Here is a 67803-nt window from a genome sequence, read left to right on the forward strand (position 1 = left end):
CCTTGAGCTCAATCAGTTGGGGCAGGTGGCCGATGGGTTCTCTGGCCTCCCACTGGGCCCGCCAGGCCTCCAGGGAAGATCTCAGCCCCCCCAGGAGAGAGCAAAAGCCACCCCCCCTCCATGACAAATGCCTGGGGGGGGGCAGGGGAGCTATCAGCTCAGCAGCAAAGGTGTCTCTGTAACTGCAAAGGTTCCGGGGCAGAAGAGGCCTGGCTGCTCTGGTCTCAGGAGACGAAGCCTTGCGCTGGTCGGCAAAGAACCATCTCTACCGACCCTCTCGGGGGCAGGAGGCCTCCCCCCCATCCCTCTCTTCCGCACACAGGGAGAATAGAGGGGGGCCAGGACTGGGCAGGCTGCAAAGGGAAGCTCCCCCCTCCAGCCAGTTTGGAGGCCTCCCTCCCAGGTGCAACAGGTAACAAAGGTGGTGTGGGGGCTCGTGTGCCACTTCTTGCTTGCCCAGCCTGTGGCAATGGGAACTGGCACTCTGGCACGTCGGGACCGAGCAGGAAGCCCCTTGGCTGGACTCCTTGGGGTCATTTGCCCTTGGCCAGGCGCTGAGAGGGGGGTCGCACAGGGAGAAGCCCCATCCCTTGGCTCCATCCTGGCAGCACCTCGGCTCGACGGGTGCCCACCCCTCCCTGTGGTCCCCCCCACCTGGGGCTCCATCTGCCGCTGCCGCAAAGGGGCTCCAGACCAGGAGTGCAGCGCTCAGAGAAGCCAAGGGCTCTGCAGGGAAGCTGCCCCCCCCACTGGCCCCCAGGACTCCAAGCGCCCTCCCCATGGTGCAGGTCCAAGCTCAGCCCCATGGCCCTCCTCTTGGGCTGGCTCTGATCTGGTTGCCAAGGGGCCCTGGGGGGGGGGGCAGATGCAGGGCTGGGCAGCCTATAGTGGACAGGGCAGGGCCCCCCGATGCCACGGCAGCCGCTTCAATCCAGCAGGGCCAGTCTGGCGCGGGGGCAGGGAGTTCACGGGGGCCCCAGAGCCAGACAAGAGCTGCAGGAGAGGTGGGAGCCCTGAGGCTCCCAAAGGCCAAAGTCTTCTGGCTCTCCCCACTGCCCCACAGGCTGCCCCACAGGCCTGGATGTCTTGGGGGACAGAGTCTGACCCTATGGGAATGGTCAAGAGGAGGGGTCACTTTAAGACATGTGGACTTCAACTCCCAGAGTTCCTTGGGCAGCCATGCTGCTCAGGAGGGGCCACCCAGCCCACCCACCTGGGCCCTCAGGGCACATCTGCAGCCAAGGTCTTGGTTGGGCCCGATCCACCTGCGAGCCGAGCCTCCTTCAGAGAGACCACCATCAAGGGGATGAAAAGCCTGTTCGGCATTGCCCATGGAGGGGGCTGCGGGGTCTCCTCTTCCTCCTCCCGGGGCTGAAAGCTGGTGGGGCAGAGACTGAGGACCGGAGGGGGATGAGCAGCAGGAAGCTGTGGCCTCTTGCCCACTGAGTCCTTTGGTGCCCTGCTGGGGCCTCCCCCTTTACCCTGGTTCCACGTACCAGCCCCAACCTCTGGAGAACCTGGGACCCTTTCCGAGGGAGGGGGTGGGGGCTGCTCTGCTGTGGCAGGAAGAACCGGGCAAGACCTGCCCTGCAAGGGTGGCCTCAGCCCCACTGCAGGAAAGCCCCTCCCTCCACCCCAGCTGAGGCCCCGACTGCTGAGCACATCTGGAGGGAAGCAGGGGGGGGGAAGCAGCGGAGAAGGAAACGAGGCTTGTGCAGAGGAGCGGACCCCCCCTTCCCCTCCCTCTCCTGCTGAATACAAACAGGTTGGTCCGTTTGGGGGAGGGGGGGTGCTACTCTCTCAGCAAACTTCGGCCAGGCCAATCAGGCAACAGCCACAAGAGGCCAGACCCTGGTGGACCCCCAGAAATGGGCTGCCCCTGCCTGCCCCTTCCCGGTCCAGTCTGCAGCTCTGGGTTTCCTCACAAGTTCTCATCTGTGGGTCCTACAGGTGGGAAAATACAGAAATGGGTAGCAACACTGCCCTCTTGTGGATAAAGGAAGTTTACACACCCTCCCTCCCAGGATTCTTTGCCTTTTGCTTCAAGATTCACAAGGGCACAAACCCAGCCAGGGGCCCGAGCCTGCACACAGACAGGTCAGGAGCTGCACTCCAGGAATTATCTGGCCTGCGCACAGCTTTGGAGTATCTGTGCTGCTAATCCCCCTCCCTCTCTTCAACCCCGGGGGGGGGGGGGCCCACAGCCTGCCTGGTAGACCCCCAAAATCAAGAGGTCTAAAAATGCAACAGCTTCTCCCACGTTGCCTCCTTCCCCCAGGAGTGGCGTGTGGAACTGCACTTTATTTAAAAGCTTTTCTCCTGGGAAAGACAAGCCCAGAATCACAGGCAGCATCTCTGGCAATAATCTCCCTTGGATTTTGCAAAGAAGCGAGACTGTGAGAGGACGCTTTGCTTTGCTTGGAGATACTGAGGGGGACTCACCAAAGGGAGCAGGTGCCATGAGTCAAGAATCCCATTATCCCCCTTCAACTTCTATTAAAATAAAGCGTAAGATCCTTGTCAATCAATCAATCTGAATAGAGCCGGGAGGGAGGGTGCAGGTCTTCCTCACAACTTCCAGGGATGGAGCCCTTTGGAGGCAACTTCAGCGGCTCCGACGGTCTCGTAGCCCAGAAAGTCCCTCCCCGGTAGCAGCGCAGCGTCCAGGCAGGGGCCGTGGGAGAGCGCTGGCGGGAGAGTCCGGGTCGGCGCCTTGTGGGTCTCCGGTGCCGGGCTCGCCGCTTCTTCCCGCCGCAGCCTCCTGACTGGCGGGCGGCCCTTTGCCCGAGCCCCGCAGGGAAGTCGCCGAGGGCCCCGGGGGAGGCGGGTCGAGCTCGTCGTCGTGGTCGTCGTCGTGGCCCTGGAGGCGGCGCATGAAGGCGAGGTAGGCGGCCCGCTGCTCGGCGCCGGCGGGGACGCAGTGTCCGCCCGGGTGGGCCAGCAGGACGGGGCGGGCGAAGCGCTCGGCCAGCGCCCGGCTCTCTGCCGCGGGGATGACGCGGTCGTCGCGCCCGAAGACGTGCAGGCTGGGCACCCGCAGCGCCCCCGGCCCCGCCCCGGCCGCCGCGCCCACGGGGAAGCCGCCCACCAGCAGCGCCAGGCGGAGGCCCCGGAAGCGCCCGTCGCCGCCCTCGCGCAGCGCGCACACCAGCCCGGCCAGCGCCGCCCCCTGGCTGAAGCCCAGCAGCCCGTCCACCGGGGCCCAGCCCGCCACCGCCTCGGCCACCGCCGCCACCGCCTCCTCGGCCGCCGCCCCGCACTCGGGCTCCTGCCCCGGGCGCCACCACCCGCGCGGCCCCGCCCCGCCCTCCTCCTCCGCGGCCCCCCCCTTCTCGGCAGGCAGGTGGTGCGGGGCGTCCAGGTAGAGGAGGCGGGCGCGGCCTCGCAGGGCCTTACGCAGGGCGCCGGTCCGGGCGCGGAACCGCTCGGCGTTCTGCCCGTAGCCGTGGAGACAGAGCAGCCGCAGCTCCCCTCCGCGCGGCGGCGCCCCCGCCGCCATCCCCTTCCGGATCGCACGGCGGAAGTCCCGCGGCGACCTTCCGCCCGGCGGATCGGCCAATCGGAAGGCGGCAGGGAGCGTCTCCCTGGCAACCGCGCAAGAAGACGCGCGGCCAATCAGAGCCTCTCCTCTGGAGGGACGTGCGCAGTATTGCAGCCCTGCCCCGTTTCCCGATAGGCGAGGCGACTGGGGGTGGTTTCATTTATTTAGTCAAAACAATTGTAGGGGGGCAATTTGTACAAATAAAACATTAGATAAGTCATGATAAAAAGGAACAAACGAAGACAATTGGGCAGGGACGGTAGGCACCGGGGTGCGTTATGCCCGCCCGTTGCAGGCCTCTCGGAAGGGGGAAGTCCCTCCTGTTGCCCCCCTCCCGCTTTTCCTCCCGGGCAGGGCCAGGCCAGGCCGGCTCTCCTATGACGTGTGGACTCCAACTCCCAGAATTCCTCAGCCAATCCTGCCAGCTCGGGAGTTCTGGGAGTTGAAGTCCATACGTTTCCTGGAGGAAAGGGGCGCCGGGCCCAGTGGAGGGCCAGTCCCCTCCCTCCCCAGAGCCTGGCTATGCAAGCCCGGCCGGCGCCTCCCTCTGCCGACGAAGGGACGCGCGACTCGCCCTTTTATCCGCTCCGAGAGGAAAGAGACCCCCGGTCGCCCTTCTGGGGAAGCCGCCTTAACGCAGCCGAGAGGGAGCCCTTCTTCAGCGCTTGGAGGAGGCAATGCAAGCAAGGCCCCGCGGAAGGGGCCCCGGTTCTCTACCTGCCACTAATGGCCGTGACTTCGTTGCTTGCATCCTTACAATTAATACGGACTGGTTGCTAACGTGATTGATTGCTTCTTTGTCCCTCAGGACTCTGGACAAACGCATCTTTTCCTTTTATGTCCCCTGGGAGCATCGGCACCAAAGACAAATCCCTGGCGAGTGCAATCAGCAAAGAACTCGATTCTCCGCCCAGCAGGTCTGCTGCCCTTGCCCTGTACTGAGTGGGTTGGAGCTGCCTTTGTTGTGGTGCCTCCGTTGGTGCCTGGGCTTTGCCGGACTGGTCCCTGCAGTTTCCTTGGCAAGCTTCTTGCCAACACTGACTCGCCATTGCCTCCTTCCAGGGCTGAGAGAAAGTGGCTGGCCCAAGCAAGGTCACCCAGAGGGCTCCAGGCTGCGCATTGACCTTAGGGCTGCCTGGAGAGGGGCTCCTTAGCTCTAGCCCCTCAGTCCCGAAATGGGAGCTGGGTTAAGCCGGGCATGTGGAGATCAAAGTGGGCTGGACTCTTTTGTGGCCTTCCCACCACCCCAACCCCCTCCCCAATCTAGCGAAAGGGGAACTGTGTGTTTGGGCAAAAGAGGCAGAGGGACGGGATAACATGGATGGATGGAAGGACTTACTGCACTGCGAGATACCATCTGATTGGGGCCTCCTTTCTCCTCACCCCTCAGACACACCTGCCCTCTTCCGGCTTACTGCTTGTGGCCTCCCTCGCCACACAACTTCAGCTGCCTGTGCTTATTCAATGGTGTCATTGGCAGAAATATCCAGTTTCAGTCTCTCTGGCAAATCCCTAGTTTTCTCCAGGGATTACTCCAGCCAAGGCACTTCCGAATGTCCACCTGCTGACCCCCAAACGTCGATGGTTACAGGAAGGAGGGAAAAGCGGGCCCCCCAAAGAGCTGGCAGTGGAAGGCAGCCCCCTCCTATCTGGAGTTTGCAAACAGGGCTTTCTCCCACCAGAGTGGGGGGGCTGGGGTGGTGCCTGTGCCCCAGAGCTTGGCCCCTACTGCTGCTGCGGCCCCTCCAGAGGCTGCCTGGGGCCAGTCTGAGTTCCCGACTCCGCTCCGAGGTTGGACGGCGCCTCCTCCACCTCCTGCTGGCAGCGGCAGCTCTTCGGGGCTTCTTCCCCCGGGGGGAGCACGGGTTTGGGCAGGTTCACCTGGAAAGCAGGAAAACGCAAGGTGAGGGTGGGTTGATGCCGTCATTGCCACCACGCCCTGGCATCACCCGTCGGGTCAGTCTGGGCCAGAGGCTTTGCAGCCTCTCTGCGCATGGGACCAGAGGGGCTCAGGCAAACGAGCTGCCACCAGTGCCAAGGGGCATGGGGGCACAACATGGAGCGCACCAGGGAAAGCCCCCCGCACCACATCCCCACTGGCCAAACCAACAGCCCCAGACTGCGTGCGGCAGTGTCTCCCTCCTTTGCTTCCCTTTCGGGCAGAACGGCTGTGGCCGTAACCCAGATCAAAGCAAGGCCTTCTCTGCTGGGTGGGCCAGCCAGGGAAGGAGCCCCCTCCCCAGGGCTGCCTTGAGCAAGGCCCTTGGGTGGTGGGCCAGCCAGGGAAGGAGCCCCCTCCCCAGGGCAGCCTTGAGCAAGGCCCTTGGGTGGTGGGCCAGCCAGGGAAGGAGCCCCCTCCCCAGGGCAGCCTTGAGCAAGGCCCTTGGGTGGTGGGCCAGCCAGGGAAGGAGCCCCCTCCCCAGGGCAGCCTTGAGCAAGGCCCTTGGGTGGTGGGCCAGCCAGGGAAGGAGCCCCCTCCCCAGGGCTGCCTTGAGCAAGGCCCTTGGGTGGTGGGCCAGCCAGGGAAGGAGCCCCCTCCCCAGGGCTGCCTTGAGCAAGGCCCTTGGGTGGTGGGCCAGCCAGGGAAGGAGCCCCCTCCCCAGGGCAGCCTTGAGCAAGGCCCTTGGGTGGTGGGCCAGCCAGGGAAGGAGCCCCCTCCCCAGGGCAGCCTTGAGCAAGGCCCTTGGGTGGTGGGCCAGCCATGGAAGGAGCCCCCTCCCCAGGGCAGCCTTGAGCAAGGCCCTTGGGTGGTGGGCCAGCCAGGGAAGGAGCCCCCTCCCCAGGGCTGCCTTGAGCAAGGCCCTTGGGTGGTGGGCCAGCCAGGGAAGGAGCCCCCTCCCCAGGGCTGCCTTGAGCAAGGCCCTTGGGTGGTGGGCCAGCCAGGGAAGGAGCCCCCTCCCCAGGGCAGCCTTGAGCAAGGCCCTTGGGTGGTGGGCCAGCCAGGGAAGGAGCCCCCTCCCCAGGGCAGCCTTGAGCAAGGCCCTTGGGTGGCGGGAGTGGTGGTGGCAGAGATAAACTGAGCAAATGATCTCGGGCAGATCCTGAATCGGGAGAAAAATCTCGTGTGGCGAGAACTCAACGGCTGAAGCCTCCCCTGCCCAAAGAGCAGCTGTGCCAGGGCCAGGCCCAGCTGCCCGTCGGTGGCATTAACAGAGGCCGTGTTGCTCAGGCTCCTCCTAGACACGATCTGGTTCTCCTGCAAGAGGCTCTAGAAGTGCCCAGCGGCAGCCGGGGAGAAGCGGCCCAGGCCGGCCTTGCCACACAGCCCTCCTGTAGGGGGCCTGCAGGGCCAGCAGGTGCAAGAGGCTTAGCAGCCCCCCCTCCCTCCCACCCCAGGGCTACAGTCCTCTGGCAGGCAAAGCTGAGCGGTCAGCAACACCCTGGGTGGGAACAGGCCGAGTCTGCCCATCTTTCCCCAGCTCCCTGCTGGCAAAATGGAGGGGCGGGGGGACAGGGGCGGGCGGTCAGCCTTGGCAAATTTCTCTCTTTTTGCTTCTGTGATTTTGGTTTTTGGACTGGATCCCATTAATTCTCCTTTACCTGCTTAAAGATAACAAGGCCACACAGGTGAAGGGAGCCCTGTCTTCACCAGGAATCCCATGGAAATTCTTTCACTCGGTTAAAAGTAAGTGTTTCACTGCCTTATTTCTCCTTAGCCCCCACTCGTCTTCTTTGCAAAGCTAGTTTTCAATACACTGTCAAAACAACACAGTCGGCAGCAACATCCCAAACCTTGTGTGCTTTTGCGTGAATATAAATATATTTATATTTCAGTGGACCATTCAGAAACCCCCAAATTCCCCTGATACCTGGGGAATTCTGGGAGTTGAAGTCCACAGGTCTTAAGGCTTGCAAGGTTAGATATCCCCTGGCTAAATTCTGGACCAACCTCAGCAAATTCCGCGGCCTGCAGCACCCAGAAGTAGCCGGTGGAATGCAGGGAATGATATTAGAAGCTGAAGGTGATTACAACCCACAGAAAACCCGGCCTGGTGAGACTCCGGATTGTGGTGCACACCAGGCGTGGCAGGAGACGGTTCTGCCTCCTCTTTGAGCTACACCCACCGAAGGGCCAGCAGGGCCCCCAGCAGGGCGCGTGGAGAGAGCCCTTCCCCTGCAGGGGCCCTCTGGAGCCGGGTGTCCGAACGGGGCCGTGCAAGGCCTGCCAGGGAGGGGGGCGGGCTGGTTCAGGTAATTTGAATGGCAGGACGTGGGCTAGAAGAGGAGGCGGCTGTGGACCTGAGCAGCCCCCCAGGCACAAGGGCTGGGTCTCTACCGCAGTGCTTCTCAATTCCAGCAACTTTTTAAGACGTGTGGACTTCAATTCCCAGGATTCCTCAGGCCACGTGGCAGCTCAGGCCACGTGACTTAGAGCTGCTGGGGTTGGGACTCGTGGCTTTAGTGAGTCAGGGAGGCATCGCAGTTAATGAGGACTAGACTCAGCAGTCCGTCTGCGTTTAAAAGGCAAAGGCTGCTCTTTCGAAGACCACAAAGCCCACATTTTGGACAGATCACAGAAAAGGAAGTGCAAGATCTATTCCACAGACAGAAGCCTGGAAAAGCACCAGGCCCAGACATGATAACTCCTCCTTGCTTAAAAGTCTGTGCTGACCAACTGGCCCACATCTTCACCCAAATCTTCAATAAATCACTGGAGTTGTGCTATGTCCCTTCCTGCTTCAAACGCTCGACTATCATCCCAGTGCCGAAGAAGCCCTCCGTCAAGGAACCGAAGGACTACGGACCAGTTGCTCTAACATCTGTAGTTATGAAAACCTTTGAAAGGCTAGTGGTGTCCCTCTTGAAAACCATCACAGATCCACTGTTAGACCCCCTGCAATTTGCATACCAAGCAAATAGATCGACAGATGATGCTGTTAATGTGGCTCTGCGCTACATCCTTCAACATCTTGAATCTCCAATGACCTACGCTAGGGTCCTCTTTGTGGACTTCAGTTCAGCATTCCATACCATCATTCCAGATGCTCTTCTAACTCAACCAGATCAGCTTGGGTACCTGAACACACCTGTAAGTGGATCACAGGCTTCCTAACAGACAGGAAGCAGCAGGGAAAACGGGCAAAATCGCACCAGGTACCTGCACAACTAGCGCACACACTCACCGCTTTCTATGCCAACGATGGCTTCTCTAATCACCCATCTAGTAAACTACTGAAATTTGCAGATTACACAACAGTGATCAGACTCATTTGAGATAATGGTGAAACAGCAGAGACGGGAGAGGTTGCACAGCTGACCTTGTGGGGTGACCAGAACAATCTGGAGCTGAACTCACTCAAAACCATAGAAACTGTGGTGGACTTTGGGAGAAGCCCTTCCACCCTTCCACCTCTCACAATACTAGACAACACAGTATCAGCAGTAGGTTCTGTCATATCTCAAGACCTAAAACGGTCACCTAACATCAAAAACATCATCAAAAAAGCACCACAAAGAATGTTCTTTCTGCGCCAACTCAGGAAACTCAAACTGCCCCAGTTCTGCAGAGGAATCACTGAGTCTGTCATCTGCACCTCTGTCACTGTCTGGTTCGGTTCTGCAACCCAACAGGACCGACACAGACTCCAGAGGAGAATCAGAACTGCAGAAAAAACAACAGCTGCCCACCTGCCTTCCCTTGAGGACCTGTAGACTGCATGGGTCAAAAAGGGCAGGGAAAATATTGACTGACCCCTCGCATCCTGGACACAAACTCTTTCAACTCCCACCCTCAAAATGTCGCTACAGAGCCCTGCACACCAAGACAACTAGACACAGGGACAGTTTTTCCCCGAACGCCATCACTCTACTAAACAAATAATTCCCCCAACACTGTCAAACTATTCCCTAAGTCTGCACTACTATTACTAGTAGTATTTTCCTCATCCTTCCTATCACCCACCTCCTCCCACTCAGGACTGTCGGACTGTCACCTGTTGCTCGTATCCTAAGATTTTTATTAATATTGATTGTTTCTTCATTGCTTATTTGCCCCTGTGACAATCCTTAAGTGATTCTTGACAAATGTCTATTTTCTTTTATGGACACTGAGAGCATCCGACCTTCTATCCACCTACGGGGCGGGGGGCGCTTCTGGGCCCCCCAGGTCGGAGGAGAGAGTGACAGGCAAGCAGACGGAGGGAGGGGCCACACCAAGAGGGCCGAGGACCTAGGAGCCAAACCTTCCAAGGAAAAGATCTCACCATCGGCAGAAGCGATTTGGACTGGGGGGGTCCTGACCCGGAAGAGGATTCATCTTGCCCCAGAGAGCAGGACCAGAGCGGCAAGGGAGGAGGCCCAGCTGAGGTTGGCCCATGGAACAGCCTGCCACAAAAGGGGGCCCTTCTCCTGCCTCACTGAGCAGGGAGGTTCAATTCCAGGGTGGGCCCAGGGCGCTTACCTCTTTGGTGCTGGCCCCCCTCTGGGGCCAGTGGCTGGGGTGCTTCACCGTCCAGGGTCCCAGAGACTGACCGGCGTAGAAGTCCATGGGGTAGACCTCCTGCCATTTGATCTGCTGCAGAGCCACCGCAGCCTTTTGGGGGGGGGGGGGGGGGGAGAGGAGGGGTCCTGGCATCAGCCTCCCCCACCTGGGGGCCAGAAGAGGCTGGGGGTCTGTCCCCCCTCCCCCACATAAATTGCATCTGGCCACGAGTGTCCAGCCCTCTCCTCCCTCCCTCCACCACCACACCCGGCCTTTACCTCATAAGGGGTCAGCAGCGGCTTTCCAAAGGCCTCCCCCCAGTCAATGGAGAGGCGGGGGCACGCCACCTGCACCCAGCTGCGTGGGGAAAGAAAATGGGGAGGGGGTGGGACGCACAGGCCCCAGGTCAGGAGGGCCAGGAGGGGTCCAAGAGGGACTGGGTGGCATCAGGGAAACACACCGGAAGCCACAGGGGTCTCGCTGTATTTAACACAACACCCCCCCCCCAAAAAAAGCCTGGGATTCTCCTCCCCCTCCCCCCAGTGCAGCCAGAAGGCAAAAGAGGTGGGGGGGGGGTTTCCACAGACCCTGGTGCTGGGGGAGGGTCTTCCGGGACTCACGTCTCGACATCTGGGAAGAGCTGCAGCTTGCTGGGGAAGATCTCCGAGAGGAGGAGCCGGATGAAGGAGCGTCCAGCTGCCTCCAGGCTGGACTCCAGGTGCTGCCAAGAAGGGGAGGGGGAGGGGGCTTACTCTGGGGACCCTCCTCCGTGGTCGGAGAGCTTCCCAGTGTGTGTCGGGGGGGGGGTGTCCACTCGCCAGCTGATGGGTGAACATTTCACACAGGGGAGGGATTCCCCCGCCCATCCCCCATGGAGCCAGCCAGGGTCCCCTCAAAGCCCGGTGTCCTCCCAGCCCCCCTCCTCCCCCTGGCACAGGCAGCAGCCGAGCGGAGGGCCTGTTTCCTCCGGGCACTGCACAGCCGGCTCCACTGGTTGCTGGGCTGCAAGGTGTGGCCCGAGGACTGACCTGCAGGATGGCCGGAGAGCCCTGCTGCCCCAGGGTGCCCAGGACGAGGCCCCACTTGCGGGCACTGGCCGCTTGGCGGATGGCTGCCTTCCGCGACTGCTGCATGCGCTGGTGGGCATAGAACTCCCGGGAGAAGGTCTTGCTGTATGGGTCATACCTGGGGGGGGAGGGGGGCAGGAGGAGGGGGGAAGCCTTAGTGGGCAGCAGATGAGCCCTCCGGGGCCATCAGACCCCCCCTAGGCCCCCAACTGACCAGCAGAGTCAACGGGGAAACCAGATTCGTTAATATCTGGACACCTGCCGTAATCCACTCAACACCTGTGGCACAAACGGTTGTCGTGCTGGGCAACAGAGGTTTTGGGCTGAATGGCGCTTGTTCCCTGGGCCGAGGGAACCGAACGGGAGGGTCACCCCTAAGGTCATCATGGCTGACCCAAGTTCACTCAGGGCAGGCATCTGCCAGAAGGCATCGTCTGCTCTTGGGTGACCGACCCTGGGAGGGAGCTGCCGGGGGGGAGAAGCTAGGGGGCCCTCCAGGTGCAGGCTCTGCAGCCCAAAGGTTCTGGCCTGTTCCGCTTCTGTTTCAGTCCCTGCATTTGCATTCACAATGTCATGAAAAGAGGGGTGAGGGGGGTGAGATGAGAGCTGGGTGCCAAGATCTCAGGGGCTGCCCCAAAGAAGAGGGTGGGGGTCCACCTATTCTCCAAAGCCCCCGAAGGCTGGACAAGAGGGAGCTGCCCAAAAACAGAAACAATCAGGAACAGAAGAGAAATTTCCTGACAGCAAGGACAATTAACCAGTGGAACAACTTGCCACCAGAAGCTCTGAATGCTCCAACACTGGACATTTTTAAGAAGCGATTGGACAACTATTTGTCTGAAATGGTGTAGGGTCTCCTGCTTGAGCAGAGGGGTTGGACTGGAAGACCTCCGGGGTCCCCTCCAACTCTGTTATATGCCATTCCGCTCCATCCGTCTCCCAGGGATCTCAGCCCCCCCCCCCCCCCCAAGCTAGTGTAGGGTGCATCCTGCTCCTTGGATCCTCCCCAGCGCCCTTCACTGAACTGGTCCCTCTCTGAGCCCGGCCTGGACAGAGGACACACTGGCCCAACCAAGGCCGGCCACCGCTCCGTGTCCAGGTCCTTCAAGCCCCTCCGTGGCGCCTTCCCTGAAGCCCCAGGCCCCCCCTCCCGGGTGGTCTCTGGCTCCCCCAGACCAGGAGCAGCAAAGCCGGACCCTGCTTAGCCTGGGCGAGCAGGGTTGTCCACGCTAGGTCACTTTAAGACTTGTGGGCAACGGCCAGAATTCCCCAGTCACAATGTCCAGCACTGACCACCTGAACTGAGACTTCAGCTCCTGGTTACGCCCAATTCTCAGGTCTTCAACTGGCTGACACTGAACCTATTTTGGGGAGGGGGGGGGAACACGGCCAGCCACCGACTGCAGAGGCTGGGAATGCGGGACAGAGTGGACATAACACCTGCCTTTAGTCCTAAGGGCTGGAGGGCGGCATTTTGACCATCGGGGAAAGAGCCCAAATTAAGAGCCTCTGCCAGTTAAATTCTGCTGGACAGGAAACTATTTTTGCGCCAATGCAGTTTAAAACCGCATTATTATTTCTTTGCAGTTACATTATACTGGTAACCCACATTCAGCGTGTAATTAACTATTTCAAAAATAATACAATGCCTCTCTCTCTCCTTCCCTCTCTCTCTCTCCCTGTGTTTTGCGTCATCCTGGAGCCTGTTGACCAGTTCTTCCTTTCTTTCCCCCCGACCGTCACTGCAAAAGGTGCTGAGGAAGCCGGACCCATCGAGCGCCTCTGGCTAGGACCGTCCCTCCGTACAAAGGCAGCCCGGCCTCACCTGAGCTCAACTCAAGGCACTGGTGACGAGTGTAACTCTGGCCCTGGACTCAGGCTGCTGCTGCTCAATGCCAAGTCGGTGGTAAATAAAGCTCTCCTCATCTGGGATTTGATCCTGGATGAGGAGGCCGACCTGGCATGTGTGACCAGAACCTGGCTGGGCCCAGAGGGAGGAGTTCCTCTCTCTGAAATTTGCCCAGCCGGGTGGGTTTCGTATATGGCATCAGCCCCGACTCCAGGGAAGGGGGGGGGAGTGGCGGCTATTATAGCCAGGGAGAGCCTTTGCCTTCTCTGGGTCCCGTCGACTAAACAATGTTGGCTGGCGGGACCCAGGGGAAGAGCCTTCTCTGTGGCGGCCCTGACCCTCTGTAACCAGCTCCCCCCCCCCGGAGATTAGAATTGCCCCCACCCTCCTTGCCTTTCGTAAACTTCTTAAAACCCACCTCTGCCGTCAGGCATGGGGGGACTGAGACATCTCCCCTGGCCTATGTAGTTTTATGTATGGAATGTTTGTGTGTATGTTTTTATATAAGGGTTTTTTAAAGGTTTTTAATGTAAAATTGTTATTTTAGACGTAATATTAGATTTGCCATTATATACTGTTTTATCACTGCTGTGAGCCGCCCCGAGTCTGTGGAGAAGGGCGGCATACAAATCTAATAAATAATAATAATAATAATAATAATAATAATAATAATAATAATTCAGAATAGAGTCGGAAGGGGCCACGGTGCTCGAGGGGGAGACCCTCCACCATCTCAGACAAGGGGCTGTCCAGTCTCTCCTTAAAAAACCAATCCAGGGATGGAGCATCTGAAACCTCTGGTGGCAAGCTGTTCCACTGACTAATTCTCATCAGGAAGTTTCTCTTTAGTTCTAAGATGCTTCTCTCCATCCGTGGCCTCTTGCCCCGCCCTCCTCTCCGTGGCAGCCCCCCCGATACCGGAAGGGTGCTAGTTTTCTTGCAAGGGCCGGGGGTGGCGCAGTGGGCAGGTGGGTCCACCAAGCGCGGCCAGCCCCCCCTCCCCCCCGGCCTGGGGTGGCTGCATGGCCGAGGGCCCCCCGTGTTTGCTTCCCATACAGTTTATCCCTTAACGTAGATCTATTCAGCTTTATTCAGAGTCCAAGGCCGTGTATCTGTCCCCCCCCCCAAGGAAGAAGCCGGGGCAGGAAGGGCTCCTATGGGGGGGGCAGCAGCCGTCTGCTCAGGGAGGGGCCGGGCTGCCCTTTGCTTCCACCTTCACCCCACTGAAGAGCCCTGGGTCACCTGGCCTCCCCCCCCCCACAGCTGGCCTCGGGTGCCCCTTGCTCGCAGCCACCACCCCCCGCACCCCAGAGCCCCCCCCCTCTCCCGGCCAGCAGGTACCTGTAGGCTGCGACCTCGGGGTTGGCGATCATGATGGACTCCAGGTGGAAGCGCCCGTCTCCCAGGTAGCTGCAAGGAAAAGGGGGGAGGGGTCAACAATACTTGGGGGAGGGGCTACGAACTGTCTGTCATGGTTAGTAGAATTTGAGACCAAGGTATAAGGAACATATTAGAATTGCTTTATAATGTGTCAATAGATGTATCGTGCCCCCATTTGGGTGGAGGGGTGGGCACGTGGTTTGGGGGTGGGCACACCGTTCTGTGTTGTGGGGGCGTTTAAGAATTATATTGTTGATATGAAAATCAATTAAAAAAAATTATTTCTTAAAAGAACCTACCGGATGAGGTGGAAACAGTCCTTACATTCAAAGTTACCACGGCCCTGAAAAAATTCTTCCTCCCACTGATGGCCATCGTGGCACCCCAGGGCCCCAGGGCCCCAGTCCAGCCGCTTGGTGGGGGCCTGACTCCTCTTTTCGACGCTTGTGGTGTCCGATGGGGGCCAGGAGCTCCCCCTTGGCAACGTCGGTGGGCAAGGCTGAGGTGCCCATCTCAGGGACGGCTGGGGTTCACTCCGCCCGCGTGGCGAGAAAGGCCGTGAAAGGGGGCCAACCTCCCCCCCCGTACAAACGGGGGTCTGGGGCTGCAGGACCCCCTGTGGATAAGTAGGCGCCCTTCCCTCCTGGGCCCCGTGGCTGCAATCACGGCTGCAATCACGTGGCCACGTGGCCCTCTCTGCACAAGACTGGCTCCCACACACACACACACTAAGGGAGGGAGATCAGCAGCGCCCCCTAGAGCCAGGCATGGCCGGGCAGGGGGATCCCTTTTCTTCAAATGGATCCCAAAATCTCCTTGGGCAGCCAGCCTTCCTCCCCCTCCCAGGCTCCGTGGCCCTGGCCCCTGAAGCCCCCTCCTCAAGCCTGCTACGAGCCCCCCTCCCCAGGGCCCTCTGTACCTGCTTAGCCTGTCCGAGACCCCCCAAGTGCCCCCCCACCGGACCCTGCTGAGCCCCCACTCGACACGCAGGGCACAAGGTCCCCCGTTTCCTAGACCAGGATCTGGCGAAGCTTTTGATCCGCTGGATTTCCCAGATCTCCAATGCACTCAGAAACCCCCCTCCCTTTGGGGGGTGGGCAGGAGCACAGCGAGCCCTCAATGGGGGGGCTCCCTTAGCCTGGCCAATGGGGAGGGGCACTGAGCCAGCGGGCGGATTGAATGTTTTAAAAAGGCCACACCACAAACTGGACGCAGCAGCAACTCCTGATCCACTTATTTCTACAAGAGGGGATGAGACCCCCTGCTGCTGGGGAGGCTGATTCAGAGGGGGGAGAGTGGGGGGGAGAGATGGGTGTCCAACACTGGCCCCTTTAAGACTTGTGGACTTCAAGGCCCAGAGTTCCTCAGCTCTGCTGTGCTGGCTGGTCTGAAAGTGGCCAACACTGGGCAGCCCTGCTCTATGTCAGTCTCCTGGTTTTTGAAGCCAAGGTGAGCTTCCCAACCACGCCCCTCTCTGGGGGAGGGCCGGAGGGGGGGCAGCACGGAGACCCTGGCCACCTCCACCTCCTTGTGAACATATATATGAAGCTCCTCCCTCCTCCTCCTCTTGCCCAGAGAACAGCCACCCTGTGAGGTGGGCTGGCCTGAGAGAGACAGGGAGGGAGGGAGGCCCCCATCCATGTGCCAACTGACCGCGTGAAGAGGCAGCTAAAACGTTCATTTCAGCCAAAGCCCGGCTGCAGCTGCCCTCCATCCAGCCAACTCTGGCCAGCTCCCAATCACAGATGAAAAGACATATAAAAACATATTAAAGCTATAAAAATAAGCCGATTAAAACATGAAGTCATAAAAGCCAACAAAAACATGGCGCAGAAGCAAACTTCCAACGTGCGATTGTCCAGCCTTGCCCAGGCCGTCTCCCCTGGGACCGAGGCTGGCCGGGAGGAGGCCGGGGGGGGCAGGGCATTGCCAGAGGGGCTCCCCATTGCTCTCCCCCCTCAGCACTGCTCTGCCCCTCCTCCGGCCCTCCTGCGTCCAGGGCACATTGTGCCTGTGGGTCCTGGCCCATGTCCTGCCCTTAAGGGGGAAGGGCCGGCTGTGGCATCCAGACCGCCCCTCCCTCTTCTGGCCGGAGAGCACAGCTCGGACCCCAACGGAGGGAAGAACCCACCACCCCAGAATAACAGAGTGGGAGGGGGCCCTGGAGGTCTTCTAGTCCAGCCCCCTGCCCAAGGACAGAGCACTGACCGCTGGACAGGGAGGACAATTCATCAGTGGAACAACTTGCCTCCTGAAGTTGTGTTGTGTTTTTAAGAAGAGACTGGATAACCATCTGTCGGTCACTCATTGCTTGTATCCCTAAGATTTGTATTTATATATATATTTAGTTTGTTATGTTTTAACTTTAGCCAACTGTAAAACTTCTTTTTCTGTTTTGTATTTATTTTTATTGTACTTATATCGTTGTTGCAAGGCGCCCTGAATCCTTTGGCACTGGGCAGCATAGAAGTTCAATACATAAATTAATTAATGTTGTTTCCTGGTCGCTTATTTGATCCTTTTGAGAATCCTTAAGTGTTGGCCCTCACGACGGACGTATCTGTTCTTTTATGTCCACTGAGAGCATCTGCCCCAAAGACACAAGCCCCTCGGGTGTCCAGCCACCCTTGGCCAAGAAAGAGATTCTGTTCCAGTGCTATTCTATTCTGAAACTCAGGGGGTTGGACTAGAAGACCTCCAAGGTCCCTTCCAACTCTCTTATTCTAGTCCCTTCTATGCTGGTGGCAAGCTGTTCCCCTGGCTACTTGTCCCCCCTGTCAGGACATGTCTCCTTAATGCCAGGTTGCGTTTCGTCCTGTCTCAAGCGATCTGCCCTTCGCAATCTCTCTAACTTTGGCTGGCCAGCCCAGCCCCCCTGGACCCCCCCCAAATGCCACGGTGCGCCCTGGGGTGTCCAAGCCCGGCCCCAGAGCAGGGACGCCCCACGGAGCTTTCCACGAAACCCCTCCCTTGCTTCCCTGGAGGGCTCCACCCTCACCAGCCGGGCCTGGGCTCTGGGCCCTGGGGTTCTGGCCCCGGGAAGGGGCAGCGGAGCGACTGACCCTCGGCCCCACTCGGCCCTGCTCACAGCTATGGCTCACAAGGACGCACAGCCAGAGCTTCACAAACTCACAATCAGCAGCCGAGCCCCTGGAGAGTCTCCTAGCCAGGCCAGGGGAGGGGAGGGGTCCCCCCAGGAGCCTCTGACCGACTGGTGGGCAGTGCTGGCTGAGGAATTCTGGGAGTTGGAGTCCACCAGTCGCAAGTCTCCAAGGGGGCAGACCCCCAGCGACACCCCCCCCCAAGCTGGAATGCAGGTAAACATTTAGTGCGCCCACTCTGGTGGGGCTGCCACTCGCACTGGAGGGGGGAGGGGGCTGCCACCTGACAATATCGGGGGGGGGGGATGCTAATAAGGAGGGCAATTATCTTTCCCGTTGGCCGTTTCCCCAGTTGTGTGGCAGAATCCTTGATTCAAGCACCGGAGATCAAAAGGGACAAATTAGAAGAAAGTGAGGACTAGGTTCATGCCGTGACCTACTAAGTAGCCGCCCCGAGTCTACGGAGAGGGGCGGCATACAAATCTAAGTAATAAATAAATAAAATAAAGTTTGATGGGGGCACTTAAAGATCCTTTGCTCATGGATGCAAACGGGGGGGGGGGGGGGCTTTGAAAGAAAGGAAACGTTTTCCCCCCAACAAAGGCCCACCCCTCCCTGCCTTCTCTCCAAGGAAAGACATCCCTCCGCCCCCCACGGCCTTTTGGCGCCAAGGGGGCAGCTAGAAGGGGGGGAGCCGGGGGGGTCTCCCCTGTTGCAAGACCCCCGGGGGCTACTCACACGATGGCGTCCGTCTCCTGGCCCAGCCGGGGAGACGTGCAGCCCAGGAGCTCCCCCGGGGAGAGGGGCTTGCACTGGGGGGTCCAGACATGGTAGTCGGGCTGGAGTTCCCGGGAGGCAGCCTGCGGACAGAGGAGGGGGTGGAGTGGAGTGGCCCCAGGGGCCCTTCTGCAGGGACCCAGCAGTGCCCGCTCTCACCTAGCCCGTGGCCAGAGGAAGGAATTGAATGCTGCCAGGCTCCAGGGGGGGGGGGGGTGTTGTCGCTGGCTGCTCCTTCCTGAATCCTAGGCAGTGAGGGGGGGCTCTTATCAGCCTCCGCAAGGCTCCCCACTGGCCACCAAGGACCCAGAAGGCCCGATGACCCCCACCCCACCTGTCCTTCTCCAAAGAGCCAAAGGAGTGCCCGCAGGAGAGGTGGGGAGGCTCCCCTGCCCTTCACAGGGGCCCTGGGGTCAGTGGACGCTGCCAGAAGGGCCCCAGCCATGCACCAGAGCCCCCGCCCCCCAGGGCTCCAGAGCTCTCGCGAACCTCCCACCCACCACCAATGGGAGGCTGCCCGTGCCCAGAGGGAGCAAAAATGGGGCCAGGGGACCTCCTGACCTCCCTGGGCTCGCAGGGAAGAGGGGGCCCTCCCCCTTAAAGTGAGGGGAGGGGGCATAATAATAATAATAATAATAATAATAATAATAATAATAATAATAACAACAACAACAATAATAGACTCAGGGGGGGCTAAAGAGCTGCTCCTTTCCTTCCTCCCCCCCCCAATGGGAGAACTGGGTCCTGCTTGCAAGAAGTGAAGGGGGGGAGGCCCAATCCCGGCACACAAATGCCCCCCACCCACTCACGCCCCCCCCTCAACTCCTCAGACTGGCGGGCTCTGTTCCACCCACCTGCAGCGCAGACACAAACTGGACGGTGCTGACCAGCGCCAACTTGGCCCCAGCCGGGAAGTTGAAGCGGAGGGTCTGGAGGAGGTGGGCCGTGTCGATCTTGATGTCCACAAAGACGTAGAGCATCTTCAGGCCCCGGGCGGAGTCGATGGGAACTGTGGGGGGGCAGAGGACACCCAGGATGGGCAGCAGTCGGGGGGGGCGTGGAGGAGGGGGTCATTCGGAGCGACAATCAAGTTCTGGTTCTGTTCTACTTTCTCTTCCGGGACAGAGCACAGGTAGGACTGACCTTGGGCCCACAACTGGACCGTAGCCCCACCCCACGGCCTTCCCTGCAGGGCTGGGGTGAGGGGATCCCTGCAGGGGATCCAGTGAGCAGCACACCTCTTCCACCGGGATCCACTTTCCCTTCTGACTTGGCCAGAGAGCCGCCCACGGGGGTCGCAGGACCCTGGGAGGCTGCCACGGTCAGGAACGTGAGTCCGTTGCCAGGCGCCCGGATTCTGACCACGTGACCGAGGGGAGGCTGCCACGCCCACAAGTCCCTCTTTTCAGTGAACCTTGCTAGCTTTGAACGCTCACCAAACTAACTATGGTCAGTCAAAGTCCACCTGCGTGTCAGGGTTGGAAGGGACCCCGGAGATCTTCTACTCCAGCCCCTGGTCAAGCAGCTTCTGGTGGCAGGCTGTTCCACTGGTTGTCACTTCTTGCCCTGCCTTCTGGTGCTTTGGGAAATTTATTTATTTATTTATTTATTTATTATTTGGATTTGTATGCCACCCCTCTCCGAAGACTCGGGGCGGCTCACAACAGTGAAAACAAATCATAATAATCCAATTAATTAAAATATTTAAAGATTTAAAAAACCCCATATGCTAACAGACACACACACAGGCATACCATGTATAAATTAAACGTACCCAGGGAGAGATGTTTAATTTCCCCATGCCTGACGGCAAAGGTGGGTTTTGAGGAGTTTACGGAAGGCAGGAAGAGTAGGGGCAGTTCTGATCTCCGGGGGGAGTTGGTTCCAGAGAGCTGGTGCCGTCACAGAGAAGGCTCTTCCCCTGGGGCCCGCCAACCGACATTGTTTAGTTGACGGGACCCGGAGAAGGCCAACTCTGTGGGACCTAATCGGTCGCTGGGATTCGTGCGGCAGAAGGCGGTCTCGGAGATATTCTGGTCCGATGCCATGAAGGGCTTTATAAGTCATAACCAACACTTTGAATTGTGACCGGAAATTGATCGGCAACCAATGCAGACTGCGGAGTGATGGTGAAACATGGGCATACCTAGGTAAGCCCATGACTGCTCTCACAGCTGCATTCTGCACGATCTGAAGTTTCCGAACACTTTTCAAAGGTAGCCCCATGTAGAGAGCGTTACAGTAGTCGAACCTCGAGGTGATGAGGGCATGAGTGACTGTGAGCAATGAGTCCCGGTCCAGATAGGGCCGCAACTGGTGCACCAGGCAAACCTGGGCAAACGCCCCCCTCACCACAGCTGAGAGATGGTTTTCTAATGTGAGCTGTGGACCGAGGAGGACGCCCAAGTTGCGGACCCTCTCTGAGGGGGTCAGTAATTCCCCCCCCCCAGGGTAATGGACAGACAGATGGAATTGTCCTTGGGAGGCAAAACCCACAGCCACTCCGTCTTATCCGGGTTGAGCTTGAGTCTGTTGACACCCATCCAGGCCCCAACAGCCTCCAGGCTCCGGCACATCACTTCCACCGCTTCGTTGACTGGGCATGGGGTGGAGATGTAAAGCTGGGTATCATCAGCGTACTGATGATACCTCACCCCATGTCCTTGGATGATCTCACCCAGCGGTTTCATGTAGATATTAAATAGCAGGGGGGAGAGGACCGACCCCTGAGGCACCCCACAAGGGAGAGACCTCGGAGCTGACCTCTGACCCCCCACTAACACCGACTGCGACCGGCCAGAGAGGTAGGAGGAGAACCACTGAAGAACAGTGCCTCCCATTCCCAACCCCTCCAGCCGGTGCAGAAGGATACCATGGTCGATGGTATCGAAAGCCGCTGAGAGGTCGAGGAGCACCAGGACAGAGGATAAACCCCTGTCCCGGGCCCGCCAGAGATCATCCATCAACGCGACCAAAGCGGTTTCCGTGCTGTAACCGGGCCTGAAACCCGACTGCTGGGGACCTAGATAATCGGCTTCTTCCAAGGACCGCTGGAGCTGGAGTGCCACCACCTTCTCGACAACCTTCCCCATAAAGGGAAGGTTGGAGACTGGACGATAGTTGTTAAGTACGGTTGGGTCCAGGGAAGGCTTCTTGAGGAGGGGGCGCACGAGCGCTTCTTTATAGAGTGTTGGAAAAACTCCCCTCCCCAAGGAAGCGTTGGTAATCTCCTGGGCCCAGCTCCGTGACATCTCCCTGCTGGCCGAGACCAACCAGGAGGGACACGGATCCAGTAGACAGGTGGCGGAACTCACAGCTCCAATGGCCTTGTCCACTTCATCAGGTGTCACCAGATCAAACTCTTCCCAGACAGGTGGACAAGTACGTGCCCCAGTCACCTCGACTGACTCGTTGTCAGTCGACTCTGTTTTACAATTGGAGTCGAGGTTGGCCCGGATCTGAGCGACTTTATCAGCGAAAAACGTGTTAAACTCCTCGGCACTACTCTGCAAGGGCTCCCCAACTCCCCCCTGATTAAGAAGGGAGCGGGTCACCCTAAACAGAGCGGCCGGGCGGGATTCCGTTGATGCAATCAAGGTGGCATGATACGCGCATCTTGCCGCCTTGAGCGCCACTTTGTAAGTCATAATATGAGCTCTTACAAGTGTTCGATCAGATTCAGACCTGCTCTTCCTCCATAGGTGGACCCCCCCCTTCTTCTCCTCTGTGGCAGCCCCCACCTCACCCCAAATCCTTCTTCTAATAAGGCCGGGCAAACGCAGCCAATCTCCGTACAGTTGAGTCTCCCAGCCCCCCCTCCCCCCCCCGGTCATCCCCGAGGGTCTTCCCTGCCTGTGCCAGCTGCGCGCCTGGCTGCTCCTTCGATGCCCCCCAACACCCAGGGTTCAAGGCCGGGGGGATCCCAGCCCATCCCGCCTGCTCACCCTGAGGGGCCCTCCAAAGGTCAGAAGGCTGAGAGGTGATGGAATTTGGGTGCAGTTCAATCCTCAGACTGCAGGGGGCAGTTCCAAGAGAGAGAAAGTGGGCAGAGGATTGGCAGCTCCTAGTATCTGAGTGGTGGAGTCCATCCTTCTTCCCGCCATCCGAAGGGCCGAGGAGGGGGGCGGCCAAATCCCCACGTTCCCTCCCGAGTGAGTCACTGGGTGGATTGCAGAGAGGCTGCCCCCCTCCCCCCTCTCTCTCCCCCCTTTGCCCGGAATGGCTGGCGAGATGGATGGGGGGGCAGGGAGGGAGGGGGGCTGCTGCCCCCTTGAGTGAGTCCCAGCCCTGCAGCAGCCACCCTCTCGGGCTGGGCTGGGGGGAAACGGGGCAGGAAAGCCAAGGGAAGCCCCCCCTCCTGCCCCCCCCCATGGTCCCAGCCCTGGTGCCAACCGCTCCCATCGGCTGCTGAGACGTGGCTGGTCCCGCCAGGGCCCCCACAGGCTGGAGGCCACAAACCTCCGTTGCTGACCCCTGTGGCTAACCGGGAATTCCGCAACCGGCACCCTCCCCCCTTGGCCTGGTTACGGAGTGGACGTGGCCGCCAAGGGAGCCGCCTCCTCCACCGGCTGCTTGTTGAAGGGTCGCAAGAGGGGGTCAGCTGACCTGGCAACCGTCATGAGTGCCCGTCACTTGCCCAGCGGGAAGAACGGCCCCGTCTCCTCTTTCAGGGCCGTCATTACTCCGCAGCCCCCTCGCCCACCCTCTGGCGGAGCCTCCTCTGAGACCCCAACCCAGAAATAGACGGAGGGCCCAGGGGCAAGTCCCAGCGGCCCTGGCAAAAGGGACTCCTGGCCAGTGACCCCCAGGCGCAGTGTTGAACTGGCCACGGACCCCAATCCGCAGCCTCCCCAGAGACCGCCCAGCCAGGAAGCCCCCTGGGGAAGCTGGAGCGGCTCAAGGCCCCCCGTGTGGAGGCGCTCTGAGGGGGGGACGGGGGGGGCTCCCTCTCCAGATGCAACTCGGAATCTCAAATAAATTTAAAGAATGTTAAAATCAGGTGCGGCTCCCTCAGCCCGCGCCTCACTTAGTGACCACGGAGGTCCCAGTGGCGGCCCCACCCCTGCTACTGCTGCCGGGGGGTGGGACTGAGAGGCGGCAGGGACACGCAGCCCCCCCACAGACAGCGGGTGGGGCGAAGGAGGGTCTGGAGGGGAGCCCCCCTGGAGAAAAGCCCCCCTGCCTCCCCCCCCCACTTTCAGGGGGCTGACCCAGATACAGAGGGTCTCCCGCACTGCCAGCTGGGTTGCCGGCATAACACAGGCGGGGGGGGAGGAGATAAGGGGGGGCGGGCGGAGAGGTGTAGAGTTTTCTGCATCCCTGAGTATGAAGGTCAACCTCCCCCCCCTAAGACTCCCTGATGCCAGCCCCCCCCGCCAATGGCAGGAGACCCCCCCTGGGTTCCGTTCAGCCCCTCCCCAATCATCTTGGTGGGGGCTGTTTCCACAAGCAGGCTGGATGGAAATGGGGGGGGCAGGAGGCCCTCCCTGCAACCTCCCTGCAGTGCTGGGAGGGGGTTGAGTGGCAGCTGCCTGGCCTATCAGGCAGGGAGGGGGCTTTCCTCAAGGAGGGGACTCCACCTGCAGCCCCCCCCCCACCAGCAGTCACTCGGCTGGAGGATGAAGTGGTAGCATCACACACGCACGCACACACACGCACGCAGGGGGCGGCTTCTGCGCCAGAGAGCAAAGGGTAAACAGAGCAAAGGGAGGGGGCAGCCCCTTGACCCCCTCCCCAATTCAGGTCTCCCCACCCCCCACTCTACGAAGGGGGGGGACAACCGGGGGAGGAGCTGATCATGCAGCCCAGCCCCCCCTTGCTTGCCCCCCCCTCCGCCCAATTCTCTGTGATTTTGAGCCAATTCCATCCTGGGTGGACTTCAAAGTTAGCAGCATCTGGGACAGCAGCAGTTTCCATGGCAACCGAATCTGGAGTACTGCTCCGCCTAGGGAGCCGCCTGGATGCTGCTCCCGCCCCCCCCCCGCCCCCCCCTCCCCTCACCCCCCCTCCCCAGCCAGCCAGAAAAGCGCCAGACATGCGAAGGCTCCGGGAGGGAGGAAGCGGCCCTGCGAGGCGGGACAGGGCAGCCCCCCCCATCGCTTGGGCCGGAGCCGGGCAAGGCAGCGGGCAGGGGGGCAGTTCTGGCGCCCTGAAGAGAGGAGCCCCTTGGGAGGGGTCTGAAGCCTCCCTGCCCCCCAACACCCATTTTGGCCCCCGTCTCTCCGCAGGGAGCCCAGAGGAGCCAGGCTGTGCTCCAAAGCCCATGAGGCTGGGACGGGGAGCATGGGTGGAGAGGAGCCACCCAGAACAATTAATCAGTGGAACAGCCTGCCACCAGAAGTTGTGCATGCCCCAAGACTGGATACACTGGACGTTTGTAAGAAAGGGTTTGCCCCCTAAGCAGGGGGTCGGACTAGAAGACCTCCAGGGTCCCTTCCAACTCTGTGGTTGTGGTTGTGGTTGTCTTCATCAAGGGGAGGGCCGTCCTGAGAGGCAGCACACTGTCCTTGCCGGGGGGGGGTCCAGGGGTCAGGGCTGCTGCCCCCCTCTCTGCCCCCCCTCCCCCCGAGAAGCCACGGAGCTCAGCCCGCGTGGGCTACATACGTACTGAGGCAACTGTGGCCGTAGTGGACGAGGAAGTCGGCTCCCAGGGCGCGAGCGGTGAAGTCGTCCACGCAGCAGGCCCCATAGGTCACGTCGCCCATCACCACGGCTTCCGCCCCGGTGAACCTGCAGGGGGAGGGGCAGGAGGCAGGTCCCGTCCGGCTCCCGCGGTGGCTGCAGAGGCCCTGGACTGGCCCCCAAGGCCGGTGGGGGGAGGGGGAAAGCCGGGTGGGGGGAGGAAGAGGACGGGGGGGATCCTTGATGCTCTCTAAGCACGGCTGCCTGGGGAATTCTGGGAGCTGAAGCCTGCAGGGGCTAAAGGTCAGTGGGCACCCCCCCACCCCCGATTCAAGGGAAGGGCAGCTCCTGAGCCAGGGACCTAATCCAGCCCACTCCAGGTTAAAGAAGCCCCCCAAGGCCCCCCAGGGAGGAGGGAGACTCCCCCAGCCCCTGAAGGGACCCAGAGAGCAGGGGGGGAGGCCGGGCACCCCCCCTCTCCCCCTCCCGGGCCCAGGACCTCCCCTGGCCACCCACTCGGCTGCAGAGGGTCCCGGGGGAAGGGAAGGATGGCACCACTCAAGCGGCAGGACTCAAGCCAGGGGGCCCCATCCGGTCAGACGCCTTGCCCTGCCCCCTGCAGATGGGGGGGGCACCCCAAAATACGGGCAGAGGCCGGCCAGGCCAGAGCCCGGAGCAGGGCCTGCTGGGGACACCAAGGGGGGGGGGTTGGACTAGAAGACCCCCGAGGCCCCTCCTGGCCCTAGACGGGAGGGTGGGATTCAAATCAAACCTTTATTGTCAATGGCATGAGCCTCCCTTGGGGCAGCCCCACACAGCCCCACAGCCAGAGACGGAAAGCCCAGGATACGGCCCAGGAACTCCAAGAAACCCCCAGCCCCAAATAAGGAGGAACTGGCCCATCTCCCCACCCGCATCCACCCATCCCGCATTGCATGGCATTAGGCAGGGGACGCCGGCCCTGCGAGGCTGTCCTGGGAGGCCCGGTGGTGGGGCTGCGGCCAGGGGTCAGGTGGGCCACCAATGCCAGCAGCTTCGGCTCCCGTGTCTTCTCCCGCCTGATGGCCGGAGGGGAAAGAGGGGCCGGCCAGGGTCCCTGCAAGGTTCAGCCCCTGCTTACGCCCCCCCTCCCACCCCTGCCCCCCTCTCGAAAAGCCCAGGAGGCAGTGAAGGGGGAGTGGAGCAGAGCGGACAGCCCTGGGGAGAAGGACTGGACGAAGCCGGGAGGGAGGGGAGGCCAGGCCGGCCAGGGAAGCCAAACTCCCCAGCCAGCGGAGGAGTCGAGGGAGGGAGAGTGCCCACCGAGCCTCCACCAACAGCAGCAGTCAATGGGGGGGGGGGGGGGGCTGAAGGATTCTGGCCAAGCACAGGGGAGAGAATCCCAATTGGCCAGAAGCTGACCAGGGGGAGGAGCCAAACCCAAACCCTCCTCCGTTCTGCTGCCCTTCTAGAAGCTTCCTGGGACTCCTCCCCCACTGCTAAGCAATGGAAATTCTGATCCCTATCATGCCCCCACCTCCCAGAAGAGAGTCGGGGAGGGGACTTCAAAGGGCAGCAGTGGGGGAGGGGACCGGAGGCCATTTTGTGAGTGTGCCTGTGAAGGGCTTTCCCTAAACCCCCCAGGAGGGAGGAAGCCCCTTCTCAGCCTGCCCCCCTCCCACCCCACCACCCTTGGGGGGGGGACTGCAGTGGGCAGCCTGGGGGCAGAAGGAATAAAATTAACCCGTCCAGGCCTCCGTGGTCCAGATGCCCCAGGCAGGAGACCCGGAAAAGGGGGGGGAATGGAGGGGGGGCTGGTTCCTCAGTTGCTGCTGCGTGCTTCAGATAAAAGGATGAAGATCCCCAGCCCCCTTTGAAGTCCAGACATGAAAGAGGCCCCTCGCTGGGCAGGCGGCTGCCCAAAGCCCCCCCCTCTCTCCCCCCCCACGGGAGATCAGCACCGCCTCCCTCAAGCCCACAAGCACCGCCCCACACCCCCACACCCCCCACCGCTCACCTCTCAAGGATGTCGGCCAGGGTGCAAGCGAACATCAGCAGCCCCTCCGGCATCTGCAGCGCCACTGCAAGGAAGGGGGGGTCTCAGGGCGGCTCCCCCCACGGGTCACCCATAGGGGACCTCAGGCTCCTCCCCACCCACCGGGGGGTGACCCCAGGCGTTTAGTTTAGTTTAGTTTTAGATTTGTATGCCGCCCCTCTCCCAAGACTTGGGGCGTGCGGCCAGCACCCCCCCTCCCCCCCTGGAGCTGGCAGAAGCTGCCCCCCATCTGCAGGGGCCAGGAAGGGCCCCCTCCCACCTGAGAGCCTCGTCCTGGGGTGGGGGGGGGTGGCAGCTCAGGGACAGCCCAGCCCCCGCCCCCCCGGCCAAAGTCCTGGGGTCCAAGAGAAGCAGACCAGCGGGGGGGGGTCACCCGCTTCTGCTCCAGGCAAGAGAAGCTCGGCCAGCCCCGACTCCGGCTGCCCACTCCGGCCTCCACTCCCTTCTGGCCGGCCGAGAGACCAGCAAGAGGGCAAAAGGGCCGCCCTGCAGGCCACCCACAGCTGCTGGGGGTGCAGGGAGCCCCCTGGTGCCGCCCCCCCCTTAGAACCAGGCAGTGTCCTGAGCAGAGGAGCCCTCCTCAGCCCACCCTCTTTCCCCATAGCTGGGATTCCCCCCCCACAAGCCCCGCCCCAGAGCCAAGGCAGGCGACAGGAGTGGACTTTCCACCCAGGGCCACTCCAGCCCCCACTCCCCATGGGGGCCCCCAAACGCCCTCCCCCACCCGCAGGGGGCTACTTACCCCTCCTGGCCTGGGCCTGCTGCACCCGCCAGACCGTCTTGTAGACCTCAAAGTTGTAGTTGGGGGGCAGGCGTCCCACGGCCTCCTGGAGCTCTGGGTCTGAGAGGATCTCCTGGGGCACCTGGTGGGCCACTCGGCGGGGGGCTCGCCTGGCTGCAGGAGGGCAGGAGGGGGTCACGCTGAGGGTCACGCCCCAGCCTGCATCCAGTGGGCAGCGGGGGGGGCAGGGGCTGAGGGGAGAGAAAGGCGGGGGGGCCACTGCGGCCAGCAAGAGCCAAAAGGCATTTCAATAGGGGGGCTGGCACTGCCGCCAACGGTCCCAGGAGGGCCAGTGGGTCAGGGTCTCCCAAGTGGCTCCCCCAGCCCCCCCCCCTTTGGCACAGGTGGGCGTGTCAATAAGCGATCTATGAATCACCAAAGCCACAGCCTTAGCAAGGAGGGGGAGGGGTAGAATAGAATCCTTTTATTGGCCACAGGTGAGTGGACGCACAAGGAGCAGGTGCTCTCAGTGGACATGAAAGAAAAAGAGACATTGGTCAAGAATCAGGGGGTAGAAAATGCTTAAACACCTAACGGTTGTCATAGGGGTCAAATAAGCAATGAGGAAACAATCAATAAATAGTGTAAGGATACAAGCGACACTTTACACCCACACCGTCCTAAGTGGGAGGAGGGGGGGGGAAGGGGGGGGAACTAGTAGCAAGAGAAGCGCAGGCTTAGGGAAGAGCTTGAGGGAATGTTTGTTTAGCAGAGTGAGGGCAGAGTGACGGACTCAGTGATTCGTCCGTGGGGCCAGAGGCTCCTGGGCCCCTTTGAGCTTCCAGAGTGGGTGCAGAGGGAACGTGCGTTGTGCTGCTGTTTTGATGCTGTGGTTGATGTTAGGGGACCGTTTTAGGTCTTGGGACAGGATGGAAATGTCCAGGTCTCCCCTGTCGATCTTGTGTCGTCTACTATTGTGAGAGGAGAAATGGGGGGCAGGGGGGGCAGAGACAAGGGGCTCCAGAGGAAGAGGGCAAGCGGAGCCTGGCTGCTCTGTGGCCAACCGACAGGGAGAGGATGGAGAACCCAAAGTCCAAGCAGGCTGTACGGGCAAAGCTGCAGGGGCCAGAGAGGCCGAGCGGAGCCTGTCCACCCACCTGCCCAGCCGTGGGAACCAGGGAGAAGGGGCCCGAAGGGGAAATCAGCCAGTGGCTCTGCTGGCAAGGAGGCCACCAAAGGGGATCCCAGGACGCGGGGGGACGCGGCAGTCAAGCCTGGGTGCTGACCACACGACCAGGGCAAGAAGGCTGCCAAAGGTCACACGTCACTTCTTTCAGTGATGCCGTAACTTCGAGTTGTCCCTACATGAACTGCTGTAAGTCGAGGATTGCCTATAATTAACTCAAGAATTATGGCTGTAAATTGTGCTGCTCATTAAACGTGGCCAACCAAATTTTATGACATTTTTGCAGCAGTTATCAACACATCGTCCTGGTGGTTAACCAACCTTCATGGTCCTCAAGTGAAGCCACTGGAGCCAGACGCAAACTCTGTTTTCCAGCCCAAAAAGAGACTCGGTTGCGGCCCTGTCACCACGGGGTCTGCAGACAGCCACAGTTGCAGGTCAGTTGCTGAGGGTCCAGAATGTGATCACGTGACCTGAAGCCCCCAAACTCTGGATCTGGGTCCCTGGTAACTTTGGTGGCTAAGAAGTCAGTCGTAAAACAAGGACTGCTTCTCCAGGTGGCCTTCGACTTACAACAGTTGATTGAGTGACCATTCAAAGTCACAAGAGCACTGAAGAAAGCGACTCACGAGCTTTATTCACACTGACCACCCCCTGGCTACCGCCTCACAAACTCAACGCGGAGGGCAGATACACTTAACAACCACGTTACTGACAACGCAGCAGCTATGGTGGGAACGGTCGTAACTTGGGTCAAAACCCCCTCATCTAGGCAGGGTCTCCCTTTGCAGTGGAAATGTTGAGCTCCGTTGTGGTCGTAAGTGGAGGACTCCCTGTAGAGAGGGACAGGGCCTCCCAGGGCGATGACGGGGAGAAGAAAGGAGCGGGGGGGGGGGTGAATACGGGAGGGGGGGACGGCCCAGCATTGTACATCGTAGGCTCCAGAGGGGACCCTCTCCCGTCAGGGGCCTGAGCGAAGGCAAGAGGTCTCTCTGTCTTGTCAAAGGCTCCACTGAGGGGCCCAGGAATTCCCTGGGATGGGAAGCGGGGGGGGGGGGCGTGTGTGTGTGTGTAGCAATGGCCCTTTTGTGGCTTGTGGAGTCCCAAGAAGTCACAAGTTCCCCACCCAACGTATGAAGCGCAATTGGGCTGGTTCTGGATGAGAAAACCAACAAAGGGGTCAAGGACAAGGAAGCTGCCAGAGGTGGAGGAGGAGCCCCCCCCCCTAGTCCACGGTGGCAAAGGGTCAGGGGGAATCGGCGGCCCCTCTGTCGAAGGCACCAAGGAGGCGGCTGCTCTCAGTTCAACTGCCATGAGGCTGCAGGGACCGGGCCTACGTAGTCTAGTGAAAAGAAGGACTGGGGGCGGGGGGGGGCTGCCAGGGAGAAGAGGAGGGGGTCAGCCTATTCCCCAAAGCCCCTGAAGGCAGGACAGGAAGTGATGGATGGAAACTAAGCAAGGAAAGAAGCAACCTGGGAGAAGGAATCAGTGGAACGGCTTCACTCCAGAAATTGTGGGTGCTTCATTAGTGGAGACTTTTTTAGAAGAAACTGGACAGGCGTTTTGTCTAAAATTATGGGATGGCCTCCTGCTCGAGCTGGGGCTAGAAGACCTCCAGGGAGCCCTCCCACTCTGTTAGGCTGCATCCCCAGGACAGGGGCAGTCGGGCGAAGGCCAAGCCTCCCGAGGGTGGCCAAAGCAACTCTGTTGCAACAGCCCTTGGAGTTGGGAAGGGAAGCGTTGCATCACTACTGGCCGGCCGGCCACTCGGGTCCCATGCGGAGGGCAGCACTTCACCAGACGGGACGAGGCAGCAAAAAAGGCGGGAACTTCAGAGGGGCAGAGAAAGCGCAGAGACATTTTGACAGGCATCAAATCCTCATCTGGAACTCGGAGACCGTAGCAAAACCTCACCAGCTAAAGGAAGCGGATTAAATTACTGGGGGTGAAGACAGACTTGAAGATAAAGCTATAAATTAAGGGAGTTCCAGTCCTGGCCACTAAGACCAGTGGACTTCAACTCCCAGAATTCCCCAGCCGCCTTGCAAAATCCACAAGCTCTGCTGGCTGGGGAATTCTGGGAGTTGAAGTCCACAGGTCTTAAAGTGGCCCAGGCTGGAGACCTCTGCTACAAACATCAGCCCCCCAAGGAAGACATAGATTGGAAGGAACATCACAGATGCCACAAGGAAGCTGAAGGTTCTGCAGGTGCAGTTGGTGCAACTGGGCAAATGCTCTTAAGACCCTGGTTGGCTCGCAGGGGCGGTGTGTGTGTGTGTGTGTGAGAGAGATGTCAGTTTGTTCCCCTACACAAAGGCAAGCATAGCAGCAGGGGGCACAAACTCTCCCAGGGGGACCCCCCCTTGCAGAATTCCGGCTGGAGAGGCCTGGGAGGGAGTTTAGGCGGATTTCGATAAAACGCAGAGTGAAATGTTTAAGCTTGGATTGTGGGCTATTCCGTGTGAATATGGAATCAAGGCTTTGCCGCTGCGCATGGATGAAAACAGAGTATTAGTATTTAGTGGCCCAGTGAACTGAGGTCAAGGGCCTGTGACGTAGCTGTGGACAAAGCCATAAACACGGTTCTGATGATGTGGCCCACAAGCAACCCCGGTTGGGGACATGAGCGCCCGTATCGGAAGGCGCCATCCTCACGCTCTCTGCACAGGCCGAGACAGGTGAAGCGAGGCAGAATCTCATCAGAGACATGTACAGGGGCCCCTGAAGGCTGTCTACTCTCACCCCTTCTCTCTCTCCACCAATGGCTGCATCTCAAACAATCCATCTGTGAAACTACTACAGTTTGCAGACAATACAATGGTGATCGGACTCATTGGAGACAATGACGAATCCGCATACAGACGGGAGGTTGAACAACTATCCTTGTGGTGTGACCAGAACAATCTAGAACTGAACCCACTCAAAACCGTGCTGTACTGCAGGCCACTGAAGCTGACTGTAGATCTGAAGGTCAGTGGTTCAAATCTCATCACCAGCTCAAGGTTGACTCAGCCTTCCATCCTTCCGAGGGGGGTCAAATGAGGACCCGGATTGTGGGGGGAAGAGGCTGGGGGCTCTGTTAAAAAAGGGCTATTGCTAACATGTTGTAAGCCGCCCTGAGTCTAAGGAGAAGGGCGGCATAAAAATTGAATGAATGAATGAATGAATGAATCAATCAATCAATGGTGATAGACTTTAGGAAAAACCCTTCCTCCCTTCCACCTGTCACAATAGTAGACAACACAGTATCAACAGTAGAGACCTCCAAATTTCTAGGTTCTGTCATATCTCAAGACCTAAAACGGTCACCTAACATCAAAAACATCATCAAAAAAGCACAACAAAGAATGTTCTTTCTGCGCCAACTCAGGAAGCTCAAACTGCCCAAGGAGCTGCTGGTCCAGTTCTGCAGAGGAACCACTGAGTCTGTCATCTGCACCTCTATCACGGTCTGGTTCGGTTCTGCAACCCAACAGGACCGACACAGACTCCAGAGGAGAATCAGAATTGCAGAAAAAACAATGGCTGACCACCATTGAGGACCTGTAGACTGCACGGGTCAAAAAGAGGGCGGGGAAACACGAACACAAGAACAGTTTTTCCCCGAACGCCCTCACTCTGCTAAACAAATAATTCCCTCAACAGGGTCAGACTTTTTAGTAAGTCTGCACTACTATTACTACTAGTTTTTCCCATCATTCCTACCCTCCTTTTCCTCCCACTTAGGACTGTAGGACTGGAACTTGTTGCTTGTATCCTAAGATTTTTATTTATATTGATTGTTCCCTGATTGCTTATTTGACCCCTGTGACCTCCTGATTCTTGACCACTGTCTCTTTTATGGAGGCTGAGAGCATCTGCACCGAAGACCAATGCCGTGGCCTCCACTCACACGTGGCCAGGGAGGAAGACTCAGGGCGCCTACTCTCTTCTGGGCATCGGGGGGATGGACAGGCCCCCTCCGGACTCTGCCCGACACCCAACCTGGGCAGGAAGCGGCCGGCCGGGGAACTCGTGGAGCCCGCAGGGGGGAGGCCCTGCCACGGGGCCGAGCCGAGGGTCGGGCTGGAAGACCCCCGCGGATCCCTTTGGGGGCTGGGAGCGGGATGAAGGCCGGGGCGCCTGAGACCCCCCCCCGCCCCGCTCGCGCCCCCCCCCCGCTCACCTGCCGCCAGAGCCGGGGGGGGCCCGCCGACGCCCCCGACGCCGCTCCCGCTTCCTCCGCCGCCGCTGCCCTCCGCCATGGCCGCCGCGCCCGCCTTGCAGCCAGGCAGCGCCAGTCGAGCGGGGAGCCGGGCCGGGCGGGCGAGCGCCGAGCGGCCGATCGGGCGGAGGCGTCGGGCTCCTGAGCGCGGGCAGAGCGTGGGGGGGGGGAAGGGGAGGGGCCGAGGGTCGCCCGGGACACACCCACCGCCGCCCCACCGCCCCTTCCCGCGCCCCCGCTCCTGCCCCCCCACCCGCAGCCCCGAGGAGGAGGAGGCGGAGGAGGCGGAGGAGGAGGAGGAAGCTCCTTTGTGCGGGGGTGGGGTCTCTCCTCGAGAGGCGGGGCTGACCCCCCCCCCGTGCTGCCCTCCCGGACACCCCCCCCCCCCGCCTGCGGGCTGCCGTGTTGCAAGGCTTCGGGGGGGGCACCTCTTTCCTGGGGGAAGAAGCCAGGCGGAGGTCCGGCTCCCACGCTGCCTCTGGACCTGGGGCCTCGGAGGCCTTCGAGTCGGGACCCCCGCCCTTAGTTATCCCTCTGTATTGGGCGGGGGGTCCCTGAGGTCTGGCTGGGAGAGCGCCTGGCTTTGCTTGCCGCCCGCTCTGACCCTCGGCCCCGAGACCCTCCCTCCCCCGGGGGCTCTGCCCGGGCGTCCCAGGCGCTTGACCGGCTTCCTCCCAATCCCCGCGTCCCACTCCGGGCGGCCCAACATACGGTATTTGTGTAAGGGAAGGAAGGAGAAACAACAACAACAACAATTATAATAATAACAATAACAATAATAACAATAATTTATTAGATTTGTATGCCGCCCCCCTCCAAGAACTCGGGGGGGGGGGCTCACAACAACAAACAAGGACAGAGAAGAGTGTTTTAAAATCCAGCGACCCAACTGGCCCATCCAGCCAAGCCCCCCTCCCCTCTCCCCCTCCCGCCCATCCCCAGATTCAGGCAGCGCCCAATTTCCTGGGATTTTGGGAAGCCTTGAAGACCTTCCCAGGCTGGAGGTTAATGGGGAGGGGGCAACTGGCTTAACTGGTTGAGCCCCAGTTGTACTGGTTTTTTCCCCATTACTCCTATGCGGTGGCTACTATCATTGTGGGTAGAATCCCTTACTTTTCTATGGAATTTGCCAACTGCCCTTCCTCTGGAAAAGGCCATTGTATTAGATCAAATGGTATGTAGCCACACTGCCTGTGCCCTGGGGGGCAGCCCCCCTGCCCCAAAGCCCAGGAGAAAGCCAGGCCTTTAAGGCCTCCACAATGCCACCAGAGCAGAGCTGCCTGATTCCTGGGGGAGCCCCATTCCAAAGGCCCCCAGGCCCCCAAAGCCCAGGGCTGGTAGCCAAAGGGATCCGGGGGTCACTGGCCGTCTCGGCTTCAATGGGAAACAGGCATCCCGCGGTCAACCAGGCCCCATGCCAGGCAATGGGCAGCTAGGCAGCTGATGACAAATAAAGACAGCATTAATTATTTGGGGGTGGGGGTGCTCATAGGGGCTGAGAATGAGGCTCATGGGGCTGGCCCCACATTTCACCCCCTGAGGGCTCAGAGATGCCGTTTGAGGGGAAGCTCGGAGATGGCACATCAGCCAACCACCACCCCCCGCCCCCCACCCCGGCCATCGGAGTCCCCTGATGTTCTTTGAGGACCGCCCTGAGCCCAGCGGCCCTTCCCTGACCAGGGCGGTGGTGGGGAGGGGCCGGGCATCCCTGTCTGGCTCCAGGGGGTTCAGGGCCCCCATTACTGTGCCACCCTCCAGCCCCCCCACAAACAGGCGCTTGGGGGCCGGGCCTCTCACAAGGGGCACGAGGGGGAGAATCTAATTGCCAGGACAGCCGGGCCAGCCAGGCACCTCTGGAGGGGGGGAGAGTGGTTTCTCCTGCCCCCCTGAAAACGGGGACTGAAGTGGGGCAGGGAAGACCGGGGGGGGCAGCCAAGATTCCTGTAGGAGCCCCATGAATCAGCAGCACCCCCACAGCTGGTGGCTGCCTCCCCCTTTCATGCAGGGGGGGAGAGGAGGCGGGGGAGGAGATACATGGCCCTGCCCTTCACCCCAGGTCATATCGTCCATCCCCCCCCGCTCCCCCCCCCGCAGTCTCTTCAGGGCCAGTGGGTAGTTCAGGAGATGGACCTGCCACTGCCTCACCTGCTCATCCAGGTAGAACTTGACCTGCTGAAGGCTGATCCGTCTGTGTCACCCCCCCCCCACCTCTCCTTTGTTACAGGCGATTCTCTCCTTTGGACCCCCCCTCTGCTTCCCCCCCCCCAAGCGGGCAGCCGTTATTCATCTTCCCTCTTTGCTCGGGGCACAACCAGCCCCCCTGAAGTCAGGCTCCCCACTTGGTCCCCTCTGGGTGCCAGCTGCCCTTGGGGGGCGTTTGGGGCCCTGCTCCCTGCCTCCCATCACACGCTAACCAGGCCCCCCTCTACCCCCCCCCCGGCTGAGTGACAGCTGCTCTGCCCCCGCCCTTGGCCTCTTACTCAGCGCTTGAGTAATTCACACCACCTCGCGCGGGGGCTGACCAGCCTGTGGGGTGGGCTGTGCTTGCAGCTCCCACTCAGCCCAGGGCTGCCCTCCCCCACCTGGGGGAGGCTGGGTGGGAGGTGAGGGGGGAAGTCACTCACCTTATGGGACCTCCGGCTCAGACCCCCTGCCTGCTGCCTGGCCACGAAGGGGGTTGAAGCTGGGGGTCCCTGCGGGCCAAGGAAGCCCGTGGCTGAATTCTGGGCAAAAGAAGCCCTTGCCCACCCAGGTCTTGGGGGCTTCAGCCCCGGGGGGCGCAGGGGGGCTTCCCCACAAGAGAGGAGGGTCTCCTGGGAGGAGAATCCAGCCATGGCTGGGCCCACTGAGCCCCCAGGCCTCCTGAGCGTGGCCCGCCCATCTCTGCCCCCTCCCCACGGAAGGTCCGGCCCTGCCTGCCTGCCCGGGTCAGTGGGGGGAGGGGTGGGATAGCATCTGGGCCAGAACTGCCTCCTTCCTGGGGGGGGGGGAGAACCACACAAAAACAACACAGGCTGTGCTGTGCGTGGCAACCAGTGCAGCACAGAAGGGCCTATTTGTCATGTACCCACAGAAGCTGGGGGGGCAGTGGGGGGCGGGTGCACAGAGCCAGCTGGCAGTGTCCCTCCCCACAGGCCGTCCACCTGCCTTGGTCAGAGGGAAGGAGGCCAGCAGGCCACAGACTGCCCAGTCCCTCTGGGTCCCAGGTGTGGTCTGGGGGAGGGTGAGGGGCTCTGATTCCCTTGGCTAAACCTTTGGAGCTGGGCCCCCAGGGAACCACTGGGCAGGAAAGGCAAGGGGGAGAGAAGGCACCCCCAGGCCCCTTGGGGAAAGGCCTGAGCCCCCCCCCCCGGCAGCCTGGCTCCCCCTTAGCCAGAGGCAGGTTCAGCAGCAGCCAACCAAGACCATCATGGTCAGCGCCCCTCCCAGGACCAGTCTGGTCACTCCAGTCTCTGGTCATTAGGTTCCCGTCCATCCCAGACCCTCTGCCAAGCCCGAGTTTGCGGAGAGGGGCGGCATATAAATCCAATAAATCTAATCTAATCTAATCTATGCCAGGGGCACTGCAAGGAAGTGAAGGTACACCGCCCCACCCCAAGCAAAAAAACCTCCCAGAAGTAGTGCCTTCCCTGGGGCTGCCCCTTTGGGGAGCAGCTGGGGGGGGGGCTCAGCCTGCAGGTGGACAGCCACCCTTTGAGCAGGGAGTCAAAGGCCTTTCTGCCACTTCCTGGACAGGGAGAGAAGCAGGGGGTCTTTTGAGTGAAAACACTGCCCTCCGAAGGGGCTAAATGCTGGGGGCCTTGACAGGGTCAGCCCAGGCAGGCAAGGCTTTCAGTTGACCAAGGAGCTGCCTGGCCCTGGTGGGGGGAGGGCTTTCTGGGCCACATAGTCCAGTTCAGCAGCTGGGAGATGCAGAAGCCCCTCCCCTCTTCATCCCCAGGCCCCCCCTCCACGTCTCCCATGGATCCTGGCTGCCAAGTGCATCATAGGTGGCGATTGAAAGGGAAGCCCCTCTATGTGGGTGGGGGCAGGCAGGGGGCCCTTGGGTCCCAGTTGTTGCCTCCTCTTTCTGCTCAAGGTCCCAACGGACAATTGGGGGGCCACTGTGGGACACAGAATGCTGGACTCTTCTTAGGTTCTTAGGGCTGCCTTCTCACACCGCCCGCCCAGTTCCTGGAGGCCCCTGAGTTGGGGGGGGGGGTCTCTGCACATATGAATCTGGAGCCGAGCGAGGGAGCCCAGCCGAGCCCCCCTCAAAGCAGGTCCTGTGAATGCAGACAGGGACCCCCCTAGGAATGTCCTCTGCCCCATTTTTTTCCACTTAGTTGGAGTGTGGGGAGGGGCTTTCCTGAGGCCTGGCTGGTTGACCTCCCTCCCAGGCCCAGCCCAGGCTGGAGAGGTGGGGGGGAGACTTTGGGTGCCATATTTGGGAGAGTGGCCTTGCTTGTAGCTCCTCGTGTTCAACCCTCCCCCCCTTGAATCCCCTTCCCAAACCAGACCCCCCCACTTCCCAAAGGGAGAGTTGCAGGGCTGGAGGCGAGGGGGGCAAAGGCGGAAGAACTGAAGAGGGGCTGCCCGTGGGGGAGGAAGAAGAGGGGGGCTTGCAACCCACCCCAACTGCCCTCTCTCTGCAGGGCAGCTGCTCAGAAACTGGGGCTGCCTAGAGCCGCCTGCATTGCTCCTGTGGAACTTCAGACACTTGAGATGGAGCCTCTAGGCCAGGCCTTATGTGGGGAGGGGGGAGGAAGCCTGGGCCTTCTCTCCAGTAAACCAAGGCCCCAATCCAAAACTTTGAACAAGGGAAGCAAGGATCCTGCATCCCATGGATTGGGGTGGAGCTTTGGTAGAGGTGTGTGGTGGGCCTCCATCCCCAAGAGGTAGCGGTTCACAGCGCCCACAAGCAACAAGCCCAATAGCAGCCCCCACCCGGCAAGCTGGACCTGGGGCCACGGCAGACAAAGTCAGAAGGAGAGAGGGGACCAGGCCTGGGGGGGGCTCTGAGCGCCCCATCCTTCCCTTCCATTAATGGGGCGCCCCTCCTGGCTCTGCGGGAGACGGCCGCGTGACGGCAGCGGCGAAAGGTGTGGCGGAGGGAGCGGTCCGACGGCTCAGGTCGGTTTCCATAGCAATAAGAAGGGAGAGGGTCTCGCCGCCGCGTTGCCATGACGACCGTGGCTGTCAATCAAAGCTTTCCCCTCGCCGTTCGCGTCCCGCACCCACCCGAATTTTCTCCCAGGGAAAGGCGGGGACCCCCTCGCCCTCCCCTCCTTCCCAGGCGGCTGGCGTCCCACCAAAGGCGGCGCGTGGACGGCGGTCCCCTGCAGGGAGCCGGGTCAAGCTCGGCGGCCGCCCCGCGGTCAGTAGCCCTCCAGCCCGCTCGTGCGGCGTCCGGAGTGGGGGCCCCGCCAAGCCCGCTCTCGCGCCTGGCTGCGCCGCGGGAGCTCCGGGGAGGGGCGTCGGGCGGCGCTCCGAAAGACTTTCATAAATTTTCGATGGGCAGCCAAGAAGGCGGGCGAAGAGGCGGAGGCGAAGCGGCGGAGGCGGCGCGCTGCTGTTGCGACGGAGGGGAGCCCGAGCTCAGCCCAGCCCTGCCCAGCCCAGCCCAGCCCTGCCCAGCCGCCACCGCTGCCGCTGCGGGGAGAGGCGAGAGGAGGCCGGGGGCGCCAGAAGACGCCCGTCGACAGGGGGGCAGCCGGGAGGCCGCGCCAGCCGCCCAGGGGGGCGGATTCCCCCCTAAAAGCGCCGCCGAGCGAAGCCGCCGCCCGACAAGCGCTTAGCCGACTGGAGCCGCCGCGACCAACGGCGAAGAAGCGGCGGCCGCGAAATGCCGCTGCCCGGGGCGCCGCCGACCCGCGGCCGGATTCGCAGCTGTCCCCGCTACCGCCGCCGCCGCCTCCCGCAGCTCTGAGCGCCGCCCCGGGACCGGCCGCGCCGACTCTGCGCCGCCAGGATGCTTCGCGAAGGTGAGTCCGCCAGCCGCGTCCGGGAGGGCGCCGGGCTCCTCGCGGCCGCCAAACTTCGCCAGGGGCGGCCGGGCGGGGAAACTTTCCGGGTCCGGCGGGCGGGGGCCTAGCGAGCGCGGCGGGCTCCGCGGCCTCGGTTTTGTTCGCGGCGCCGGAGCGGCCGCGTCTTCGAGGGCCCGGATCCGCGCCCTGCCGGCCTCGGATGCTGCGGCGGCCTCGGGAAGAAGGCGCCCGCTTGCGGCCGGCCGGGCCCGCGGAAAGCGGTGGGGCACGTGACGTGATTCCCGGGGGGTCGGGCGGAGCGGCGCCGGAGCGAAACTGCAGCTGCTCCCAAGGGGGGCGGCCGGACCAGCCTGGACAGTCCGGAGCGCGGGATCAGAAGCCGGCGGGGGCTGCCGGGCGGGGGGCTGGCAGAGGACTCTCAGGTCGCCGCCTGTTTCACGGGGAGGCGCTGGGTACCGGTGGGAATCCGGCTCCGCGCATCGCCCGAAAGGGCCCCGTGCCCAGCGTCTCCGGCGGGAGTGGGCCGAGGGGCGATCTCGAAAGCAGCTCGCGCGAGGGGTGTCCAGGGCTCTCGCGACTCCGCGGCCGCTGCTTTTTGGGTGGGGGGGGCGGCGTGTGTGTGCGCGAGCCGGCGCGCCTGGAGAAAAGGCGGCGGGGCGGACGGAGAGTCGCGCCGGGCACTTGGGCGGACCGAAAGGCCGTCCCGGGGCTTCTGCTCCCCGCTCGCCTCTGCCTTTCTCCTGGCAACCACCGGCCGGGGTTCTCGGGAGCGGCCGTCCGGCGGCTCTTCCTCTCTTCCCTCACTCGGAGCTTCGGCCGGAGGAAGCAGCAACCTGGAGGGCTGAAGACCAGCGAGCGGCAGCCCGGAGGGGTGGAGGCGCAGCGAGGTCGGGGCCGAGCTTCTGGGCACCCGTTTCCCCTCAGGGAACGACGCCCCCTCCCCCGGGCGAGGGCAGAAGGGCGGCCACCGGTCTCCAAAAGAGAGGCCTGCCCGGTGAAAGTCTCGGGGCTGCCCGGCCGCCCTGCCGCCTCCAGCGAGCCTTGGAGAAGTTGAGCTGAGCGGCGGCAACAATACTAATAATAGCAATACAAACAACGCCGCTCGTGGCTTCCCGCCGCAGCCCCCGTGGCCGATAGAGGCCGAGTGCGTCCCTGGACTGAGGTCCCAGAAACAGGGGAGGCAGAAGGGCGCGTCCCCCCTCCCCGCCCAGAAGCCGGGGCTGCTTCGGCTCGAGGAGCCCGACGGGCGGCATCAGAGGTTGGGGTTCCTGGCCAGGCGCTGGTCCCCCGCAGGGCGGCTTGTGCGGTGGGAGGCCTCTGTGCCTGCTTGCCCGGCGGCCTCCTGGGTTTGAAAGATCCTGGACAAAGGCGCCGAGGGGGATCCAGGTGGCAGAAGCTGCTAGGCTGGGGGTCCCTCCTCCCCGGTGCCAGACTGCAGCCTCGGCTGCTGGGGCGAAGTGGCTTCCCATTGGGGACTTCCTGGGGGTGCCTGGGTGGCCTTGGGGAGGGGCAGGAGGCTGGACTCGAGGGCTGCCCCCCCAACCCCTGCCCCTCTGTGCCTGTTAGGGTGAGGCATGGGGGGGCAGAGGAGCCCAGCCTATTTCAAGGGCAACACTTTGGGGGAAGCGCAGGAGAAGTAAATGCTGGAGCTGAAGGCGCAGGGGCAAAAGTCCCGATAAATCAGGAGGCGCCTGGGGCTGAGTGCGGAAGGGAATAAATATTTAGATTAGGAGGCAAAGCAAAATACGGGAGGGAAGAGAGGCAGGCCCGGGCTGCGGGGCCACTGTCTGTGTGTTGGGGGGGGGTCTGGCCAGAGGGTCGCGAGTGCACTCCTCCAGATCTGGCTTCTGATCCCCTCGGCTCTGCTTGCCCGCCCCCCCACAAGAGCCCCAGTGCTGGGCCACCTGCAAGGAGAGAAGGGCCTTCAAGGCTGGGGGAGGGGAGCTCAGTTCCTGTGGAGGGGGGGCTTGTCCCATCTGTATGGTGGGGGTCTCAGTGGGAGGCGTCATGCTGTCCAGGCAGCCGAGGAAGGAGGCGGGAAAGGGAGGCAGACTGGGGGGGAGAGGAGACACCAGGCAAGCTCTCCAGGCAGGGGCTGGTCCTTTAGGATGGGGGGGGGGGTCATGCTTGGGGCTGGACCTGGGGAGACGGGGTTAATGAGGATCATAGGTCAGTCTAATTCTGCTCAGGGTTCAAATGGCCTGGAGGGCCAAAATCACAGCCAAAGGGGGGGAGGCAACGGGACTTCCAAAAGACACCCAAGCTTTGGGGGTGCAGGGATCTTGGCAAAGGTGGGGGCGGGCTATGCCATCTATGGGAGGGAGGCCCGGTTCTGCTTGGAAGCCACGGTGGGGGTGGGGGGAGGGGGAGAAGGGGGGAGCAGTGCCTGAGGGGCCTCGGAGGAAGACTCCACAGCCCCTTTGGGCCAGAAGGGGGGGCAGAGGGAAGAGGAGGAAGTTTTCCCCTCCGCCCTGAGACGCACAGCCTATTCAGGGTCAGCGGGGGGGGGGGGGGTTGTAGACAGAGAGTGATGGGGGCGCGAGACACACACACACACCCGCCTGGCCCGCCGTGTGTGGCTTTGATCCGGGTTTGGCCCCCTTTGACCTGGATTGCAATCGCGCCCTCGTGCAACCGCCGCTATTTGTCGGGGCCCGATTTCCTCCCTTGTCCAAGGCAGGCCCGGGGGCCGGAGCCTCGAGGCCAAACTGCTCCTCCCGCTCACCCGGCCGAACTTTCCGGGCAGCCGCGAGGTGCCCCTTCTATCCGCGCGGGGCCGCTTGGGGGGCGCCGCTTGCCAGCCATCTCGCCGCGGGGAGGAGCGGGCGGGGAAGTGGCGGCGGCGGCGCTCCCGGGGAGGGAAGGTGCTTCAAGGTCAAAGTGGCTCCACCGACGCCGGACCCGAGAGGAGCCTCCGCGCCGCCGCCTGCCCGCCCGGCCTTCTCCGCGGGGCTGGTTTTCCCGGCGGCCCGGCCGATGCGGGCGCAAGGGGCCGCTTCTTGGGGTCGGAGCCCTCCGGGAGGCAGTCAGGCTTGTCCCGGACTCGGGCCTCCCTAGGTGGGAAGGCGACCGAAAGCAGGGCCGGAGGCGGCGGCCAGCAGGCAGGCAGGCAGGGATTCCGCTGGGCTGGTCGTGACTACTTTCCCCTGGCGAGGTCGGCCGGGGCGCTGATCCTGGGCTCAGAGGCGGGGCGTCTCCCGGGGGCTGGAAGGGAGGAAGGGCAGGCCATGGGGGGGGGAGAACCCCGGGGGGCACCAACGCTCGGCAACCCTCCCGCCAGGGGCCTTCGGGGGGCGGGGCAACCCTCTCGGGAATGAGCCCCGAGAGAAGCCGAAAGGGCCGGTGGGAGGCTGGCTGCAGGGGGGCCTGGACGGCGGGGGCGGCCCAGAGGGAACCAGGTTGGCCGGAGGGGAAGGGGAAACAGCCCCCCGGGGGGGAGGGCATGCGATGCCGCCGCGACCAGCCGGGCTGCAGGGAAGAGACGGGCAGCTGGAGGGAGAGAAGGCGCTGCTGTCCCGACGGAGCCCTTCACGGAGGGGGAAAGGGGGCGATCTAAATACCCCCCTCGGATGGCGGGAAAGTGGCCCACGAGAGCTGGCTTCCCACCGCGGCCCTTGGGGGTTGGGGGTCCCTTTGCAAAGGTGGGGGGAACAGCAACGCTGTTGGGAGGCTGCGCTTCTCCCTCCGCCAGACTTCAGGGCCGGCCACCCGCGCAGCCTCCGCCCTTGTTTTCTGAGCAGCTCTGCGGAGCAACAAGGCGACCGATTCCCCGAGGGAGACGAGGCTCCCGGGCCCAGAGCAGCCGGGTCCCCCGAGAGCGCGGGTCTCCGGCAGAGCTGCCTCCTCCAACCCTCCCCCCCCCCCACTGCCAGGCCAAGCCCTCCTGCAGCGCCCCACCCCCACCTCGCCCCAGGCCTTTAAAACCCCACCCCCACCTGCTTGCTGCCCCTCCGACAGGCTGTTGTTCCCATGGCTGTCCTGCCTGGACTTCCGGCTTTTTGGTTGGCCTGGATGGGCACCGCTGGGGTTGGGGACCCCTCCTCCTTTTCGGCCACAGCTGTGCCTGCCCATCTCTGGGTCACTTCCGCAGCTCTTGCTGTGGGCTTCTGTGGACTGCAAAAAAGAGGTCGAGTGAAAGGAAGGGCAACTAAGGCCATTGAAGGCAACTGATTGAAGCCACATATTCATTACAAGGCTAAAATAATGATAAACGGTGATATAATAGGGACCGTAATGGAAGGTGTTAGATGAGGATGTCCACTATCTCTCCCCACCCCACCCCACCCGTTTATACTATCTCTAGAGGTGTTGTTGAATCAGATCAGAGGGAATCAGTAAATAAAACATTGACAAAGAAGAGTATAAGATGCCAGTGTTGGCCGATGGATGGTGCTTATTATCAAAGAACCTTTAATTCAGGACCCAAATGGTTGTGGGAGACAGAGGGGTTTGGCAAAGTTGCTGGTCCAAAGATAAACAAGGGAACAAAATCCTATACAACAACAAAACAGGGAATTGGAGAAGTTATTGGGAATTCATAGAAACATAGAAACATAGAAGACTGGAGGCAGAAAAAGACCTCATGGTCCATCTAGTCTGCCCTTATACTATTTTCTGTATTTTATCTTAGGATGGATATGTGTTTATCCCAGGCATGTTTAAATTCAGTTCCTGTGGATTTATCTACCACGTCTGCTGGAAGTTTGTTCCAAGGATCTACTACTCTTTCAGTGAAATAATATTTTCTCCCGTTGTTTCTGATCTTTCCCCCAACTAACCTCTGATTGTGCCCCCTTGTTCTTGTGTTCACTTTCCTATTAAAAACACTTCCCTCCTGGACCTTATTTAACCCTTTAATATATTTAAATGTTTCGATCAAGTCCCCCCTTTTCCTTCTGTCCTCCAGACTATACAGATTGAGTTCATGAAGTCTTTCCTGATACGTTTTATACTTAAGACCTTCCACCATTCTTGTAGCCCGTCTTTGGACCCGTTCAATTTTGTCAATATCTTTTTGTAGGTGAGGTCTCCAGAACTGAACACATCAGGTAACAAAACGAGTTAAAAAGTTAGGGATGTGGATGACAGCGGAATGCTCCTCAATAAAAGATAACAACTACACTAAATTGATAGAAAAAAAATCAGAAATATCTGGAAAATTGGACCAAACTAAAAATGTCCTTAATTGACAAAATAGTCACTATAAAAATGAATATATTGCCAAACTGCTCCAATAGAATGGGGGGGGGGGATTTTATAAAGACTTGAACAAAACAATTTTGAAATTTACCTGGAATGGGGAGGAGGCTAAGATAAAAATAAAACGGTTACAAGGTAAATGAAAGAGAGGCAGTTTTGGCCGCCCAGGCTGGGATCTATTTCATCAAGCGGTGGGGGCCACACGGCTAAGGGAACGGAGGTTGTGTAATGCAAAGAGAATATCAGCCCTAGAGGGCCATGATCTGCCCGTAGCCTGGCGCACTTTCATCTGGGCAGAAAACACAAATCAGAAAAGCACTTTCAGAGACACCAGGTGAGGGGACCATTAGTAGAGGACTGGGGGGGAAATAGATCAAAATGGATCTCTCCTAGGGAAGCAACAATCTATCCAGATGCTTTAGAAAGCAACTTACAAAGATCTATTGGATGAACAAAATAATCTTAAACCAAAACAAGATTTGGCTTTGATTGGAATAAAAATGGATTGGTATAAAAAAGCTATGTCATAATATGGTTTTCAAGAATTGGACAAAATCTTAACAGGACCCAAAGATAAAATGATATGAAAAATTTACAATTATCTATTAAATGTGAAAATGGAGGAGGAAATAAATAAAAAGTAATAGTGATTTGAGCTTTAAATTTCAGTTATACAATTGAATTGGAGTCCTGGGAGAAAATTTGGGATCAAAATTATGAAATCACAATGGCAGCATCTTATTAAAAAGCATCTATAAAATGTCCTATAGATGGTACCTAACTCCGGTAGGATTGGTGACAATGTCTCCAAATATAACAGCTAAATGTTGGAAATGTAAACACGATCAGGGGACGCAAATAGAATCGGTCAACAACTGGAAGGCCACTGTCCCGTCTCGTCCTTCTTGGCTCGAGATGGGCTGCACCCAAATCCTGCCCTCGGTCGCGTTCTTCGTACGTTTTAGTTCCCAGGCCTCCAATCACCTTCCGTGTCCTTCTTTGCCCCTTTGCCCCCAAAGTCTCAACATCCTTTTTGTAATTAACAGAAGCCACAGGAAGAATTGCGGCCCTCGTATCACTCACCCCCCCCCAGTCCTTCTTTCCTCTACAGCAGTGTTTTTCAACCAGTGTGCCGTGGCACACTAGTGTGCCGCGAGACATGGTCAGGTGTGCCGCGAAGCTCAGAGAGAGAAAGAAAACAAGAGAAAGAAAGAGCAAGAGAGAGAAAGAAAACAAGAGAAAGAGAGAGAGAGAGAAAGAGCAAGAGACAAAGAAAACAAGAGAGAAAGTAAGCAAGAGATAGAAAGCGAGAGAGAGAGAGAAAGAAAGAGAACAAGAGAGAAAGAGAACAAGAGAGAAAGAAAGCAAGAGAGAGCAAGAGAGAGAAAGAAAGCGAGAGAGAGAGAGAGGGAGGGAAGGTGGGAGAGAGAAAGACATAGAGGGAAGTAGGGAGGGAGAGAGAAAGAGAGCAAAAAAGAGGAAAGAAGGAAGAGAGAAAGAGGGATGGAGAGAGAGAAAAAAAAGAGGGAGAGAAAGAGGGAGAGAGAAATACTGTAGAGCAAAAGGGAGGAAGAGAGAATTTTTTTTGTCCAAACTTTTTTTAGCGCCCCCCCTCAATGTGCCCCATGGTTTTGTAAATGTAAAAAATGTGCCGCGGCTCAAAAAAGGTTGAAAATCACTGCTCTACAGTAGCCAAATCCAATTCCTGCAAAGGTTATTTCGGGTTCTCCCCCCCCCCCCAGGCCCATTCACATCCTAATGGCTCTTCTCTGCCCTTCCCCCCCCCAAAGTCTGAAGTTTTTTTCTATAATGTGGTGATGACCAAGACCGGAGGCCGTAGTCCAGGTGTTCAGGCTATGCATTGGGCAAAGACAGAACCATTGGCTTCCAGGGTGGGGGGCGACGGCCTGGTCACTTCGGACGGGTTGTTCTTCAGTGCTGGGAAGTGGGGGTGGCTGGGTTGGTGATTTATTTTTTATTTATTAATAGAGTTGAAAGGAACCGTTAGGTCATCGAGTCCAACCCCCTGCCTGAGCAGGAAACCCTACAGCACCCCAGCCAAATGGAAGTCCAATCTCCTCTTGAAGGTGTCCAGAGTTGGGGAGTTCACCACCTCCCCTGGCAGGCAGTTCCATTGGTTGATCACTCTGACCGTCAGGAAGTTCTTCCTTATTTCCAGGTTGAATCTCTCCTTGGTCAGCTTCCAACCATTGTTCCTCGTCCAGCCCTCTGGTGCCCTGGGGAATAAAGAGACCCCTCCTCACCGTGGCAACCCCTGAAGTATCTGTAAACTGCTATCATGTCCCCTCTAGACCTTCTTTTTTCTAGGCTGTCCATGCCCAGTTCTCTCAATCTCTCTTCGTAAGTCTTGGTTTCGAGTCCCCTAATCATTTTGGTTGCTCTTTTTTGCAGCTTCTCCAGAGTTTCGATGTCTTTTTTGTAGTGAGGTGACCAAAATTGGACGCAGTACTCCAGGTGGGGTCTGACCAGGGCATAGTAGAGTGGTATTAGTACTTCCCTGGTCTTGGAGCGTATTCCTCTGTTGATGCAGCTTAGGATTGAGTTGGCTTTTTTGGCTGCTGCTGCACATTGCTGACTCATGTTTAGTTGATTGTCCACCAAGACTCCAAGATCTCTTTCGCAGTCACTACTGCTGAGTGGGGTATCTCCCAGGCTGTATGTATGTCTAGGGTTCTTTTTGCCGAGGTGGAGGACTCTGCATTTGTCGGTGTTGAACCTCATTTTGTTGGTATGGGCCCACTGTGATAGTCTGTCTAGGTCTTCTTGTACTCTGAGCCTGTCCTCAAGGCTGTTGGCTACCCCCGCCAGCTTGGTGTCATCTGCAAATTTTATTAGTTCCCCTTTTATTCCCTCGTCCAGGTCGTTGATGAAGATGTTAAAGAGTACAGGACCCAGGACAGAGCCCTGTGGTACTCCACTGTCTACTTTTTTCCATGTGGATTTGGTGCCGTTGAGGACAACTCGTTGGGTGCGGTTGGACAACTCGTTGGGTGCGGTTGGGCCGGACCCTTCTCCGGCATTGCAGGGCCGCCTTCCCATCCCCCAGAGGCCACTGACCGGGCTCCATGCAGCAACTGGGATAAACGGAGGGGGTGGCCGGTCCAATTTGGGGGGGGGCTCTTCCAACCACCCAGTGTGAATTCTTAGCCAGCTCTGCTGCCTTTGCCATTGTCCTCAACCACGTTCATCACATGACTCTCTGTCACCAGGCCACAAAGAGCTTAGAAAGGGATTAAAGCCTCAGGGAGAGGCGGGGGAGGGGTGCCTGCCTCCCTTTGGGCCAGGGCAGGACTCGGACTTGGGTCAGTCTTGGCCAGCCGGGAGGGGCTTTTGCTCCCCTGCGCCTGGCTCTTCCCAAGTCCTGCCCCCCCACACGAGGCCCCCCCTGCCAGGTCTCAGCTCAGAGAGGTTGGAGGGCTGAACTGCCAGGCCTCTTCCTTCTGCCCACCCACCCAACAGAAAGAGAAAGAGGGAGGGAGGGAGGGAGAGAGAGAGAGAGAGGGAGGGAGGGAGGGAGGGAGGGAGAGAGAGAGAGAGAGAGAGAGAGAGAACACGGGCAGGTCTGGCCATTGGCAGCCTCCAGACAGAGGAGGAAAGAGGGAGGGTCCTTCTGGCCTGAGGTGCTCAAGTGACCCCAGGGGGGAGCTCCATGGGGGGGGGCGGGGGGGCTTCGGGGGGGTGAGATTTATCTCTCTTGAGTTCAGGGCCACCTTCAACTTGCCTCCTGGGCCTCTCTGGGTTCCCAGTCACTGAGGACCCGCCAACTGACCCCCCCTCTCTCCCCATGGCCCGCAAGGGGGAATTGGGGGGCAGGTATTCCCTGGTTGGCACAGCTTGGCTCTCGGCCAGGGGGGCTGATCAGGCACAAGGGTCGTGGGGGGGTGGAGCGGTTGGGGGTTTCTCTACTTAGCCAAACACAAGGCAACTGCCTTCTCCATTACAGATGCCACAGCCAGCAAACCGGGATTTATTTCTTAATTTGGGGAGTGTTTAATTTCATCAGGACGCAGCAACGGTGGTGGTGTTATGTTTGAGATGTAGCTTGGTTTTGCGTAATGTCAGGGTGGAATCTCTCTTTGGGTGAAGACGAGGGGAGGGAGGCCATTGGTGCAAAGAGCCAGCGCATGATTTTGCTGTGTGAGGCTCATTGTAGAAAACAGAAGCATCATTTTAGGAAAAATTATGGTCTGGGGGAGTGGGGGGGGGTGTCCCAAAGAGAAACCCCTTTTCGGCTTCAGGCAAAGCTCCAGGTGTGTTTGGGGTCCCGAGAAGGACGTGGGCCTTTGGGGTGATGCTGCCACAGCCCACCTGGGAAGGGGCCTTGCGTCGGGGGTCCTGGCCCATAACCCTCGCGTGGAGCAGCACCACTCTTGGCTGCCCTTTGGCTCAAGAAGCGGCCGGGGTGGGATTGGGCCAAACCCAGTGGCCTGTCTTGGCTTACCCTGGCGGGGGATCAGGATTCCCCCTCCCAGATGGGCAGAAAAGTCCCTGCTGACCGACTGTGGGGTCCTTGAGGTCCTTGAGGGACTGGAAGGCCACGTGCCCCCCCTTCCTCCTGCTAAGCAGCTCAGCCCACCCCAGGGTCCACGCGACCCCCGCAGCTGGTTACATTCATTACTTATTTGTTATTTGGACCTCTAGGCTGCCCTTCTCCAGGGGACCCAGGGCGGCTTGTAGCACAAAAAATACAAATTCAACAATACAAAATCCTGCCCCAGAAGCTACACTGGAGAGTCCAAATAATTAAGATCTACTCTAAAACCCCAAAACATTTAAACCATCCAACCGACATTCGTCTCATCAAAAGCATTTGGCCAGAGCAGGTATCAGTGGTCGATGGCCCTGGGCCTGCCGGCAAAGGTGTGTTTTTAAAGGTGTGTTGCAAAAGGCCAGGCGGGCGGGGGCAGGGCAGATCTCTGGAGGGAGCTGATTCCAAAGGGCCGGGGCTGCCACAGAGAAGGCTCTTCCCCTGGGACCTGCTTGGCTTCGACTCTGTGGGACCTGTGGGGCAGGAGAGGGTCCTCTAGGTTGCCCCAGCCCCAGCCATCCGAGCTCAGGCACTGCCCGGGGCTTTAGCAGCAGGGGCACAGAGGGGCTGTGGGGAGACTCCTGGGGGCGCCCATGTGGGGAGGGGCCTTTTGGGTGCCCCCCTCACCAGAATCCCTGGAGCCCGGCTGGCCCACCACTTGCCTCACCCCTTGTTGGCCAGGCAGGGGGTCTCTTTCCCTCCTAGCGGGCGGCCTGGCTTCAGCCAACCTCCTGGGGGGCTTCTCCCCAACAGCAGCCCTGCCCTTTGAGGGGGCCGTGGAGGCCGTGAGGGCAGCTGGGAAAGGTGGGCAAGCGGGGTCTGCCCTCCGCTTGACCAGACGGGCCAGGGGGTCTTTTTCTGCCGCCAGTCTTCTGTGCTTCCACCCCCGTCAGCTGGCAAGAGGCAGCATTGCGGCTGCACTTCTCCCCGCTTGGGTGGGGCCAGTGCCCTGCAGACCGGGGTGGGGATGGGACTCGGGGCCTCGGCTGCACCTGCTTCTATGGGGCCCTCTGGCTTGGAAGCCGAGGCTGGGCTGGCTCAGAGGGGCTTCTGCCTAGCTGTGCCATGGGGGGTGTTGTTTGCAGGCTGTTTGGGGGGGAAGCCACCTGGAAGCCAGCAGAGTAGGGGGGGGCAGGCCAGAACCCCAGCAGTCATCCACCCACCCAGCCCCACATGCAAGACCAGCAGAGGAGACATGCCTGGGCAGCACAGGGGGCATCCCCCAGGGACCAGCTTGCCTGCCCCCCCTTTCTGGAACCTGGGAGGAGGGGGAGGGATGATCTGCGCCCCCTTCCCCCCCCCAGCCTGTCATCCTGCTGCAGTTCTCCTCTGATCACGGGGCCTCTTCCCCTCCGAGTGGAAGAAAATCCGCTAAGCACCAGGATTAAACCTGAAACTAGGTCTTTCGCCAAGACTTGCCACTTCCTTTCTTCCTGCGGGAAGCCGCCTTCCACGGGCGGGGGGGGGGGGGCTAAGCCAGGCCAGCAACAGAGCCCCCCCCTTGTGGCAGAGCCCCCTTCCAGGCCCCCCTTCCCACTCTGGCCAGGCCCTGGGCTGGGGGCACCACCGACTGCTGCCCCCCCTTCAGCACCCTCCTTGCAGAAAGCGGGGGGGGAAGCAGGATGGCCGCCGAGAGGAGCAGAGGGGGGGGGCTTGGCATGCCAGTGGCTGCTGAAGAGCCTCGCAGGGGGTCTCCGGTGGAGGGGAGTCAGAGTTGATTGAAGGGCGGTTTTCTTGGCCTTTGTGGAAGGAGATCTCCCCCCCTCTCGCCCCCTGCTCAAGGCTGCCCCTCTGGGGATGCCGGACCCCCATTCCGTTGTGCCTGGCAGACTGGAGGAGGGGTGGCATACGTCCTGGGAGGGGGGGGCTGACGTGCAAGAGATTCAGCCCTCCCCCCTGTGGCTGCTAGGGTCCATTTGCCTGCCTGGGTTCCCAGCTTTCGGGCTGAAGTGTTGGAGGAGCTCTTGGGGGGCCACCGGGCCCAGGACTCCCCAACGGGAGGGGGGGCTTCTGCCTTCAGGGAGGGGCAGGTGGGCGAAGGCACCGAGCCCGGCTGGGGTCCAGGCCAAGGCGGAGGTCCGGCTCCATCCAGCTCTCCTGGGCTGCCCCTCCCTGCTGCTGCCCACCTCTCTCCCTGTGTCCTGGCCGAGCCTTTAGGGGTCACTGGGTGACCCAGAACCTTTGGAGCAGCGAAATGACACATGTGGGACTTTCTGGTGTTTGTCACGCAGCGTCTTCACCATCGGCTGCCCTGCCCCCCTTTACACACACCCCCGGTCTGCCCCACTGTTTGCCCCCTCTCCCCCACAGGGCTCTCGAGACCTCAAAGGCCACTGGGATGGAGAGGCCGGTCCGAAGGGGCCTCCGGCAAGTCCTTGGCTGCATTTGGACCACTGCCTCCGGTCCCACCTCAGTGGCCTCCCCAGACAGGGGGGAGGGAGGCTTTGGTCTCACCTGTGCCAGCTGCAGAACTGTCAGTGCAGCCCCCCACTTTCCTCAGGGCCTGGGGTCCCCCGGGAAAGCCCCGATAGCTGAGCCTGGTGAGAAACCTAGAAGAAGATGGACGGCAGAAAAAGGCCTCCTGCTCCCTCTCGTCTGCCCTGATTCCTGTGTTTTATCTTAGGGTGGATCTGTGTTTATCCCAGGCATGTTTCAATTCAGTCCCTGTGGATTGACCAAGCACATCTGCTGGAAGTTTGTTCCAAGTATCTACGACTCTTTCAGTCAAATAATATTTTCTCCCATGGCTTCTGATCTTTCCCCCAACTAAATTCTGATTGTGCCCCCTTGTTCTTGGGTTCCCTTGAACATATTTAAATGTTTCAATCATGTCCCCCTTTCCCTTCCGTCCTCCAGACTATACAGATGGAGTTCATGAAGTCTTTCCTGGTCAGTTTTAGGCTTAAAACCTTCCACCCGTCTTTGGACCCGTTCAGTTTGATCCATCTCTTTTTGTGGGTGAGGTCTCCAGAACTGGACACAGTATTATTCCAAGTGGGGTCTCCCCAGCGCTCCATACTGCAGGATCACCATCTCCCTCTTCCTGCTTGTGAAACTTCTAGCTGTGCAGCCAAGCATTCTGGTTGCCGGCGTGTGTGTGAGAGAGAGGTGAAGTGCTGCCCTTCCCCTCCTGCCCACCCAAGGCAAGGGGGCCCGGCGTGCACCCTCAAATTCATCGCTTGCTGTGAAACATTTGCCCACCGCAGCCTGCCAGGCCCGAGGGGCTCTCGGAACGCCGTTGACCAAGAGGGGGCTTGGGCTGGTCTGCTGGGAGGCCCTTGCTTAAGCCGCTGGAGACGGCAGGGACCGGCTGGACTTTCCTGGCTGCCCCTGGACTCTGCCGGCGCCCCATTTGGAGACGATTCCTGCCACTCACGGCTGAAGAGCCCCGTCCTGGACCGTCTCGGCCGACCTTTCACGACCCACACAAGGGAGCGTCATCAGTGGGGTGGGGGGGTGGAGAGGAGGGGGATGGTGGGTTCTGTGGGGTTCCAGGAGTTTGAGGGAGGCCGGGGTCGCCCTGCCAGCGGAGAGCAGAGAAGTGTCCCAGGTAGCTGAGGGGCCTCTTCACGAGGGATCAGCTGGGCTGGGGGCTGATGCAATGGAGGCCCTGCTCCCCCTCCCTCCCTCCAGCAGTCTTATCAAATAATAAGCAGGATTCATGATGGAGTGGGGGGGCTCCCTGGTTGAGATGGAGAGCAGCCCCCCCCCAACCGCCACCCCTGGGCTGCAGGAAGGTAGAGGGTGGGGGGAGGGGAGCCCAGGGAAACATCCTCCCCCCCCCCCCGGCCACTCTCCCCCCGGCCTCTCTTCTTGCTTGGAGCTGCTCTGCCCTCTGGCCTGATCGATGGAAACAGCCCATCAAAACAAGGTGAATATTTCATGGGATCCGGGGGGGGGGAGCTTCTCCCCCCCCGCCTGCCTCCCCCCCCCGTCACTCGCAGCAACAGCAGCTGCACAAGGAGGCCGATCCACCAGCTTCCCTCCTCCCATTGCCCAGCTGCAGCCCCCTCCCCAACCCCCCACAGCCCCCTCCCGCCTCCCACCTCCCACCCCCACTCCGCTCTAGGCAGCCTGACTATGAGGAGCAGCTGCCCTGGGCAGGGGGCAGAGCAAGGGGGGCTGCTTCCTGGACAGACCCCCCCTCCCAGAGCTGCATCCAAGGTGGGAGACGCCCCCTCCCCCCACCAGACAGGCCTTCCTCAGCCTGGGTCTCCGGAAGGGTGGCGGGTGGGACTGCAGCTCCAGGCTGGCTGGGGATGATGGGACCTGTTCTCCCAGCAAGGTGTGAGCCTGTGTGGCCCCGAGGGTCCCTAGCAGCTGTGGGGGAAGGAGGGGCGCAGGGCCAGGGGAGCGTCTGAAGCGCCTTCTTCAGGGGGGGTCTTTGCCCCACAGCTTGGAGGGGCGGGAGAAGCAGCAGAGTCCAGATGGGGGGGAGTCAGGAGGGCCCCTGTGCCAAGCAGGCATCTCCTCCAGGGCAACGAAGGGGAAGCCCCCCAAGGCCTCTCCTGCTGCTTCCCCCCCCATCCCGAGGGGTCCCTGGCTCTCCCCAGTCCAGGAAGGGCCTGCAGCCCTGGCAGGGGCCGATCCATGGGCCCCCAGCCCTGCAGTTGCCCTCTGCAGCCCCCCAACCTCCTGGGACCTCCCCTGCCCCCTGGGCGAGTACCCGGAGGCCTGCAGGGGAAGGAAGGGGCCAGGGCGTGGGGGGGGGCAGAGGAGGGGCAGGAGGGGGACCCCAGGGCAGCAATCCGGCTTTGGGGAAGCCCCCCTGCTGCTAGGAAGGCAGCTGTTGACATGTTTTTGAAGCAATTTCTGATCTGATATCTTCACTAGATTGAGTTTGTAACCAGGTTTATTGTTTAAGCCTTCTGGGATTCCACCGGGAGCGGCTGCTGTTTACCCAGAGCCCTTTCGTGGGAGAAAACAGCAAACAGGCCCTGCATTCCAATCTGCTGCCAGCCCTTGTGAGATACGGGCAGGTGACGGTTCCCGGCTGATGGATGGGCCCAGGCCCTGCGGGGCAGGAGGGGCGAGGAGGGGCAGCCCCACACAGCCTGCGGGGGAAGGCCAGGGCATCTGCCGGGGGGGAGGAGAGGTGGGGCAGGGGGACAGGGGGACAGGAATAGTTTTGGGGGCAAAACAGCGGCTGTGGCTGGGCAACAGGCAGAGCGAAGGGGGTTTCAGAGGTCATCCAGTCTGGCTGTGGTCGAGTGCAGGGCAGGCTGTGTCTCTGCTGCTACCGTCCACTCTGGTGGGAAGCCTGGTCCAGCTGCCCAGAGATCAGAGCCACCTTAGCATCACCTAAGGCCCGGGGAGCCCCTCCCCCACTCTGGTGGCTGGAGATGCCCAGTTCCCCCTCCCCCACCAATGCCACCTGCAAAAGGCCCGTTTTCTCTCCCCCCCCTTGAATTTAGATGCCGCTTCATCCCCCCAAAATCTTAAACACAAGTAAAATAGGGAGAATGAAAAGGGGAGGGATCCAGAGGCTCCCCAAATGCCACCAGCCGAGGGTGGCCCAACCCCCCCCCCGTGACAGACACGCTAACACAGCAGCCAGCTTTAAAAGGTTCTCCCCATCATCATCATCATCATCGCCTTCATCCTCACAGCTGGAATAATACAGAAGTGAGCACAAACACAATTTATTTAGGTATTAAATTTAACTGGTTCCTGCACCTCACTGTCAAGCGACTCTGGGTAATAATAATAATAATAGTAAAGAAATACAAGAATGGTGGCAAAGGAAGTAGATATTTGCAACTTGTGAAACTTGCTTATCCAGTGGAACTCTCTGCTACAAGATATTAACCCATAGATTAGACTTGTCAACAGGCTCCGCTGCAGCACTAGAGAGGCCCCCTAGAGGGGTGTGTGCTATGGGGCGGGGTGCACACCCAAACGTTTCCCCACTGAATAAGGGGAAAGAATTTCGGATTGTCCAGAGTTTAATAAAAGAGCCTCCCCCCAGCCCCTCCCCCCCAGCAGCTGCTCAGCCTGGCCACTCCTGCCCTGGGTGCCATCCCCAGGGTGGTCCTGTGCCCCCCCTCCTTGAGCCACTGGGGGGGGCGCCGAGGGGGGGTGTAGGGGCTACACGCCCCCCCCTCCGGCCCTTGCTCCTTGTTGCAGAGATCTCTCTGCCATCTCTATGCCATTGTGTGTCTGGTGCATCTATCACACCTGCGCTGCTGTGACAAGGTAATTTTTATCCGGGCTGTTTATTCCTCCGGTGGCGCCACTTGTAAATTCCGGGAGGAATCCATCTCTCAGCCGGCGACAGAACCGGCACGGGGCCATTAGTCCGGCTTCGGAGGAGGGGGAGGCAGGCCGGGCAGGGCGGGGCAGAAGGCTGGACAGCAGGTGGCCCCACGCGGTGGGACTGGGACCTTCCCTCCGGCCAAAGCCCGACTCTGGCACACCCAGCTGGGGTGGGCTGGGGAAGACCCTCCCCAGCGCACCGGGGCAGCCAGGCCGTGGAGGCCTCTTCTGGCAAAGGGGCTGGGGGCTCCTCTCGGTTGGTTGGTGGTTGCGGCCCTCGGAGCGGGTTGGAAGGACCGAGGCGGGGAGGCGGCTAAGCTGCTGAGGCAGAGGAGCGCCCCACCCCCGCAGAGCAGACCTTCCCCGGGACCTGCAGCTCGGCCTCCGATCCCTCCACCTCGGAGTCGGCGGCCCCCAGCCTCGCCTGCAGGGGGGCTTCGGGGAGGGAGCGAGAGGGCCGCTGCCGGGAACGGGGGCAGCTCGCAGCCCCCCCCCCCGCAGTCTCTCGCATGGGATGGGGAGGGGTCGCCCCCTCTCTTCTGCAAAGAGGTCGGGCGGGTGTGTGTGTGTGAGAGAGAGAGGCGCCACCTTAAGGCTTCTTGCCCCAGCCGGCTCTGTCCCACGTGGGAGGCCCCGGCGACCCCTTTGAAGCCCCCCACCTCCCCCGCGGCCTCTCTGTCAGCGCCCCCCCCCCCTCCAGCGCAGCTGCGGAAGGAGCGCAACGGTCCCGGGCGCAGCTTCCAGCCTCCGCCACACACGGGCCTCGCTCGGCGGCAGCAGCTGTTTCCCAAGCCGCGAACGTGTTTGTGCAAAACATCCACAACAGGAAAACAGCCCCCGCTGCTCCCGGGTCTGCCGCTAATTCGGCGACTGAGGAGGTAGGAGGAGAGTCCGGAGCCCCCCCCCCCCGGCACACAGACTCCCCGCGCCCACCCACCCCCCGCGCCGCGAAGGGGCCAAACCTGCCTGCTGCTTTAAGAGGCCTGAGAGCAGAGAGGAGCGGGCGGGGGCTGCTGCTCCAGGAGGGGGAGGCAGCTGCTGGGGGGGGGGCTGAAAGGGCCTGGCCGAATCTCCCACCCGCTGGGGGGCCACACAGGTCTTCACTGCTCCCCCGTCCCAGGTTGGAGGTGCCACAAAGCCCAAACTGCATGGCTGGACTTTGGAGGAAGATCCGGTGGCTGCATTGTTTATTTATTTTATGTATTCGAGCTGGAAGGGACCTTGTAGATCAGTCCAAGTCCCCCCCCCTCCCTGAGAGTCTCAAATGGGGGGGAGCGCTCACAACCTCTGCAGGCAACTCCTGTTCCACTGGTGGTGGGTTCTTCTCACTCCCAGATAATTCCTCCTTGTTTCCAGGTGGAATCTCCCTTGGTCAGCTTCCACCAATGGTTCCTTGTCTGGCCTTCTGGTGCTTTGGAAAACAGCCTGACCCCCCCCCCCCACCTCTCTGGGGCAGCCCCACAAGTATTGGGAGAGTGCAGTCCTGTCTCCCCTGGTCCTTCTTGGCTAGATGGCCAGGCCCAGTTGCTGCAAATGGTCTCCAGCCCCCTCCTCACCCCGGCTGGACTCCTCTGTGTCTTCTCTAGAGTTCCAGGGTCGCTTTTGTGGTGTGGGGGGCAAAACTGCCTTCAGAACTCCAGCTGTGGCCTAGGCACCAGCCCCTCCATGGTCCTACATTGCATAATAATTTAAATAATAATAATAATAATAATAATTTATTCTGTTCATGCAACTCAGGATTGGCCATTGCTGGCTCCTATTTAGTTGGTTGTCCACCAGATCCCTTTTACAGTGGCTGCTATTGAGTGCCGGTCACCACCACCCCGCCCCCTCCTCCTAGGGTTGTCCCTGAAGTGTAGGGGAGGGGGCCTGCCCACCACCCCCTCTTCTGGCACACGGGGGGGGGGCAGTGGCTCCTCCTGTGCCAGTCTCCTTCCTGGGAAAATGCTCCTCCACAATTGGACCCCGTTTGCTCCGTCCGGAGAGCCCTGCTGGGAAGCACCGGGGGGCCAGGAGTGGCCCAGGGGACAGTGGGGGGCCAGGAAGGGCCCTGGGTTTGCAGCTCCTGCTTCCCATTCAGTAGTGACCCCCCAGCTCCTTTGTGGGGTGCGGTGGCTGTGGCCGGGGTTCAAAGGCACGCTGGACACTCGCTGGCCCTTCCTACCTCCGTGGTCTTGGTTGGTCAGCCTCAACTTCCCCAGGGGGCCAGCTGCCTTCATGCGTGGGCTGCATTCCAGCCCTGCCGAGGCTTTCGTGGGTCCCCTTGGCGTAGAGGAGACCGGCCAGCCCAGGGGCTCAGTGGGGGCTCCGGTTGGGTAGGCCAACAGCTTGGGGCCATAAAAATAAGATCCTGGGTTGATGTTGAATGGGGGGGGGATTTGTGTCATGTTCTCCCTTTTTAACCCCTTCAGGCACACGTGGCAACATGATTCCTCCCACGGAGGGTCACGAAGAATATTTCACGGAAGAGGGCTTATGGCTGGGCCACACTTGCCTGGAAGGCTCACCCAAGAGGGTGTGGCCAACACCAACTGGAGGGCGCCCAGTCAGCTGACCCCTCCTGGGCCCTTCAGCCAGGCCAGAAGCCCCTCAGGCGGGCGAAAGCGGCGGGTGACCCTGGACCCACAAGGAGAAGGCAGGCGGAGGGCTGGTTGACCTCTCGGTCCCTGCCGCCTTCACCCGGGAAGCCAGGGGGAGGCTGGGCCAGGAGGGGGGGGGGACCGGGCCTGCCTCCCAGAGAGCCACCAGAGCCCTTCAAGGCTCAGGCCCTCCAGACACCCGGGGGTCCCAGGCTGGAGCCACGACGGCTACGGGGGCCTTAAAAAGAAGCCCCCTCCTCGAGTCCATGTGCTGTTGGCACCAGAAGAGAAGGAGACCCTGCAGGCTCCCGGTCACCGCCTGTGCCCAGCCAACCCCCCCCCCCCCCCGCCCACTGGGCCAAGAGTTTGGCCACGCTCAACAGCCTCGGGGCAGGGAGGCTCGGCCAGTCACGGCCTGGGCAATCCTGTGGGGAGGGGGGGGCGGCAGGACAGGCTGAATCCCAGAGAGCTGGCCAAGACGGGATGAGCTGGTCAAGAGCTGGATTAACCACAGCTGCTGCTTACGACCCCCCCCCACGCCCCACACACGTCCACCCCGAAAGATGGGGATCAGCTGCTCCTCTGACCCTTCAAGATCCTGGTGCCCCAAGTCAGAAGGGGGCATCTGCTGCCCCCCGTCACTCACAACCCCCCCCCACAACCTTTGCAGCAGGGGGGGGGCTTTCAGTGGGTCCAGGAGAGGAGCTCTTCCCTCCCACCAGCCCTGAGCCTCCCCGGTTGGACCAGGCCCCAGCTGGCCATGCCACGAGTGCCAACACCGGATGTCAGGAGGAGGAGGAGGCAGCCCCCCTCCCCCCCTCCCCACCCCCCGGGTCTCTAGGCCGGGCTGCCTTTCCAGAGCGATGGGGGGGTCCTCCAGGTGGAAAGGCCAGCAGAGCCCAGAGGGGCCCCAGGCAGCCTCTCCCCCTGCCCGCACAGGCCCCGGTGGCCCTTCCGCCGGACCCTTCAGGCCAGGGAGCCCCCAGAAGCCTGTGGCAGCAGGGGAAGGCTCTGGGCTGGGGGCCGAGAAGGGGCTGCTGGTTGGGGCCTGGCCTAGGGGAGGCCCTCAGACCGTCTAGGGTGAGATCATCCAAGGGCATGGGGTGAGGTATCATCAGTATGCAGATGATACCCAGCTTTACATCTCCACCCCTTGTTCAGTCGGCGAAGCAGTGGAAGCGATGTGCCGGTGCTTGGAGGCTGTTGGGGTCTGGATGGGTGTCAACAGACTCAAACTCAACCCGGATAAGACGGAGTGGCTGTGGGTTTTGCCTCCCAAGGACAATTCCATCTGTCCATCCATCACCCTGGGGGGGGGAGTCACTAACCCCCTCAGAGAGGGTCCGCAACTTGGGCGTCCTCCTCGATCCACAGCTCACATTAGAGAAACACCTTTCAGCTGTGGCGAGGGGGGCGTTTGCCCAGGTTCGCCTGGTGCATCAGTTGCGGCCCTATTTGGACCGGGAGTCACTGCTCACAGTCACTCATGCCCCCATCACCTCGAGGCTCGACTACTGTAACGCTCTCTACATGGGGCTACCTTTGAAAAGTGTTCGGAAACTTCAGATCGTGCAGAATGCAGCTGCGAGAGCAATCATGAGCTTCCCCAAATATGCCCATGTCACTCCAACACTCCGCAGTCTGCATTGGTTGCCGATCAGTTTCCAGTCACAATTCAAAGTGTTGGTTATGACCTATAAAGCCCTTCATGGCACCGGACCAGAATATCTCCGGGACCGCCTTCTGCCGCACGAATCCCAGCGACCAGTTAGGTCCCACAGAGTTGGCCTTCTCCGGGTCCCGTCAACTAAACAATGTCGTTTGGCGGGACCCAGGGGAAGAGCCTTCTCTGTGGCGGCCCCGACCCTTTGGAATCAACTCCCCCCAGATATCAGAGTTGCCCCCACCCTCCTAGCCTTTCGTAAGCTCCTTAAAACCCACCTCTGTCGTCAGGCATGGGGGAATTGACATGTTCCTTCCCCCTAGGCTTATAAAATTTGTGTATGGTATGCTAGTGTGTATGATTGGTTTTTAACTTGTGGTGTTCTTAAAATTAATTTAATATTGGATTTGTCTTGTATTGCTGTTGCTGTGAGCCGCCCCGAGTCTGCGGAGAGGGGCGGCATACAAATCTGATTAAACTAAACTAAACTAAACTAAACTAGCAAGTGGGGGGGGGTGTCCCACTCAGGAGCCTCCCTTTGTACAGATTCCCAGCCTGGCCCTCCCCTCCCTCCCTCTATACCCCCCCCCCTCTATAATGGACAGAATTTGTGGAGTTTTTCTTGAGGAAGCATCTTAAGTCTAAAGGCTGAGGGGGGGAGGGGGCAGCCGCTCTGCAGTTCTGGGAGGCCGAGTTATTCCCAGGACCCTCCACCTGGGTTGTGTCTGCTCTGGGCCCCTCCCTCTCTGCCACAGCCCCCCCCCAGTCAGACAGCCTGGCCCTTAAATACCCATTTTTCCTGGGGTGTGTGTGTTGGTGTGTCAGGCTAGAAATGAACTGTGGGGGGCAGGGTCTTGGGGGCCTTGGACGAGAGGGGGGCTGTTGGTGGCTGCCCAGCTGTACAAACAATTGGGGGAGGGGCAGCCCCACCAATGAAACAAAATCAGACCCAAGACAGAAACTGAGGCACATTTTTCACCAGAGCTTTTAATTGAGTCCTTTGCTTTCTGTTATTTTATTATTTGCTTTTCTTACAATTTTCACAGTGTTTTAATGGATGTTGTAAATGAATGAAAACTCTTGAATTTTTTATAGTGCTTTTATTTATTTTCTTAAATAATGCTCATTAGAAACATGCAAAACTAGCAGCTCAAACTGATTGTGTATGTAATAAAATAAATAATACAAATTAACAAATTAGATATGGAAAAAGAGCATAAAAGTACTTTCTCACAATACCAAAAGTCTTGTCACCACAGCCCCTCCCTTCACTTTTGAACAGCACACAGGAAATCCTGCCCCCCCTCGCCCATCCCTCCAGAGCCCCCCTCCTCCTGTGGACTTCAACCCCCAGAATCCCCCAGGCAGCAGAGCCGGCTGAGCAAAGGGGGGGGGGGTCTGGGTCCGAAGGGAGTGTGTGTGTGGGGGGGAGACGGGCAGGCTGCCCTTGTGTCCATTTGCTTGAGGCCACCTGACATGGCCGGGGAGCCCCCCAGATGGACAGCCTGGGCACCTCTGCCTGCCGGGCTAAGGGCAGCTCCAGAGGGGGGGGCTGCTTTGATCCCGAGTGTTGGGGCCACACGTGGAGCCTGGATGTTTGTCTCGGGCGATGGGTGGGGGGTGTTTGTCTGTGGAGCTTCCCTTGCCCCCCCCATGGGCCATTAAGGTCTGGCTCTGGGCCAAGGCTCTTCCTGGGGCCAACCCTGCCCCTCCCCCCCAGAGGCTGACCCCTGCCCTCCTCCACTCCTCCTGGGCAGCCAGCAGTGGGACTCCAGGGGTGCTCTGCTAAACCCCCCCAGTTCTGTGGGAGAGGGTCCCTGCTTCTCTCCCCCGCTGCCTTTGCCCTTCCAGGGGACAGCAGGGCCCTTCCCCCCTCACTCCCAGGGCGAAAGCTAATGGAGGGTCCCTCGGGCGCTCGGCTCCATTATGTGTGAATCAGACGGAATTGATCGGCCGCCTGCCTGGGTGATGGGAGGGGAGGCTCCTAATGGGCACTGTGGCTGGCTGGGCCCAGGCTGCACTTGCCTTGGCCACAGGAGGGGGGGAGGGAGGGAGGGAGGGGGCATTCATTTCCCACTCAAGCGACTTTGCCAGATGGGGTCGGGGGGGCTGTTCCAGTCAGATGTGAAGCCAGGATGCCTTCCTGGGAGGGGGGGGGGGTCTATTCTTGATTGCATCAGCGGAATCCCGCCCGGCCGCTCTGTTTAGGGTGACCGCTCCCTTCTTAACCAGGGGGGAGTTGGGGAACCCTTGCAGGGCAGTGCCGAGGAATTTAACTCGTTTTCACTGATAAAGTCGCTCAGATCCGAGCGGAACTCGACTCCAATTGCATAGCAGTATCGGCTGACAATGGGTCAGTCGAGGTGACTGGGGCTAAACGTCTTTGTCCATCAGTCTGGGAGGAGTTTGACTTGGTGACACCTGATGAAGTGGACAAGGCCATTGGAGCTGTGAGTTCCGCCAACTGTCTACTGGATCCGTGTCCCTCTTGGTTGGTTTTGGCCGGCCGAGAGGTGACACGGAGCTGGGCCCAGGAGATTACCAATGCTTCCTTGGGGAGGGGGTCCTTTCCGGCCCTTTATAAGGAGGTACTTGTGCGCCCCCTCCTCAAGAAGCCTTCCCTGGACCCAGCCATATTTAATAACTACCGTCCAGTCTCCAACCTTTCCTTTATGAGGAAGGTTGTTGAGAAGGTGGTGGCGCTCCAGCTCCAGCGGTCCTTGGAAGAAGCCGATTATCTAGGTCCCCAGCAGTCGGGTTTCAGGCCCGGTTACAGCACGGAAACCGCTTTGGTCGCACTGATGGATGATCTCTGGCGGGCCTGGGACAGGGGTTTATCCTCTGTCCTGGTGCTTCTTGACCTCTCAGCGGTTTTCGATACCATCGACCATGGTATCCTTCTGCGCCGGCTGGAGGGGTTGGGAGTGGGAGGCACTGTTCTCCAGTGGTTCTCCTACCTCTCTGGTCGCAATCGGTGTTAGTGGGGGGTCAGAGGTCGACCTCTAGGTCTCTCCCTTGTGCCTCAGGGGTCAGTCCTCTCCCTCCTGCTATTTAACATCTACATGAAACCGCTGGGTGAGATCATCCAAGGGCATGGGGTGAGGTATCATCAATACGCCGATAATACCCAGTTATACATCTCCACCCCATGTCCAGTCAACGAAGCAGTGGAAGTGATGTGCCGGTGCCTGGAGGCTGTTGGGGCCTGGATGGGTGTCAACAAACTCAAACTCAACCGAGACAAGACGGAGTGGCTGTGGGTCTTGCCTCCCAAGGTCAATTCCATCTGTCCGTCCATTACCCTGGGGGAGGGAACTACTGACCCCCTCAAAAAGGGTCCGCAACTTGGGCGTCCTCCTCGATCCACAGCTGACATTGGAACATCATCTTTCGGCTGTGGTGAGGGGGGCGTTTGCCCAGGTTCGCCTGGTGCACCAGTTGCGACCCTATTTGGACCGGGAGTCACTGCTCACAGTCACTCATGCCCCCATCACCTCGAGGCTCGACTACTGTAACGCTCTCTACATGGGGCTACCTTTGAAAAGTGTTCAGAAACTTCAGATTGTGCAGGACGCAGCCACGAGAGCCATTGTGGGGCTTGTAAGATTCGCCCATGTTTCTTCAACACTCCGTGACTTGCACTGGCTGCCGATCAGTTTCCGGTCACAATTCAAAGTGTTTGTCATGACCTTTAAAGCCCTACATGGCATTGGACCAGAGTACCTCCGGAACCACCTACTACCGCACCGACCAATAAGGTCCCACTGAGTTGGCCTTTTCCGGGTCCCGTCGACTAAACAATGTCGTTCAGCGGGCCCCAGTGGAAGAGCCTTGTCTGTGGCGGCCCCGACCTTCTGGAACCAACTCCCCCTGGAGATTAGAACTGCCCCCACCCTCCCTGTCTTTTGTAAACTACTCAAGACTCACTTATACCGCCAGGCATGGGGGAGTTGAGACACCTTTCCCCCAGGCTTTTTAATACTTTGTTTTATGTTTGGTATGAATGTGTTGTTTGGTTGTTGTTTTTTTAAAATAATGATAGGGTTTTATATATTTTTTTAAAATTAGATTTGTTCCACTACTATATTGTTTTTATTAATAATAATAATAATAAACACGCCCCAAATCGCCATCCTGAAGGTGCCCATAGCCTTTGCACTGCTGCCCCTTCGCGGCCTCACTGCCCCCTTCTCCTTTGGTCAAGGCAGCATGGGGGGGGGCGGAGGGGGGCGGCCTGGCCTTGCTGGTTCCCCTGCAAACTGCTGCCCACTCCCCCCCCCCCGCAGAGATGCCAGTGTTGCTTGGGTATTGGGGTCTGACGTGGGGGGGGTTAAATAGGGCAGAGGGCCCAGAGGACACAGCGTGCCAGGAAGGGGGGCAACTGCCTCCCCAGGGAACAAGAAGCAGGGGGGGGGTTGTCAGCTGTTGCCCCACCTTTTCCTGCCCTCTCCCCCGGGGGCCCTCTCTTCAGCAGGGGGGTCCCACGGCAGGGGCTGTGATCTCACCGTCCTTCCACCTGACGCATGGACAGGCAGCATGAGCGAAACCTCTCCCAGGCCCCACAGAAGAGGCCAGAGGCCACGCCAGCGAGTGGCAGCCCGGAGAAAGTGCCCACTGGCCTGTCCAGAGGCTCCCAAGCAGGCCCACCTGGCACGGCAGCTGCAGGAAGGTGAGCTGGGCACAGCCGGCCTTCTGGTGCCTCGGCAGGGCCAGGAAGGGCCTCCAGCCCGCTGGTGGTCTTGGAGGGGCCTTGACCAGCTCTCCAGGCTTCCTGCCCAGAAGCTCTGCCCAGGCTCTGGCCCTCCCTCTGCCACTGATCCCGCTGCTCTCACGCATCGGCTGCTCTGCTCCCCTGCAGGACAAGGCCGCAGCTTTCCGGTGCAGCCCTGGGGACTAGCAGCTTGGGCCGAGAGAGCTTTGGCCGCGCCAGCCGCACCGGAGCCTCCCGGCCCGTTGACCCCCCCCCCCCCCCTGCAGCTGCTGCCGCGTGAGAGACGAGGGAGCCGGGCGGCTGCCGATTCCGCCTGGGGAGGCGCCCCCCCACCGCCAATACCGGCTCAAGGCCGGTTCTGCATAAAGGAGCCGCCGCGAAGCGCCTGCGAAGGGCCGAGCCCAGCGGAGCCGCGCGCTTCCCGGGGAGGCGGCGATCAAAGCTCTCAGCGGGTTCGGGGTGGCGGGGGGGGAGACGGGGCGGACGGGCGGCCCACGTGGCGCTTGAAAGGCTGCGGTGCCCGTGGAGCCCCCGCCTGGAGGGGGCGCCTGGGACTCTGACTCGGGTTGGGCAGCGGGGGGGGGGGGGCTCGTTTGCTTCCGGCATTGCTGGCAAGAGCCCCGTTTGCGCAGCCGCCTTGGGAGGGGGTGGGAGGGGGGAGAGACCCCCACAGCAACAGCCCCTCCCCACCCCCGCCGAGGCGAGCTGGGGCGAGCGAACCTCTGGGGGCCGTGAAGGGCTCTTGTGGGGCCGGAGAGGCTGCTTCGGGTGGGGGGGGGGGCAAGGCTGGGGAGGGGAGGGCAGGCGGCGGTCCCATTGGGCAGAAAAGAAGGGCCCCACCCACCCCGTTCCTGGGAGGGGGGCAGGAGGAGCTTTGGGGGAGGGGATGATGTTGAATGGGCAGATCCTCCCCCCCCACAGGCCATGGGAGATGGGGGGAGGGTGTCACCCTGCTGAAATGCAGCACAGGGCCTTTTGCAGGGGGGGGTCAGTGCCCACTCTCCCCCCCCCTTCAGGCCACCCCAGGAACTGCCCGCAGCTGCCCCTCCCCATCCGTCTGCCCTCTGCTGATGCCTGGGACAGAGGGGGCAGTGATGGCTGGAGGCAATTGGCTCTGTCCTCAGACACCTGCACAGGTGTGCCTCCACACAGAACCAGGCTGCCCGCCCAGGCCGGTCCCAGGGGAGGCAGGGTGGCGCTCGCTCGCTCGCTCCCTTGTTTCTGCCGGGGCTTCTCGTGCCGCGAGAGGGAGAGGCTACCTGTGTTGGCAGGTAAACAGGAGCAGCAGCAGGCCAGTCACGTTCGCGGGGCCACCATGGCAACCGTGGGGCTGCCCGCAGTCACCCAGGGCCTGGCACATGCCAGGTGTCACGCACCGCACCTGTTTGTCTCAGGGCCACCGGGATGCCGTCGGGGAGGGAGCAGAGAGCGGGGGACAGTTGCTCTCTGGGGGCTTTGGGGCTGGCCGGGGCTTTCCCCCTCCCCCCCAGATGGATCTGACTTTGGGGTCTTGACCAACTGAGGTCTTGCCGGGGCCTGCAATTGCCCCCCCCCCCCCGCAGCTGCTCCCTGGGCATCAGGCCAAAGACCCCCCCCGTTTTCCAGAACCTGCAGGAGCTGAAAGTCCAGGTGTCCAGAGGCTCATTCAGGGGGTCCAGGGAGCCCAGAGCTTGCTTGCTTGCCCCCCCTCTCTCCCCCTCCCTCCCTCTTGCTGCTGTTGTCTTGGTTGATGGACACCTGGTGGCCCCTTTCAATGTGGCCCCTCCCTGTTGCTGAGAAGGGAGGGGCCCAGGGGGAGGCGTGTTGGCTGGAGCTGTGATTTGGGTTGGTGGGCTTTGAGGAAATGGGCAACCTGGCCGCCTTTAGAGACCCCCCCCATTTCTGGCTGCTGAAGGCAGCTCAGGGCTGGGGCCTGGGGGGCTCCGTGCAGTGGCCGCTTTGAGGGAGGGGGGCACATTTTTGCCTGACTTGTAGGGATGGTTAGGGTCTCCTTGCGAAGCCGCCACTCAACCGAAATAACCCTGGACCATCGGGTCCATCCTCCACCTTCCTTCCTTCCTTTCCAAGGGGAGTCGTGGAGAAGGCGAGTCAGCTCTAAGGGGGGGGGGTCCGGAAAGAGAAGCTGACCCCTGAGCGGCTCCCTCCATCCCCCCTCCATCCAGGTTGGCTCTGCCTTGCTGGCTGGGGAGACCCTCCCTCACCAGGGAAGACCTGGTTGGGGGCTCTTTGTGTGGAGCCCTTGGGCCGCAGTGACCAGGCAATGACCATCGGTCACCACAACTGTGCCCATCCCCTCCCCCCAGCCAGCGAGCCCCCTCCTTGGAGACCCCCCCCATCCTGCTCAGCCCCACAGGCCATCCTGTGCCCAGGCTAGGAGGGGAAGGGCTCTCTGAGGGGAAGGGGGACTTGGAGGCCCTCCCCCTCCCCTCCCCTGCAGGCTGGGCACTCGGCGTGGCACCTGGGCCGTCAGCTCCCCTGGCACGCCTTCATCTGGCTCGGGGGAAAGGGCCCTGGGGAGCCCCTGGACTGGGCAGCCTGCAAGATTCGGCCTGTCCACTATTGATTTTCCCTATTATTACACTTCAGATTATGGCCGGCTTTAAAATTGCAATAAGTGGCGAGCTGAGAGGGGGGAGAGAGGGGGGCTCACTTGTGTCCTTGACAATGGGCCTCCCCTCCCCTCCCGCTTGCTAGGAGGGGCCGCTGGACACGCAGATCCCCTCCCCTCCCCCTCCCCAGGCAAGGAGAGCCGCCTGCCCTCTCTTTCCTGCAGCCCCTCCCTCTATAAAGGCCGCCCCCCTCTTTCCTCCCTCTCTTCTCATGCAGGGAATTTACGGCCAGGCCTGACAGCCGCTCAGGGCAGCAGCAGAGAAAAGGGAGGCGTGTGAACGGAAACATCCACAGCAGCCACAGAAGGCCACGTCCGAACCCCAACTTCCAGGCCCGTGAAACGGGGCTCTCGGGGTGCCCGCTGTTCCCCCTGCTGGCTTCTTCCAGGCCAAAACCTTCGGGGAGCCCGCCCTCCACCCACACCCACCTGCCTGGGCTGGGAGCCAGGGCCCACGAGGAGGGGAGGGGCAGCAACCCCTCCCCAACCTTCCCCTCCAGACAAGGTCTCTGGGTCCCTGGGTGGGGGGCAGCTGAGGGCTGGGCCCAGTGCAAGTGGCAAAGGGGGCAGGCTGCCCCGGCCCCCCCTCGGAGGTCGGAAAGGCCACAGCCTGCCTGGCCAAATTGGGCAAAGACCAAATTGTCTCATGACTTTTACTGGCCCTGAGATTAACCAGCAGATGGGGAACAGCTGTCGCTCGGTCAGAAAGCCTAATTCCAAACAGCTGCCCGGCTGGGTCTCAGCAATGCCCACCCTGCGAGGCCGGGCTGCCTCTGTGGGTTTACAGCCAGCCTTGGGGGGGGGGGGAAGCAGGCCCCTCCCCCTCTGGCCATGCCAGGGACCCAAAGGTGGGCAGGAAACCCCACTCAGGTGGGGGGGGGAGCAAAGGAGCTGCACACCTTCACGGAGGTGCCTGGCCTGCTTTCCTGAGGAAGGGGGGAGGGGAGGGCCCCCAGGCAACCTGAGCCCCCCCTCAGTCCCCAAACGTCTGTCCCAAGCACTTGCAGTCGAGGCCCCTGTGGGAGTTCGGCCACCTTCACTCGGAAGCAGGTGGAGCCGGACAGAGTAGAACCTCCTAAGGGGCAGGTGTGTATGTGTGTGTGTGTGTTCCCACTTGCCCTGCCCACGGTTTGCATTGCGATGTTCTGCGCACACGCGCTGGCTCCGTTCACGCCCATTCACCCGCCTCTCCTCGTGCAATTTTGCCTCCACACGGGCTCCGTAGCGGGAATCGGCCCTGCAACACGGCTGGGGAGCTGATCAGCTGGGCTTCCTTCCGGGGAAGGAACGAAGGTCGAGATAGGACCCCCCCCAGGGGCAGGTGTGGGGGCCCTTTCAGAAGCAGCAGGGGGGGGAATACCACAAAACAA

The 67803-nt window shown here is 60.6% G+C and overlaps 3 protein-coding genes across 4 annotated transcripts in view; 1 reads left to right on the forward strand and 2 right to left on the reverse strand.

Annotated features, from left to right (window-relative positions):
• Window positions 1–2505: 2505 nt before the first annotated feature.
• OVCA2 (OVCA2 serine hydrolase domain containing) lies at window positions 2506–3534 on the reverse strand. The gene has a single exon (XM_070735517.1). It carries the CDS (start codon window positions 3497–3499, stop codon window positions 2606–2608), a length of 894 nt encoding a protein of 297 aa, XP_070591618.1. The 5' UTR covers window positions 3500–3534; the 3' UTR covers window positions 2506–2605.
• A 152-nt stretch (window positions 3535–3686) lies between these two features.
• DPH1 (diphthamide biosynthesis 1) lies at window positions 3687–33411 on the reverse strand. Of its 2 annotated transcripts, none has more exons than XM_070735516.1 (12): window positions 33332–33411; window positions 27535–27687; window positions 26754–26817; window positions 24744–24865; window positions 18991–19145; window positions 18098–18219; window positions 14220–14288; window positions 10991–11147; window positions 10583–10683; window positions 10241–10319; window positions 9942–10073; window positions 3687–5422 (listed from the first exon to the last, which is right to left on the reverse strand). In XM_070735516.1, exons 3-12 carry the CDS (start codon window positions 26804–26806, stop codon window positions 5267–5269), a joined length of 1146 nt encoding a protein of 381 aa, XP_070591617.1. In that variant the 5' UTR covers window positions 26807–26817; window positions 27535–27687; window positions 33332–33411; the 3' UTR covers window positions 3687–5266. The 2 variants fall into 2 exon arrangements, with proteins under 2 accessions (XP_070591617.1, XP_070591616.1); XM_070735515.1 differs by lacking the exon at window positions 33332–33411 and adding an exon at window positions 32865–32946.
• Window positions 33412–65183: 31772 nt separating this feature from the next.
• The window catches only part of RTN4RL1 (reticulon 4 receptor like 1), a 6318-nt gene continuing 3698 nt past the window's right edge, over window positions 65184–67803 (forward strand). The window contains 4 exon segments of the mRNA XM_070731620.1: window positions 65184–65263; window positions 65388–65454; window positions 66263–66372; window positions 66652–66789. Of these exon segments, the coding sequence (XP_070587721.1) occupies window positions 65184–65263; window positions 65388–65454; window positions 66263–66372; window positions 66652–66789 (395 nt within the window).

The sequence above is a fragment of the Erythrolamprus reginae genome, chromosome 1 (genome assembly GCF_031021105.1).
Source record: "Erythrolamprus reginae isolate rEryReg1 chromosome 1, rEryReg1.hap1, whole genome shotgun sequence".
Lineage (NCBI taxonomy): Eukaryota > Metazoa > Chordata > Lepidosauria > Squamata > Dipsadidae > Erythrolamprus > Erythrolamprus reginae.

Bases quoted from the DNA above. Each gene is read 5' to 3' on its own strand.
- OVCA2 (XM_070735517.1), bottom strand. From the start codon at position 3,499: ATGGCGGCGGGGGCGCCGCCGCGCGGAGGGGAGCTGCGGCTGCTCTGT.
- DPH1 (XM_070735515.1), bottom strand. From the start codon at position 32,943: ATGGCGGAGGGCAGCGGCGGCGGAGGAAGCGGGAGCGGCGTCGGGGGC. The intron at 26,818-27,534 runs GTAAGTAGCCCC...CCTTCCTTGCAG, and splicing joins GCAGGCCCAGGCCAGGAGGG to TGGCGCTGCAGATGCCGGAG. The intron at 10,320-10,582 runs GTGAGTCCCGGA...TTCCCCACGCAG, and splicing joins CTCTTCCCAGATGTCGAGAC to CTGGGTGCAGGTGGCGTGCC.